General features: G+C 39.4%; 1 protein-coding gene across 1 annotated transcript; it reads left to right on the top strand.

Moving 5' to 3' along the window:
- Window positions 1–17368: 17368 nt before the first annotated feature.
- LOC128659957 (oocyte zinc finger protein XlCOF6-like) lies at window positions 17369–66805 on the top strand. Its single transcript, XM_053713546.1, has 3 exons — window positions 17369–17453; window positions 62661–62776; window positions 63317–66805. Exons 2-3 carry the CDS (start codon window positions 62758–62760, stop codon window positions 65623–65625), a joined length of 2328 nt encoding a protein of 775 aa, XP_053569521.1. The 5' UTR covers window positions 17369–17453; window positions 62661–62757; the 3' UTR covers window positions 65626–66805.
- Window positions 66806–72089: the final 5284 nt, after the last annotated feature.

Raw genomic sequence — 72089 nt, 5'->3', positions numbered from 1 at the left:
CGACCACCACTGAACATGACACACACGCTGAAACGTCAAGACTGGGCCAAGAAATATCTCAAGACTGATTTTTCTAAGGTTTTATGGACTGATGAAATGAGAGTGAGTCTTGATGGGCCAGATGGATGGGCCCGTGGCTGGATTGGTAAAGGGCAGAGAGCTCCAGTCCGACTCAGACGCCAGCAAGGTGGAGGTGGAGTACTGGTTTGGGCTGGTATCATCAAAGATGAGCTTGTGGGGCCTTTTCGGGTTGAGGATGGAGTCAAGCTCAACTCCCAGTCCTACTGCCAGTTTCTGGAAGACACCTTCTTCAAGCAGTGGTACAGGAAGAAGTCTGCATCCTTCAAGAAAAACATGATTTTCATGCAGGACAATGCTCCATCACACGCGTCCAAGTACTCCACAGCGTGGCTGGCAAGAAAGGATATAAAGGAAGAAAATCTAATGACATGGCCTCCTTGTTCACCTGATCTGAACCCCATTGAGAACCTGTGGTCCATCATCAAATGTGAGATTTACAAGGAGGGAAAACAGTACACCTCTCTGAACAGTGTCTGGGAGGCTGTGGTTGCTGCTGCACGCAATGTTGATGGTGAACAGATCAAAACACTGACAGAATCCATGGATGGCAGGCTTTTGAGTGTCCTTGCAAAGAAAGGTGGCTATATTGGTCACTGATTTGTTTTTGAATGTCAGAAATGTATATTTGTGAATGTTGAGATGTTATATTGGTTTCACTGGTAAAAATAAATAATTGAAATGGGTATATATTTGTTTTTTGTTAAGTTGCCTAATAATTATGCACAGTAATAGTCACCTGCACACACAGATATCCCCCTAAAATAGCTAAAACTAAAAACAAACTAAAAACTACTTCCAAAACTATTCAGCTTTGATATTAATGAGTTTTTTGGGTTAATTGAGAACATGGTTGTTGTTCAATAATAAAATTAATCCTCAAAAATACAACTTGCCTAATAATTCTGCACTCCCTGTATATTACATTCCAGTTTACTGCCGCTTTATGCAAGGACTTTCCAGATGCAAGGAGGCATTTTATCTAAGATTTTTACATCTGCATAAAATTTTATACTCTCAGACTAAGATTGCTCAGTGTTTGAAATGAGACAGGTTAACTTAAAACCGTTCAGTTTACACTACAGCTGACTTAGTTTTGAAATACATACCAACAAGCCTAAATCCTGCATTTAACCAGATCTAATGGTATGAGTACCACAGCTTATGGTCCCACCAAGACCATATAGAGTACAGCATTTTCAAAATCCATAAGTACAGCTGACAGATGGGAAAATTTGTACACTATATTTGAAGTGGTGCTCTTGGTTGGGGAAAATGGGAAAAAAAACAAACAAACATATGTCAACCTTTTAAAGGTACTTTTCTTCATCTAGCCATCTACCCAGCTCATTAATGTACAATTTTGAATTCACAGAATTATTTTTGTTTGTACATTTACAAATATGATTCTTTAAAAAGTGATCTCTTAATTTCTGCATTTTTTTTATCATGCATGTCACACACTGTTGATTTAGGGGATGCAAGGTGCATAAATGTTTCCTCCTGTGAGTGTTTCTGTGGGTGTATGTGTTTATGTCTTTGTGCTTTGGTGTGTGTCTCTATGTGTATGTATTTTTTATCTGTGGGTCTCTCTGTGAGGGTGGGTGTTACCGTGTGTATGTCTTTGCATTTTCTGTGGATGTCTGTGAGGGTGTGTGCATATGTCTTTGAGCTTTTTCTTTGGGTGTTTCTGTGAGGGTGTGTGTATGTCTTTGTGTGTTTTCTGTGGATGTCTCAGTGAGGGTGTGTGTATGTATGTCTTTCTGTGTTTTTTATGTGGTTGTCTCTCTGTGTGTGTGTGTGTATGTCTTTGTGTGTTTTCTGAGGCTGTCTCTGTCGGTGTTTCCTTGGGTGTATGTGCAAGTTTGAGTTTGTGTGTGTGTCCCCATTGTCTGTTCCTTTTTAGGACATTTTGACTTTACTACTAATTATTCACGTCTTTCTACAGACTTTGAGACTAACAAGACATTTCAGGAAGTAACCACTCCACCATTTAACCTTTAAATTATTGTTTAGGCAGTTCAGGGCCCTTCCTTTCAGCCACTGCATGCTGTTGTCATAATTTAGTTGTCATCTTCCTTTACAAAAAGATAATCAGAACTCCATATTTTGTTTTCTAAATCTCCTTTTTTTTTTACAAAACTGTAGTTTACCTCATTACTTGTCAGGTCAATGTAAACAAGTGCTAAGTGTCTGTTTGGGTTTCTGTGTCTGAGTGTGTCTATATGTGAATCCTTATGTGTGAGTGTGTTTGTGTGTTGTGTGTTTCAGTGTATGAGTGTGTCTGTGTGTGTGTGTATGTTACTACCTTTACAACATTTCCAAGTTTAAATAGACAATTAAGAATAAAGTGCATATACATTATAGTCACTTGGTCAAAAATGGCACATGTCAAAGGAGGGGGGGGGGCCCTATCAATGGTTGAGTCAGGGGCCCCAAAATTTCTAGTGGCGGCCCTGCCTTTTATTGTTTGTTCATTAACTGTTTTTTTTCTAATGTTTCCTTTTCTAATCTTTCTAGAATATATTATACATTATATTTCATATATAAACTGTATATATTTCTTATTGCACACATATACAATGCTGTACTCTGCAACCAACTGTGTGCTTTTGTAATTAGTCACTGTATTACTTTTTGTATTTAAAAGAAGCCCCCATCAGATATGTAACATTTAATTCTATACATATAAATATATACTTATATACATATACACAAAACATATTACTCTGTCATTTCTTTAATATAAATCCATACTTTGCAAAAGCCTAAAATTTAAGATTTTACCAGAATTTCTAAAATAACAGACCTGCCGTTTTGTGGGTTTGCTATAACTTGCATCATCTTGCATTTTATTAAAATAAGAAAATAGTAAAAAAAACACAATAAAGGGCTCAATGATATAATCTTCACCAGCTCAAACCTACTTTTTCTCGCTGACTCTTGCAGGGCTGCCCCAGTGCAATGATCGTAAAAAAGGGGCAGTCCCTGCGAGTGGCAAGATGGTTCCTATTAAAAGTAATGAAGCTCGCTGGATAGGGAAACTTTGTTCCTTAGTGTGAAGTTAGCAGGGAGCAGGGGGAGCACTTTAAAATTAAAATCCTGAAGCCAATATAACTCACATTATGCTGCTTTCTGCATACAGCATCTTACATTCGCCTATATTTGCGTATATATGTGTTTTTCTATTGGGACTATAAGGAAAACATAATTTATGCTTACCTGATAAATTTATTTCTCTTGTGGTGTATCCAGTCCACGGATCATCCATTACTTGTGGGATATTCTCCTTCCCAACAGGAAGTTGCAAGAGGATCACCCACCGCAGAGCTGCTATATAGCTCCTCCCCTAACTGCCATATCCAGTCATTCGACCGAAAACAAGCAGAGAAAGGAGAAACCATAGGGTGCAGTGGTGATTGTAGTTTAAAATTAAAAAAATACCTGCCTTAAAATGACAGGGCAGGCCATGGACTGGATACACCACAAGAGAAATAAATTTATCAGGTAAGCATAAATTATGTTTTCTCTTGTAAGGTGTATCCAGTCCACGGATCATCCATTACTTGTGGGATACCAATACCAAAGCTAAAGTACACGGATGAAGGGAGGGACAAGGCAGGTACCACTGCCTGTAAAACCTTTCTCCCAAAAATAGCCTCCGAAGAAGCAAAAGTATCAAATTTGTAGAATTTTGAAAAAGTATGAAGCGAAGACCAAGTCGCCGCCTTGCAAATCTGTTCAACAGAAGCCTCATTTTTAAAGGCCCATGTGGAAGCCACAGCTCTAGTAGAATGAGCTGTAATCCTTTCTGGAGGCTGCTGGCCAGCAGTCTCATAGGCTAAGCGGATTATGCTTCTTAGCCAAAAAGAAAGAGAGGTTGCCGAAGCCTTTTGACCTCTCTGTCCAGAGTAGACAACAAACAAAGCAGATGTTTGACGAAAATCTCTAGTAGCTTGTAAGTAAAACTTTAAAGCATGAACCACGTCCAGATTGTGTAATAGACGTTCCTTCTTTGAAGAAGGATTAGGACACAAAGACGGAACAACAATCTCTTGATTGATATTCTTATTAGATACCACCTTAGGTAAAAACCCAGGTTTGGTACGCAGAACTACCTTATCTGCATGGAAGATCAGATAAGGAGAATCACATTGTAAGGCAGATAACTCGTAAACTCTACGAGCCGAGGAAATAGCTACCAAAAAAAGAACTTTCCAAGATAAAAGTTTGATATCTATGGAATGAAGAGGTTCAAACGGAACCCCCTGAAGAACTTTAAGAACCAAATTTAAGCTCCAAGGTGGAGCAACAGGTTTAAACACAGGCTTGATTCTAACTAAAGCCTGACAAAATGCCTGAACGTCTGGGACATCCGCCAGACGCTTGTGCAAAAGAATAGATAGTGCAGAAATCTGTCCCTTTAAGGAACTAGCTGATAATCCTTTCTCCAATCCTTCTTGGAGAAAAGATAATATCCTGGGAATCCTGACCTTACTCCATGAGTAGCCCTTGGATTCACACCAATAAAGATATTTACGCCATATCTTATGATAGATTTTCCTGGTGACAGGCTTTCGTGCCTGAAATAAGGTATCAATGACTGACTCGGAGAAACCATGCTTTGATAAAATCAAGCGTTCAATCTCCAGGCAGTCAGCCTCAGAGAAATTAGATTTGGATGGTTGAAAGGACCTTGAAGTAGAAGGTCCTGTCTCAGCGGCAGAGTCCATGGTGGAAAGGATGACATGTCTACCAGATCTGCATACCAAGTCCTGCGAGGCCACGCAGGCGCTATCAAGATCACCGATGCTCTCTCCTGCTTGATTTTGGCAATCAGACGAGGGAGCAGAGGAAACGGTGGAAACACATAAGCCAGGTTGAAGGAACAAGGTGCTGCTAGAGCATCTATCAGCGTTGCCTTGGGGTCCCTGGACCTGGATCCGTAACAAGGAAGCTTGGCGTTCTGGCGAGACGCCATGAGATCCAGTTCTGGTTTGCCCCAACGATGAACCAATTGTGCAAACACCTCCGGATGGAGTTCCCACTCCCCCGGATGAAAAGTCTGTCGACTTAGAAAATCCGCCTCCCAGTTCTCTACACCTGGGATATGGATAGCCGATAGGTGGCAAGAGTGAATCTCTGCCCAGCGAATTATCTTTGAGACTTCTAACATCTCTAGGGAACTCCTTGTTCCCCCTTGATGGTTGATGTTAGCCACAGTTGTGATGTTGTCTGACTGAAATCTGATAAACCTCATTGTCGCTAGCTGAGGCCAAGCCTGAAGAGCATTGAATATCGCTCTTAGTTCCAGAATGTTTATTGGAAGGAGTGACTCTTCCTGAGTCCACGATCCCTGAGCCTTCAGGGAGTTCCAGACTGCACCCCAACATAGAAGGCTGGCATCTGTCCTTACAATTGTCCAATCTGGCCTGCGAAAGGTCATACCTTTGGACAGATGGACCCGAGATAGCCACCAGAGAAGAGAATCCCTGGTCTCTTGATCCAGATTTAGTAGAGGGGACAAATCTGTGTAATCCCCATTCCACTGACTGAGCATGCAGAGTTGCAGCAGTCTGAGATGTAGGCGTGCAAACGGCACTATGTCTATTGCCGCTACCATTAAGCCGATTACTTCCATGCACTAAGCCACCGAAGGGCGAGGAATGGAATAAAGAACACGGCAGGAATTTAGAAGTTTTGATAACCTGGACTCCGTCAGGTAAATTTTCATTTCTACAGAATCTATCAGAGTCCCTAGGAAGGAAACTCTTGTGAGGGGGGATAGAGAACTCTTTTCCTCGTTCACCTTCCACCCATGCGACCTCAGAAATGCCAACACTATGTCCGTATGAGACTTGGCAACTTGGAAGTTTAACGCCTGAATCAGGATGTCGTCTAAATAAGGGGCCACTGCTATGCCCCGCGGCCTTAGGACCGCCAGAAGCGACCCCAGAACCTTCGTAAAAATTATTGGAGCTGTAGCTAACCCAAAGGGTAATGCCTGTCTAGGAAGGCAAACCTGAGAAACCGATGATGATCTTTGTGTATCGGAATGTGAAGATAAGCATCCTTTAAATCCACTGTAGTCATGTATTGACCCTCCTGGATCATAGGTAGGATGGTACGAATAGTCTCCATCTTGAATGATGGAACTCTGAGGAATTTGTTTAAGATCTTTAGATCCAAAATTGGTCTGAAGGTTCCCTCTTTTTTGGGAACCACAAACAGATTTGAGTAAAATCCCTGTCCCTGTTCCTCCTTTGGAACTGGATGGATCACTCCCATAACTAGGAGGTCTTGTACACAGTGTAAGAATGTCTCTCACTTTATCTGGTTTGCAGATAATTGAGAAAGGTGAAATCTCCCTTTTGGGGGGGAAGCCTTGAAGTCCAAAAGATATCCCTGGGATATAATTTCCAACGCCCAGGGATCCTGGACATCTCTTGCCCACGCCTGGGCGAAGAGCGAAAGTCTGCCCCCTACTAGATCCGTTACCGGATAGGGGGCCGTTCCTTCATGCTGTCTTAGAGGTAGCAGCAGGCTTTTTGGCCTGCTTACCCTTGTTCCAGGTCTGGTTAGGTCTCCAGACCGTCTTGGACTGAGCAAAAGTTCCCTCTTGTTTTGCATTAGAGGAAGTTGATGCCGCACTTGCCTTGAAGTTTCGAAAGGCACGAAAATTAGATTGTTTGGCCCTTGATTTGGACCTATCCTGAGGAAGGGCATGACCTTTTCCTCCAGTGATATCAGCAATAATCTCCTTCAAACCAGGCCCGAATAGGGTCTGCCCCTTGAAGGGAATGTTAAGCAGCTTAGACTTGAAGTAACGTCAGCTGACCATGATTTAAGCCATAGTGCTCTGCGCGCCTGGATAGCAAAACCAGAATTCTTAGCCGTTAGTTTAGTCAAATGAACAATGGCATCAGAAACAAAAGAATTGGCTAGCTTAAGTGCTCTAAGCTTGTCAAGTATGTCATCCAATGGAGTTGCTACCTGTAAAGCCTCTTCCAGAGACTTAAACCAGAATGTCGCAGCAGCAGTGACAGGAGCAATGCATGCAAGGGGCTGTAGGATAAAACCTTGTTGAATAAACATTTTCTTAAGGTAACCCTCTAACTTTTTATCCATTTGATCTAAGAAAGCACAACTGTCCTCGACAGGGATAGTAGTACGCTTTGCTAGAGTAGAAACTGCTCCCTCCACCTTAGGAACTGTCTGCCATAAGTCCCGTGTGGTGGCGTCTATTGGAAACATTTTTCTAAAAATAGGAGGGGGAGAGAACGGCACACCTGGTCTATCCCATTCCTTAGTAATAATTTCTGTAAACCTTTTAGGTATTGGAAAAACATCAGTGCACACCGGCACTGCATAGTATTTATCCAGTCTACACAATTTCTCTGGCACTGCAATTGTATCAGTCATTCAGAGCAGCTAAAACCTCCCTGAGTAACACGCGGAGGTGTTCAAGCTTAAATTTAAATGTAGAGATATCAGAATCAGGTTGCATCATCTTCCCTGAGTCAGAAACATCACCCGCAGAAAGAAGCTCTCCTTCTTCAGCTTCTGCATATTGTGAGGCAGTATCAGACATAGCTCTTAAAGCGTCAGTATGCTCTGTATTTCGTCTAACTCCAGAGCGATCTCGCTTTCCTCTAAATTCAGGTAGTCTGGCTAATACCGCTGACAGTGTATTATCCATGACTGCCGCCATGTCTTGTAAAGTAAACGCTATGGGCGCCCTAGATGTAATTGGCGCCATTTGAGCGGGAGTCCCTTGAGCGGGAGTCAAAGGATCTGACACATGGGGAGAGTTAGTCGGCATAACTTCCCCCTCGTCAGATTCCTCTGGTGATAAATTTTTTAAAGACAGAATATGATCTTTATTGCTTAAAGTGAAATCAGTACATTTGGTACACATTCTAAGAGGGGGTTCCACAATGGCTTCTAAACATAATGAACAAGGAGTTTCCTCTATGTCAGACATGTTTGTACAGACTAGCAATGAGACTAGCAAGCTTGGAAAACACTTTAAATCAAGTTAACAAGCAAATATAAGAAACGGTACTGTGCCTTTAAGAGAAACAAATTTTGTCAGAATTTGAAAAACAGTGAAAAAAGGCAGTAAATCAAACAAAATTTTTACAGTGTGTATAATAAGCTAACAGAGCATTGCACCCACTTGCAAATGGATGATTAACCCCTTAGTTCAAAAAACGGATCAAAAAAACGATAGACGTTTTTTAACAGTCAAACCAAACTGCCACAGCCTTGCTGTGGGCCTACCTTCCCCAACAAACGATTTTGGAGAGCCTAAGAGCCCTTTAGAGATGTCCTATAGCATTCAGGGGACTCCTGGAGGAAGCTGGATGTCTCAGTCTGTAAAAGTTACTGCGCAAAAAAGCGCTAAATTAGGCCCCTCCCACTCATAGTAACACAGTGGAAAGCCTCAGGAAACTGTTTCTAGGCAAATTTAAGCCAGCCATGTGGAAAAAACTAGGCCCCAATAAAGTTTTATCACCAAAGTATATATAAAAACGTTTAAACATGCCAGCAAACGTTTTATATTGTAAATATAAAAGAGTATTACCTCAGAAAGTAAGCATGATACCAGTCGCTATTAAATCACTGAATTCAGGCTTACCTTACATAAATTTGGTATCAGCAGCATTTTCTAGCATTCACATCTTCTAGAAAAAATCTTAACTGCACATACCACATAGCAGGATAACCTGCACGCCATTCCCCCGCTGAAGCTACCTCTCTCTTCAGTCATGTGTGAGAACAGCAATGGATCTTAGTTACAACCTGCTAAGATCATAGAAATCACAGGCAGATTCTTCTATTTTTCTGCCTGGGACAAAATAGTACAACTCCGGTACCATTTAAAAATAACAAACTTTTGATTGAAGCAAGATAACAGCTACATTTCACCACTTTCCTCTTACTACCTCCATGCTTGTTGAGAGTTGCAAGAGAATGACTGGATATGGCAGTTAGGGGAGGAGCTATATAGCAGCTCTGCTGTGGGTGATCCTCTTGCAACTTCCTGTTGGGAAGGAGAATATTCCACAAGTAATGGATGATCCGTGGACTGGATACACCTTACAAGAGAAATTGAGAGTTTTTAGAAAAGCTCGCCACCTTTTAGTTGGAGAGAAAAAACTGAGATCTGCAGTGCGAAAATCTTTATAGAATTACGCTGGGATTAGAGATACATTTTCATATACGCCCATGGAACGCCCATGTTACGAAAAAACAACAATTACGCTTTGTATTTTGTATTTATAAGTTCAAATTTCTGTGTGATTTTTGCACATCCAGTGTACTACAATTACTATTTACACTGTGCATGTTTAATTTGATTTATTCCTGTGTAAATTACATACTAATGTTACTTTTTTGTTAACATACGATTTGTGGTGAATAATTTTGTATTTTTGATGCACCATAACAATATAATTTTCCCTGCTTATTTTTGTGAGAATGGTTCAAATATTTGTTTTGTATGATGTTTAAAATACTAATTTTGTTGTGCACATTTCATATGAAAATGCAGTATACGCCCCTTAGCGAGACACCCTGTTTTCAGGGTAAAAAGTGTCTTTAGATCATTCCACCAGGGAAATAGAAGGACTGGCGAGCGTTCTTTAATAATCTCGCCAGACCAGAGAGCTTTCAATCGTCCAGCCCAAAGTGTTAAATGCCGGTAAAGCTGCACATATTTCAATTAAAAGGGTCAGCTTAAAATTTTTGTTTATAAATATTAGATAGTCAAATTTTGCAAGTTTACTTATTAATATAGTCACAATGAGCCTTAGCCCTTATTAACAATTACACAAATATTTGTCATAATGTAGGTAAATCATTTATGGTAATTATATAACTACTGGAATAATCCTAAGCAATATGACAAGACAAAGGGACAGGGATAACGATTTAAATATAGGTGTTTTGTAAAGTATTTAAAGGGACATTATACACTGCAAATAATAAATGCCCAATCATTTGTATGTTAAATGTGAAAGTGCTTGCACTGTGTCCAATCTCTAACAACTGCTTCTATGTATATTTTTTTAAATAAAGTTTCCGATTAAGAAGGTACTTTCCAAAGCCTTGATTTCTGTAAGAATACGCTCATAGTATTTCTCTCGCTGTAACTAGCTCAAGTGCACATGCGCAGGATTGCCAGTGATGTTAGATCACTTTGTAGCCTCTAGTAATAACCCTTCATGTCTGTACAGCGCATTGCATAGGCTTACAAAAGTTCTGCGGCACATTTGCTCTCTAGTACCTTGCAGTAACGCTGTGGCAGATGGAGATTCACAAAATCCGATATTCCCAGAGATCGGCAATGTGTGCACTATGTATTAGTGGGGCATCACCTACGGCACAGTTTAGATAAGGAGTCGGACTATGATTTACATTCGGTGTGCTCCTTGCACAGACCTGCCCCTGTATTAGTGTACAGCATGGTTTAACCACATCACCCACTTGCACATCATTTCTCCAGTATGTGGGATCTCGCAAGTCACCATGCTGTACACTGATACAGGGGCAGGTCTGTGCGAGGAGCACACAGAATGTAAATCATAGTCAGACTGCAAAGTACTAGGGAGCAAATGTGCTGCAGAACTTTTGTAAGCAATGCACTGTACAGAAATGTGAGGGCTGCAGGCACCTGGGGCAGTAGGAGATGTGTGGACTGTGTTACACGCAGCTAGTGCAGAAATAGATGTGTGCACTGTGCTATGAGCTTTAGCATCTCAGGGTAATCTAAACATTGTGCAATGGCCTGCAGAACTTAGCCAGGAGCATATCTGTGCAAGATAACCCACAGAAACAGTAAGACTGGGAAGTTAGCCACATAATTGCTACGGTGTAGATTTGCATATGGCCTATGATTGGAGGGTGGGCGTGCTAGCCTCAAACACAGCTCAGCCTCCAGTCCTCAGGACCCTTAACAGGAAACATATTCATTATAAAGCTGGACAGATAGCTCATTGTGCTAATGCACTGTTACAGAGATCTGTGGCAACCCAAGGGTTGCAGGTTCAATCCCGGCAAAGTCCACTCAGCCTTTCATCTTTCTGAGGTCGGTAAAATGAGTACTATTAAGTTGGGTAATTATAATACCTGTTATCAGTGCCGCGAGTCGTTTGAGGTTGTGCGCTATACAAGTATTCAATTATTATTATATCTTTACTAGAGCACAGATGAACTAATCAGCTGATGGGTGAGCTAATTATTTCACCTGTGCTCTAGTTAAGATATAATGAATATGTGGCCTGTTAGGGGTCCTAACGACTGGGTTTGGGAAACACTGAGAAGGGGAAATAGAAAGGTAAAATTTACCAAATGTTTTTTTTTCCATATTTCTATATAGGACTAATATCATTAAAATATAACCTCTGTTTAATCAGTCACTATTAACAGGAGCTGTTCCAAATGATTGGAGAATAACAAATGTAGTACCTCTTCATAAAAGGGCAGTAGGGAAGAATCTGGTAACTACAGGCTAGTTAGTTTAGCTTCAGTAGTAGGGATATTAATGGAAAGTTTCTTAAAATAAAGAATTATGACTTACCTAAAGACAAACAATTTAGAGGACCAAAATCAACATGCTTTTACTTCAGGGAGATAATGTCAGGCTAATCTAATTGACTTATTTTGACTATGTAACAAAAGTATTAGACCAGGGTTGAGCAGTTGATGTAGCATATCTAGATTTCAGCAAATCACTTGACACCATCCCACACAACAAACTAATTCACAAACTGTATCTCCTTGGTCTAGACTCAAAAATTGTGAAGTTGGTAGAATGCTGGCTTAAAGGGACAGTCTAGTCAAAATTAAACTTTCATGATTCAGATAGGGCATGTCAATCACACAAGGCCTCTATGTGCAGCAACCAATAAGCAGCTACTGAGCATATCTAGATATGCTTTTCAGCAAGTGATATAAAGAGAATGAAGCAAATTAGATAATAGAAGTAAATTAGAAAGTTTTTTTAAAATGACATGCTCTTTCTAAATCATAAAAGAAAAAATGTGGGTTTCATGTCCCTTTAATGATAGAAAACAGAGTGCCTTAGTAAATTGAGTACATACAGCAGAGGGGCTGTTACTAGTGGTGTTCCCCAGGCGTCAGTTCTGGAGTGTGTTTTGGTTAATATATTATTATTATTTTTTATTATTGAGGTGAAATTTAGCATAACAATCATGCACATACACATGGGTGTCCGTAGAATTTTTTCCAGGGGGGGGAACAATAATTAAAAATATCAGTGTCAACGTGTGCAACAAGAGAAAGCTGCTTGTTGTACACATGAGAGACAAAATACACATTGGCTCATTGGTAACAAAATAGTGACTTGTGTGTGCATAGGCAGCATGTGTATTAATGTTTTAATTTACTTATTAGACAGTGCTTGCTCTGGCAGGTGCTGTCAATTATTTGCAATTTAGAAAGATGGAATTATCTCTATTGTGATTGGGGACTGATAGAGGAGTCATGTAAAATGGGTTGTGGGATCATATAAGCACTTAGGAACTGCATTCTGGGCACTGAGCTCTAGGTTTCTCACTCCAGCTGTACACAGATCTTCATGATGCTGCAGATACACACATGAAACAACACCCCCCATGCATACACACATGAAACAACACCCCCCCATGCATACACACATGAAACAACACCCCCCCCCATGCATACACACATGAAACAACACCCCCCCCATGCATACACACATGAAACAACACCCCCCCCATGCATACACACATGAAACAACACCCCCCCCCATGCATACACACATGAAACAACACCCCCCCCATGCATACACACATGAAACAACACCCCCCCATGCATACACACATGAAACAACACCCCCCCCCATGCATACACACATGAAACACCCCCCCATGCATACACACATGAAACAACACCCCCCCCATGCATACACACATGAAACAACACCCCCCCCATGCATACACACATGAAACAACACCCCCCCCATGCATACACACATGAAACAACACCCCCCCCATGCATGCACACATGAAACAACACCCCCCCCATGCATACACACATGAAACAACACCCCCCATGCATACACACATGAAACAACACCCCCCCATGCATACACACATGAAACAACACCCCCCCATGCATACACACATGAAACAACACCCCCCCATGCATACACACATGAAACACCCCCCCCCATGCATGCACACATGAAACAACACCCCCCCATGCATACACACATGAAACAACACCCCCCATGCATACACACATGAAACAACACCCCCCATGCATACACACATGAAACAACACCCCCCATGCATACATGCATACACACATGAAACAACACACCCCATGCATACACACATGAAACAACACCCCCCCCATGCATACACACATGAAACACCCCCCATGCATACACACATGAAACAACACCCCCCCCCCCATGCATACACACATGAAACAACAACCCCCCCCCATGCATACACACATGAAACAACACCCCCCCCCCATGCATACACACATGAAACAACAACCCCCCCATGCATACACACATGAAACAACAACCCCCCCATGCATACACACATGAAACAACACCCCCCATGCATACACACATGAAACAACACCCCCCCATGCATACACACATGAAACAACACCCCCCCCATGCATACACACATGAAACAACACCCCCCCCATGCATACACACATGAAACAACACCCCCCCCATGCATACACACATGAAACAACACCCCCCCATGCATACACACATGAAACAACCCCCCCCCCATGCATACACACATGAAACCACACCCCCCCCCATGCATACACACATGAAACAACACCCCCCCCCCATGCATACACACATGAAACAACACACCCCAATGCATACACACATGAAACAACACCCCCCCATGCATACACACATGAAACAACACCCCCCATGCATACACACATGAAACAACACCCCCCATGCATACACACATGAAACAACACCCCCCCATGCATACACACATGAAACAACAACCCCCCATGCATACACACATGAAACAAAAATACACCCCCATGCATACACACATGAAACAGCACACCCCATACCCACATACAACACACCCTATACACACATAAAACAACACACACCTGCATACACACTTCAAACAACACACAGACCTTTGCATACACACCTAAAACACACACCGCCCACTCACATGAAAACACACACACACCCCTGCATACACACATGAAACAACAAACACACACAACTGCATACACACATGAAACAACACACAGACCTTTGCATACACACATGAAACAACACACCCCTTACTCACATGAAACAACACACTGCATATTTACATGAAACAACACACCCCATACTCACATAAAACACACACACAACTGCATACACACATGAAACAACACACAGACCTTTGCATACACACATGAAACAACACACCCCTTACTCACATGAAACAACACACTGAATATTTACATGAAACAACACACCCCATACTCACATTAAACACACACACACAACTGCATACACACATGAAACACACAGACCTTTGCATACACACATGAAACACACACACACCCCTGCATACAAACATGAAACAACACAATCCATACACACATGAAACAACACACACACAGCCCTGTATACACACATGAAACAACACACACCAACATATACACATGAAACAACACACACAACTGCATACACACATGAAACAACACACCCCATACTCACATGAAACAACACACTGCATATCTGCATGAAACAACACACCCCATACTTACATAAAAGAACACACACATACACACATGAAACACACAGACTTTTGCATACACACATGAAACACACACAATCCATGCACACATAAAACAACACACACCTCTGCTTACACACATGAACCAGAACACCTGAAACAAAACACTAAACATACCTATAGACATGTGCAATATATATATATATATACACACACACGTGAACATACAGTATATACACACATACACATGCTCATGAACATATATACACACATACACATGCTCATGAACATATATACACACATACACATGAACATATATACACACATACACATGCTCATGAACATATATACACACATACACATGCTCATGAACATATATACACACATACACATGAACATATATACACACATACACATGCTCATGAACATATATACACACATACACATGCTCATGAACATATATACACACATACACATGAACATATATACACACATACACATGCTCATGAACATATATACACACATACACATGCTCATGAACATATATACACACATACACATGCTCATGAACATATATACACACATACACATGCTCATGAACATATATACACACATACACATGCTCATGAACATATATACACACATACACATGCTCATGAACATATATACACACATACACATGCTCATGAACATATATCTATGCAAACACACAACACAAAGTACTAAGGAAAGCATTCACTAATATTTATGTTGCTTCATTTTATTTAATACAAATATTTGGGAAATCTGCTTAAAGTGAAGGTAAAGTTACATGCTTCACTATCCTTAGTTAAATAGTTAATGTAAAATCAATAGTAGTTTCATTCATGATTTTTTTGAAAGTTCGTTCTAAATACATTTTATCAGCAATGAAATATAATTTTTTACAAGTTACAATTCAACGCATTTTTTTGTGTGGTTTTTTTAGGTCCTGATCACGTTGTGTGATCTCCCAATTGACTTTCTGGCCGTTAGGCGGCCGGGCAGCTACGTCATTAGACTATAGATCGATTTGCGCATGCGTGACATTTTTTATGCCTCAAGTTGCGCGTTCCCGATGCGCGCATGCGCCTACCCGGTTTCTGTAATAAACAGAAATTACCACGGATACGTCAATTTTTCAGCGCACTGATTGGACAAGCTTGCCAGTGCCTGAGCAGCACGGGTGTCTGAGGACTGCGCGGTATTCATGTTCAGAAACTGTTACTCGGTGCTAGGAGACTCCCTCAGCGTGTGCACGGAAGAGCAGAGCCTCGGCGTTGTAGTCTGCCTGAGTGAGTGCTGCCGAGTGCTGAAGTTATCGCAATGCCTTACACTTAGAATGCTATTCATTACAGTTTCATCATATTGAACATTCTCAATCAGACAAAGCTATTTTTGTTCATGGATAAAACGGATTGATAACACAATAATGTTATCAATCGTTTTATCCATGAACAAAAATAACTGTGTATGATTGAGAATGTTCAATATGATGAAACTGTAATGAATAGCTGAATTGCCATTGGAGGGGCAATGTGCTCGGTGCTTGTGAACGCGCATTGCAGCTACGTATAGAGTGGTTGGGACCGCTCTATACATAAACTCACTAAGAGAGATAGGAAGTGGAAGGTGGGCGGAGCGTGCTAGATAACGGTAGGAATTATAACACTAAGAATAAAACTGTTAATAATATTTTTTTTAAAAATAATATAACAATCTGGATATGTTAATGTCATACAATGCCTGGATGTGTGGTAAACCATATAACTTTACCTTCACTTTAATTTAGAGCCTGTTTGTATCTCTGCGTGATTCCTATCACATACCCAGTGTAAATGCTGAGCAGAATTATAAAAATGATCAGCCAGTTTTGCATATATTTAGAAAGCACAGAACTGCCATAACTTACCAACAGCTGCCCAGCTACAAGTAATAGAGGAGGGTGTCTGACACTACAGCATCTGCTTATCTTTTCTCACACATCAGGAACTTTAGCCAGCTCAGTGCAAAGTAGTCTAGCTGCAGACTGGATCTTCACTCTAGACAGGAAACATGTGACCTCCACTGACTCTAGACAGGAAACATGTGACCTCCACTGACTCTAGACAGGAAACATGTGACCTCCGCTGACTCTAGACAGGAAACATGTGACCTACACTCAAAGCTTTTTTTTTTTTTTTTTTTTAATCAACTTTAATGTAACAGACAACCTATAGACAATCATTCTGTAAACGAAACATTTTGCAGCTTTCTTGTTCTTCTTAATGTGCACTCACAGTGGTTTATGCTGATTGTCATTTATAAGGTAACCACTGTGAGTGCACATTAAGAAGAACAAGAGAGCTGCAAAATGTTTTGTTTTCAGAATGATTGTTTATAGGTTGTTTGTTACATTAAAGTTTTTTTTTCTTTCAAAAAAAGCTTTGAGTGGAGGTCACATGTTTCCTGTCTAGAATGGAGCTCCTCCAGTCTGCAGCTAGACCCTTCTCCAAAGTTCCTGATGAAAAGATAAGCAGATGCTGTAGTGTCAGACACCCTCCTCTATTACTTGTAGCTGGGCAGCTGTTGGTAAGTTATGGCAGTTCTGTGCTTTCTAAATATATGCAAAACTGGCTGATCATTTTTATAATTCTGCTCAGCATTTACACTGGGTATGTGATAGGAATCACGCAGAGATACAAACAGGCTCTAAATTAAGCAGATTTCCCAAATATTTGTATTAAATAAAATGAAGCAACATAAATATTAGTGAATAATAGTACTTTGTGTTGTGTGTTTGCATAGATATATGTTCATGAGCATGTGTATGTGTGTATATATGTTCATGAGCATGTGTATGTGTGTATATATGTTCATGAGCATGTGTATGTGTGTATATATGTTCATGAGCATGTGTATGTGTGTATATATGTTCATGAGCATGTGTATGTGTGTATATATGTTCATGAGCTTGTGTATGTGTGTATATATGTTCATGAGCATGTGTATGTGTGTATATATGTTCATGAGCTTGTGTATGTGTGTATATATGTTCATGAGCATGTGTATGTGTGTATATATGTTCATGAGCATGTGTATGTGTGTATATATGTTCATGAGCATGTGTATGTGTGTATTTATGTTCATGAGCATGTGTATGTGTGTATATATGTTCATGAGCATGTGTATGTGTGTATATATGTTCATGAGCATGTGTATGTGTGTATGTATGTTCATGAGCATGTGTATGTGTGTATGTATGTTCATGAGCATGTGTATGTGTGTATATATGTTCATGAGCACGTGTATGTGTGTATGTATGTTCATGAGCATGTGTATGTGTGTATATATGTTCATGAGCATGTGTATGTGTGTATATATGTTCATGAGCATGTGTATGTGTGTATATATGTTCATGAGCATGTGTATGTGTGTATATATGTTCATGAGCATGTGTATGTGTGTATATATGTTCATGAGCATGTGTATGTGTGTATATATGTTCATGAGCACGTGTATGTGTGTATATATGTTCATGAGCACGTGTATGTGTGTATATATGTTCATGAGCACGTGTATGTGTGTATATATGTTCATGAGCACGTGTATGTGTGTATATATGTTCATGAGCACGTGTATGTGTGTGTATATATGTTCATGAGCATGTGTATGTGTGTATATATGTTCATGAGCATGTGTATGTGTGTATATATGTTCACGTGTGTGTACTGATTCTTGTTGTTAGTAAAGACCTTAGTAAGTGTATTCTGCACCTTCAGCTTCTGCTGTTTATGTCACATGATCACAGACTTAAAGGGACAGGGTCCTGTACATTTGGTTTTCACTTAAAAGAACCAGAAACCCTAAATGTTTTTTACTATTTAAATTTACTTCTATTATGATATTTGCTTAATTCTTTAGATAAACTTTCTGTAAACAGCAGCAATGCAATACTCGGAGCTAGCTTAGCACATAAGGGGAGCCAATTAGACATGTGCACAGAGGAAAGATTCTGATTTTTTCAAATTTTGTTTCGTAGCGATTCAAATTAGAATGTATTCGTTTCAAATTCGATTCATAAATTCAGAAGTTCGGTATGTGTTATGTTGATTCAGATGCTTCCAAGTTACACAAACGGAATTATTTCACTGTTCTATCTCACTACATTTTATTTTTATACTGAATTGTGATTAGTCCATGGCCATTCGAATGTAATGAATAAATCCAAACTAATTTGGATTTATTCATTACAAATGTATTCGGATTAGTTTAGTTTCGTTGCTAGGGTAATTCTGAAATTCAAATCGATTCAAATCTCTGAATTTGGTGAATTTGTCCGCATTTTGATTCAGAACGAAATGAAACGCACGTGTCTAGAGCCAAGAGGCTTGTTTGTGCGACCACTAACCAGCAGCTATGCTTTGCTGCAAAAGTCTCCAAAAGAATCAAGCAAATGTGATAATAGAAGGAAATTTGAAAGTTGTTTAAATCTGATTGAGAAAAGTTTAACTTTGACTTTGCTGTCCCTTTAATGTGTTTCTAATGACTTGTTTTACCGGTGTATAAAATAGTATAAAGTGTATGGGGAATTTCACCTTTAGGTTTTTTGTTATGTAAAATAACTGTTTGTTCTTTCTAATTTATTTTCATTATCAAATAGTAAACAACCTTTTTTAATTACCTGATATAAGACACCAGCCCCTACTTAGCATATGTAGAATTTCACATTATATAAAAATATGAGTCTGTTATTGGCTGATAGTTGTCACATGGTACAGGTGCAGAACAAAATATCAGAAAACAATCTATTGCTCTTTTGAAATCATAGTAAGTTGTATTGCATTGTAATTTTATTATTATAACAAACACACAGATATGCAGGTCTGATATTTTAGAAATTAGCATAAAATCTTATATTTTAGGCTTTTGCAAAGTATGGATTTATATTAAAAAAATAACTGAGCAATATGGTTTGTGTACGTGTATATAAGTATATATTATATATATGGAAAAAGTTGTTACATATATTTTGGGGGCTTCTATTAAATATAAATAGTAATAAAATGAAAAATTACAAAATCTCACAGTTACAGCAATTTATATGTGTAGAATAAAATATAGTCAGAAGAAAGATAATATATTCTAGAAAGATTAGAATTTTTTTTTAGATAATACAGTTAGTGAACAAACAATAAAGGGTCAAATTATTAATATTGAAATCTTAAGTATTGTATCACATAAGTATCTAATATATAGAGAATGAAGGTAGCACACGATTTCAAAGGCAGAACCTTTTATTAGAGCAACGTTTCGGGGCTCCTGCCCCTTTCTCAAGCTAATTTACAACTGACACACACACCCTTTTTAAAGGGTCAAACATAAAACAGGAAACCAATTACAAAGCAGGGGTGTGTCTAGCAGGTACTTCACATCATCACATATCCTGTGAAAAAAGAAAAAAGCCAACACATCATTTTTAACCCTTTTCACCCCTTAACAAGAATTGGACAACCTATTAAAAACAATTGCAGCAAGTCACCAACCATATAAACTCTATTGCATCAAAAGCAAATACCAAAAAATACATTGAATCAACATCACACTAGTGATGATCATTAATTTATATGTTACATGTTGGTTATAGCAATGGAAAGAGATCAAACTCCCTGTTTAACCCCTTAGGGTGTAGAGTGTTAAGAAGCCAAATCCATTTAGCTTCCCGATTTAGTAAGTCCCTATGCCTGTCACCTCCCCTGGGTCTCTTGGGAGCACTGTCTATTACCAAATACCTAAGCTGATTAGCCTGGTGCCCCATTTCTGCAAAATGGGCCGGAACTGGCAAGTGCAACATTTTAGTATTACGTATGGTCGACTTGTGTTGGCATATGCGGTCCCTTATCTTTTGGGTGGTCTCACCGACATATAGTAGCCCACAGGGACACTTAAGCGCATAGACAACGTAAGCTGAATCACATGTGTAATACCCTTTAATCTGGTATTTCCTCCTTGTATATGGGTGTGATATAACTCCCCCCTTAATAACATTGTTGCACTGTGCACACCCCAAACAAGGAAATGTGCCTTCCTTGGGTTTTCCAAAAAATTGTTTATGAGTATCACTCTTAGGTGTCTCAGACATGGCATGTACCAACTTTCTGCCTATCGTATGCCCCTTTCTATACGAGGCCCTAGGGACTTCCCTAAATTCCTCAATCTCTGGACAGGTATCTTGTAAAAGATACCAATGTTTTTTCATGATATTATATACTCTCTTGCTCAGGGTACTATATGAGCTAACAAAATTCATTCTTTCTCCCTTTGCTGTGTTCTTTCTTTTACTATTGTTTATTCTGACTGGACAGTTTTTCAGAGATTCCTCTATAGTAGTTAACTCTTGAGCATCATAGCCTCTGCTGACAAATTTACTCTTCATGCTCTCAGACCTATCACGTCTAATAAGTGGATCAGATACAATTCTGTCTAGTCTTAGTAATTGTGACCTAGGCACACTTTGGAAGACTCTTGGGGGGTGAAAACTGTCTCTGTGCAGAAGTGTATTTCTATCAGTGCTTTTAACAAAAATGTCTGTTGCTAATCCTCCCTCTTTTTTGTACACCATTGTATCCGAGAATTCCACTTTCTGCATATCCATCTTGCTGCTAAATTTAAGAAAGGGAACTGCATTTTTTATGCAGTCCTTAAATTCCATTAATGTCTCTGAGGGGCCCCGCCACACAATGAACAAATCATCTATGTAGCGGTGCCACCCCAGACAGTATTTGGAAAAAAGTGGATTGGTGTAGACATGCCTTTCCTCTATGGCATCCATCACCAAACAGGCATAGGATGGGGCCACATTCGACCCCATCGCTGTGCCGTTTTTTGCATATAGAAATGATTTTCAAAAAGGAAGAAATTGTTGGTAAGTACCAAAGTTGTAAGTACCAAATTGATTTCCTATTTGGAAGTGTGTGCGAATCCTATTTGCTCTCTTTATATATACCATTACCCTTAAGGGATATCAGCACCACAAACTTCACAAATTTTCTACATATATATCAAGGCTGCTCCTAAATAAAACATCATGTCCTGTGAGACAGGAGTATTCGCTTACTCTGAGGATGAAGCAGCAAGGATTGCCACCCTGACGCTGGGGGACAGAGATTTCTAATAAAAAAAAAACTAATTTATGTTAGAATTTACCTGATAAATTAATTTCTTTCATATTGGCAAGAGTCCATGAGCTAGTGACGTATGGGATATACAATCCTACCAGGAGGGGCAAAGTTTCCCAAACCTCAAAATGCCTATAAATACACCCCTCACCACACCCACAATTCAGTTTAACAAATAGCCAAGTAGTGGGATGATAAAGAAAGGAGTAAAAAGCATTGACAAAGGAATTTGGAGTAATTGTGCTTTATACAAAAAATCATAACCACCATAAAAAGAGTGGGCCTCATGGACTCTTGCCAAGATGAAAGAAATGAATTTATCAGGTAAGTTCTTACATAAATTATGTTTTCTTTCATGTAATTGGCAACAGTCCATGAGCTTGTGATATATGGGATATCAATACCCAAGATGTGGATCTCCACTCAAGAGTCACTAGAGAGGGAGGGAATAAAAATAAAATACAGCCATTTTCCGCTGAAAAAAAATAATCCACAACCCAAATCATAAGTTTATTCTTTAATGACAAGAAAAACTTAAAACAGGGATGTGCAATTCCTATCGGCCGACGCCCAGGACATGCAGTTCCATGGGCCAGGCATGTGCTTTTTATTTACATTTAGCCCTGCTGCGGGCAAGCAGACCGCAGCAGTGCTAAAGCTTTTTTTATTTTATTATTATTTTTAAAGCGGCCAGCAGGGGGTGTGGCGGTGCATATGGAGCGCTAATCAGGTGCCACCTCACACAGGCTATACAGAGCGAAGCGCGGGGTTTATGTTACAGCTTGTAAGAGTAGCAGGCAGCGTAGCATAGGTGGAGAGCTCCAGTGTCGCCTCGAGTCACTGAGAAGCGCTGGCAAGATGTAGGTTAGTGATTTTTGCTTTCAAACAGGCACCTTCAACGTTAACGTGATCATAAATCTCAAAGCAACTGCAGATGTTTATTATAGCAGCATTCTCCCGCGCCGTTAATCTCTCAGGAATATCAGATGTGCGGGTGTTTATGATCCCTTTAAGTTTATTAAGTGCTCTCCCTATACCTTTCCACTGCTGGGAATGTTACACAACAGCCAGTACACGGCGCTGTCAGTACTTGCTTCAAAAGCATGTAGCTAATGAAATAATCTGGGAGCAGGCACCAAAACAGCATAACAAGTAATTTGTTTATTTAAATAATGTTCCAATGCTTGGATCACCCCTGATTGTAAACCTTGCTAAAATCATAAAATCCCCATACAAATTTAAGGGCTAAATCTCAAATGTAATGCCCACACTGTTGTGGACATTGTAAGTGTACGCAGGAAGAGGAGCACATGCGAGCGCGCTGCAGTAAAAAGAAAGTGTGCAATACATTTTGGGCTATGAGAGTTTTCAGTTAATAAGCACACTTGCTATTAACCATCCCACTGCAACATAGGTGGAGCGCTCCAGTGTCGTCTTGAGTCACTGAGAAGCGCGGGTAACATGTAGGCAAGTGTTTTCACCTAGTCTTTTGCAGATCCTTACTAGTGTAATCCTAGTGTAGTAGGTTCAGTGTGGTCTCCCCTCCTCTCTACCGGAACTCCTGTGAAGCTTGTGCCTCCGTTGTTCTTACTGAGGGATTCCCCTCTTTGCAGATAGCACTGTCGGCAAAGAGGGGAATCCCTCAGTAAGAACAAAGAAGGCACAGTCAGGAGCTCTGGTAGAGAGGAGGGGAGACCACACTGAACCTATTAGCATTATTTAATGCAAACTAGATCTTATGGCACCCTCACAATTAAGCCACACTGAGTGGATATGGTCAGAGTGAAGTAAAAGAACAGCTATTATTACAGCAACTGTCCTGGCTTCTCTACAGCCAATGTCACTTAAATTCATCTCTCTGGTGTCTATTGTAAAGCAGCACTTTTCAATGTAAAATATGCACACAGTATTAGACTTTCTCTGAACTTTTTTGGAACTGTCAGATCTCATGTTTACTTCACAAAACTATCTGTTTAAACAATAAAAGCACAGAAATAAAAAGAAATATAAAGGTGACCTTTTATGCAGCTTTGTAAAGAACACACTTGTCAGTTTATAGAATGGTTCATTAGTTTCTGGCATTTTGAATGTCTTGAAATGTAAAATATCAATATACACTATACTCTGCCATACAGAGTAAATACAAACACATTCCTGTTTATGTCTCTGCTACAAGTATAGCTGCTGATCATTATATTACAATCATTATTACAGGTTCTAAAGATTCATTTCTGAAATGATCTTTTTTTTTTATTCTCTCCATACTAACTAAATAAAAGATTCATGACATTAGCAGTCTCTAGATGCTCAGTTAGAGAATGGAAGTTTTTTTGAAGTTCACAATGTAATTAGACCTCCAACAACTATCCTGAAGTGGATACATGCATGACCTTTTATGTCGTCAAGCTCCGGCCCCTTAAACCCACAAAACACCCCCATACCATCCTTCCAACAACCACCCTCATAAATAACAGACAACAGACTTAGCTTTGGTACAAATTGGCCGCAGCCCTTTATTCATTAAAAACTTTGTAAAAACTTTAATAACTCGATAAATAAAAGTGCAAATAACTGTAAACATTTTACACATCAACCAACAGCGGTGCTAGTCCTTCCTGATTTCCATATCTTTTAACTATGGCCGTAACTCCTTTTACTGGACCCAACCGTGCAAGTGGTTGGGCCCGTCAGCGATCATCCATATAAGTTTCTAAGGAACCCTGTGCCCTTAGAAACCCCCATCTTGAATTCCCCCATGGGAATGCAAAATACCACCACACTTAACCATTGGCCATAATTTTCCTGTAATTTAAGGGCTAGCACCCCCGCCACCGACTGGCCTGACACCTCAGCCCAGTCCCGCCAACCCTCCAACCGCACACAGTGCCTCCTTAAAATTAAAGATAAACAGCTGCAGACCAAAGTCATTCAAATGCACCCCATCAGGCAGATAGAACTCACCCACTCCAACCTCAGCTAAGTCTGAGTAGCGCCCCACCACACCAAGTCTCCGCACAAATGCCCCCATGATCCTATCTACTAGACCCCATGAGTCGTCGATTAACGTCCCCATGAACTTTCATTATTCTAAAGCATTCAACACTTAAAGAATACACAGACACCTTATGTTTGGAAAAAATACTGGCCACAGCCTGTTTAGTAAATAAGTTTAAAAACACCAAATACATAACTCTTTAACCATGTAAGCTCAGCCAACTATGAAGATGCTAGTTCCCAAACTTAATTCACTAATCTCCATTTACTTGTTGACCAGGCCGTATATAAATTCACCTGGACTTAAATAAGTCCGTTATTTCTTTAAAAACCACAAGCTCCAAGGAACCCCATGTCCAAGAAGCTACTTAACCTGCTCTCCCACCCCATGGGGAGGCTAACCCACCACACATTGCACTCCACGCATAAGGCTGCAACCAGCTTGTTCAGCTCCTTCCTCCTGGTAAGTCCATAATGGAGCCATTCCACCCTCCAACCAATCTCGTAACCATGGTAGACCATACAACGGTTAAACCCTGGAAATGCTCCCGAAAACTTCTCCAAACCACCTTAATCTTACTCACCAGGCTTCCCTGAGTCAAGCAACCAAAATCATTACCCTGGCCTGGACCACTAGTACCCCCCTAGACTGGAACAATTCAGCGTAAACCACCACCAGCGGCAACATGCAAGCCAATATGGGGGCCCCGTACTCCAAACCCTCCAATAGCATTGCTGCTTATCAAAAACCCAGGCTGGAGGCCCTCCTTCTCAACCAGAGCCGCAGACCAGGGACAAATAATTTAAAATTGGCCCACTACCCACATGTTTACCAGACCTATGACAATCTGAACGGCACAACCATAAACAAATGAAACACCCAAATACTAGACACCCCCAACAAAGGAGCCTAGAATAACCTCCACTTACCCACACCTTTTGCCACCAAACTCAATACAGCAGCTTCAGTGGCTGCCCAAATTCTCAAGGCAAATGGACACTTGTGAAACCGTGGTAGCCACGTGCCACATAACCCAGCCATATATCCCAGGTGGCAAATCAGCAGGAGTCCCATCCTCCACAACCCTTGTAGCAAAAAACCCCAACACCTGAATTGACACCATCTCCAATGCCCCTAACTTAAATTAATTCATTCCATTCTGCTCAAACTTTCTCATAGGCAAACCCAGTTTTCGTGCTATTGAAGCCACACCGGGAATACTCTCCCCACTCCGTTCGCCCATGACGAGAACTCCAAGGAGCGATGCCACCAGAAATTTGAAAAGGCATTGGCCAGTAAGTTATAAAACCAGAGATGTGTATCGCTCCCATCAACCCATGGAAACACAGCCATTGCAACCCAACTGCCCTAAACAATTCAATGACCGTGTGATTAGGGGTGGGGGGGGGCAGATACTATGTCCCTGCTGACACCACCCCCCAGTTGTCAGTGTGGACAACACTGACCCGTACTCAAACATGGCCACCAGCACTGGAATAACTCAAGAAAACTAAATCATCACCAATTCTACCCTTTCCATTTTGCTGGACATTTAAGCGCGCACTAAAAGGACCTCATCTCTGTCAGTAATCCCACCTTTGACCCCCAGTGCTCTTCACTCCATTATAACAAACACAATAGTAATACTAAGAACATAATCACTGACGGCAGGCCCTCCAACTTATCAATGCTAGGTATCCCCACAATCTTCAGCCATTCTATAAAATCATCCCTGAATTCCATGTATTAAAGCCACAACCTAATAAAATGGTCGAGCTTGTAGGTATAATCAGATCTCATTACTGTATCACACTGTGTACATATACGTGTGTCTTTATCTTATGTCTGTAGTTATAATCAGATCTCATTACTGTATCACATTGTGTACATATACAGGTGTCTTTATCTTATATCTGTAGGTATAATGAGATCTCATTACTGTATCACATTGTGTACATATACATGTATCTTATATCTGTAGGTATAATCAGATCTCATTACTGTATCACATTGTGTACATATACAGGTGTCTTTATCTTATATCTGTAGGTATAATCAGATCTCATTACTATATCACATTGTGTACATATACAGGTGTCTTTATCTTATATCTGTAGGTATAATCAGATCTCATTACTATATCACATTGTGTACATATACAGGTGTCTTTATCTTATATCTGTAGGTATAATCAGATCTCATTACTGTATCACATAGTGTACATATACAGGTGTCTTTATCTTATATCTGTAGGTATAATCAGATCTCATTACTATATCACATTGTGTACATATACAGGTGTCTTTATCTTATATATGTAGGTATAATCAGATCTCATTACTGTATCACATTGTGTACATATACATGTATCTGTATCTTATATCTGCAGGTATAATCAGATCTCATTACTGTATCACATTGTGTACATATACATGTATCTGTATCTTATATCTGTAGGTATAATCAGATCTCATTACTGTATCACATTGTGTACATATACAGGTGTCTTTATCTTATATCTGTAGGTATAATCAGATCTCATTACTATATCACATTGTGTACATATACAGGTGTCTTTATCTTATATATGTAGGTATAATCAGATCTCATTACTGTATCACATTGTGTACATATACATGTATCTGTATCTTATATCTGCAGGTATAATCAGATCTCATTACTGTATCACATTGTGTACATATTGGCCATAAACTGATCCCAATACTTGTAGAGAACAATGTGAAATTAACACTTTATTACCCCATCTCCTCCTTACCCCATTGGGAGAGCAATGTCCACTACAAGCTATGTCAACACAGTTTGGCCTTGATGCCAACTTTAAGGATGGTTGGGTATACTATAGTGGAATTACCCCTTTACATCTACCTATATAAGGGTAATTGAAATACTTGTGACAATTCAATACATCCCACCAGGCAGAGTGGACCACTGGGAAAAACCACAGGTGGAAAATACCCTGAGTAAAATGTCCCTTCAAGATAAAAGTATGTTAAATACTACCAATAGGATCTGACGCAGACCCGGAAATCCCCTCACCAGAGGGAATACAACAAGCATATTAGAGATCTCAAAACAGTAAATTTATAGTTGCAATGCAAGATCCGAGTATCCTCCGAAAGAGGGCGATATCCAATCGCCATACCCATATATATAATATTATTCACATCATCAGGTATATGCAAAGCACCAACAGAGCTTGCAATGCTATAAAGTTAGTCTGAACCCAAGGTAACTTTTAGAGATCAAAACTTGTAGAGGGTCTGCACAAAGTTTTACTGCTGCCGTCTACCCTTAGGAAGGCGATCTACAACCCGCTTGGCTTATGATAAAACTGTACCCTATTAGTGTCACTTTATACTACCTAACATACGTAATGGTGCCACCGACAGTGCTGTGATCCCTTTTGTAATGAAAGAGATTGTAACATATGCACTCCCATACTCCGTACAATGAAAAAAATACCCACCATATCATGATACACATACTACAGAGGAATAAAGTGGAAAAACCTTAGAGAATAATTCTCAAATGAGAAATAATTGTATGGACCACTTGTCTAATGTATATATTAAACCCTATAAATTATAGAAATACATTTATATGACAACACATACACATGATTATATCCACCAAAGGAAAGAAAACATAAAAAATATTTTAAAGGCACAGACTACATCGTAATTTCCATTATTTAAAAAACAAACTAGATAATCCCTTACTTGTTCCCAAGTTGTGCAAAAAGCCAACCGGAATAAAATGTGTTACCTTTGTGATTATCTTGTATCTAAACCTCTGCAGGCAGCTCCCTTACCTCAGTGCTTTGACAGACATGCAGATTGGCCACTCATTGCAGACTCCTAAATACCTCCACGGGAGTAAGCGCAATGTTATCTAAATGAAACCCAGTATGTAGTTATGTCTAACTGTGTCAAACTTTCAAATTGCTCTGAGCTAAGAGGTGGTTCCAATAGTTTAGAAAATCAGTTTGAGCCTACCTAGGTTTAGCTTTTCAACATTACCAACAAGGGAAAAAGGCAAATCCAATGATAAACTTCCACTAGAAGTTGTTTAGGATTTCAAGCCACATCCAAATCAAGAAAATGTGATTAATTTGGCTAAACTGACCCTTAATGAGATTATAAGCAACTTACCGTTAACCACCACTAGATGGCAGACAAAACAAATGAAATCTTAGTAAATAAGCAAAACTGTTCTCAGCCCTGAATGCAGAGCAGAGAGTGAAACCAGCACACCATGAGAATAAGTAATAATGTTAAAATGGTACTGTATATAATATGTATATCCCCTTATTGGTCCAAACCAACATGGAGATAAAACAACAAAAACGAAAAACTTCCCATCTGAAAGAGAAAACCTCCTGGTAGCATAGGGTAGCATATCCCATAAGGAATATCATATACGTCCCCTTAATCCGCAAGGATATACTGATTTTTTTCACTAACTGAATGCAACAAATATATAGGCCCCACTGATCAAGCATAGAGCGATATCGCGCCAAAAAGGACCAGCGGCGGGAAGGTTAACCCCGCCCCCGGATCTCACATAGCTTCTCCCCATATAGTCAAGCACAATAAACTTGGAATTTAAGTAAGGCGCGGTTGAAATATGTTCCTTAATATGTAAGACAGTATGCAGCACCATGCCCTATATATAGAAAATCCCCTACGACACGCACCCACATGCACAAGTATAGTAGCCAAACTAATAAAAGCACTGTAATGGCAGCGAGTGTTTTTCATGGCACCCTGAGAATAAAAGGGGCATGTATCCAACGTGTCAGTAACCAAACTTTAAGCTAGGGAGTACCGGGCAATCTAAGGGAAAAAAAGAGGGGAGTTCAAGCATACTTTAACTGTAAAAAACAAGCAGAACTGCATGAAATAAATTAGGAGCCATTGTTGTCACTGGCCCCTCAGTTAAACAGCGCTGTATCTCCATAAAGGCATATGGCCTGCTCAGCCCTAATACCCCCAGAGCTACTGCAAATACTTGTGTACCTCTAGCACATATTCAAACACCCAAAATCCTCAGACTGCAAATACCCGTGTTCTATGTCCCAGCACTAACAACCCCATGCACGCAACTAACATCCTCTTACCGCTCTCAGTCTGCTGCTCCAAAACTAATCCTGTGAGAGACAAGACAGACTCTCCAGTGCTGCAAAGGCTGACACTGCAGATCCGAGGACGGACCCAGTGCAGGCAAAAAACCCTCCTTCTAAGAGATAATAAATACCTTGCATACCAACTCAGCGTTGAAGGGAAGAACACTTTCAAATGTCCCCTTATCAGTCAGGCAATAAAGGCAGAAAATACATTAACTGGCGTGCCTGTGAGGGGAATAACAGCCAGTCATACTAATCTAAAATCTTCCCACTCAGATAATGTCCCCGAGCTCAAGGACTGGGATTAACCCCTAATGTGCTTAGACCCTCTACCAATGAAGGATAAGCAATTAAGGGCTCCAGCTGCAGGGGCAGGATCATGACAGACAAGGCAAAAACTTCTTGCTGTCATGAAGAAGATGTTTTCTCTACTCCTACAATAACAATCTGCTGGTTTTCCCGCTCAGCCCACATCTTTAACACTTTGCCTCCAGCTCCTCCTATAGCACCTCCTACTCCATACAGGGCCTCTTCCTCCCCAGGTCAAAGCTCCCTCCGTCTATTCCCTGCAGCCTCCAGGGGCCACTTTATGTTTTTTCTCTCCCAATAACCCTTCAGAGCATTTTAAAGCCCTTATGAATGCATGTAAAATATGTCTGTACAGATATTTTGCAATTTGGCACTTGATTGATGATATACTGTGCATATTTAAAATGCTATTTTAAACTGCCTTGCTTGTTTTGTTTTAAATTGGGATTATAAAATTGAAAAGGGTGGAGTTGTTGTACCTGGGCTACTGGGTAATACTTTCCCCCTGGGCCAAAAAATTGCCAGCCCTCCCCTGCATGCACCTCATGCACCTAAAAAAAAAATCTGGAGTCCCAGACGCACAGCACATTGTACTACCTGATCTGAGTACCTGATTAAAACTCTGTGCGGCGCTAAAAGTTGCATATTAGTTGAGGGGTGGGCAGCAAAAATATGTTAGGATTAGGACTTGGTATAGTGATCTCTACACTATATTCTATTGAAAATACCGGTGTGGGTATAGGACATGGTGTGGACGGGTGATGGGTGGGATCTGAAGTGGCAAGTAATGTTTTGGCCTGGATAGTAGCTTAGGAGTTGAAATGTTGAGTCCTGTCTTATTTTCTAGGAACTTAAATATGGTGCTTGGTGTACTCCACTTTAATTACTGGCCCTTTTTAAGACTACTGCTCCTCACAGCGCCCGGCACCCTTGGCGTTTCATTCTGACATACTAAAGCAAGAATGTCCAGGGTATGCGTATGTTTAGGTAATTTATTGCTTTTATTTAATATTTTTTATGTAAAAATGAGAACAATGTCTTATTCAGTTAAATAAAAACCTTTTTTAAATACAGTTTTGGTTATTATATTGCAAATCAGGACAAGTAGATTGGGCTCCCGCTTTAGTCCCTTGGACAAGTAGTTTTTTTGGAAATTTCCACACCCCTGTAAAACATCAGCAGAATAATCAAAATGAAACAGCTGCCTGAAGAACTTTTCTACCAAAAACTGCTTCTGAAGAAGCAAATACATCAGAACGGTAGAATTTAGTAAATGTATGCAAAGAAGACCAAGTTGCTGCTTTGCAAATCTGATCAACTGAAGCTTCATTCTTAAAAGCCCACGAAGTGGAGACTGATCTAGTAGAATGAGCTGTAATTCTCTGAGGCGGAGTCATACCCGACTCCAAATAAGCTTGATGAATCAAAAGCTTTAACCTGATCTTTCCTAGGACCAGAACATATAACATACTAGAAGTCTTCCTGAAATCTTTAGTAGCTTCAACATAATATTTCAAAGCTCTTACCACATCCAAAGAATGTAAGGATCTTTCCAAAGAATTCTTAGGATTGGGAGACAAGGAAGGGACAACAATTTCTCTACTAATGTTGTTAGAATTCACAACCTTAGGTAAAAATTGAAATGAAGTCCGCAAAACTGCCTTATCCTGATGAAAAATCAGAAAAGGAGATTCACAAGAAAGAGCAGAAAGCTCAGAAACTCTTCTAGCAGAAGAGATAGCCAAAAGGAACAACACTTTCCAAGAAAGTAGTTTAATGTCCAAAGAATGCATAGGCTCTAATGGAGGAGCCTGTAATGCCTTCAAAACCAAATTAAGACTCCAAGGAGGAGAAATTGATTTAATGACAGGCTTAATACGAACTAAAGTCTGTACAAAACAGTGAATATCAGAAAGTTCAGCAATCTTTCTGTGAAATAAAACTGAAAGAGCAGAGATTTGTCCCTTCAAGGAACTTGCAGACAAACCTTTATCCAAACCATCCTGAAGAAACTGTAAAATTCTAGGAATTGTAAAAGAATGTCAAGAGAATTTATGAGAACACCATGAAATGTAAGTCTTCCAAATTCGATAGTAAATCTTCCTAGAAACAGATTTACGAGCTTGTAACATAGTATTAATCACTGAGTCAGAGAAACCTCTATGACTTAGCACTATGCGTTCAATTTCCATACCTTCAAATTTAATGATTTGAGGTCCTGATGGAAAAATGGACCTTGAGACAGAAGGTCCGGCCTTAACGGAAGTGGCCAAGGTTGGCAACTGGACATCCAAACAAGATCTGCATAAAAACAACCTGTGTGGCCATGCTGGAGCCACCAGCAACACAAACGATTGTTCCATGATGATTTTGGAGATCACTCTTGGAAGAAGAACTAGAGGCGGAAAAATGTAAAGATGATAACACCATGGAAGTGTCAGCGCATCCACTGCTTCCGCCTGAACATCCCTGGACCTGGACAGGTATCTGGGAAGTTTCTTGTTTAGATGAGAGGCCATGAGATCTATCACTGGAAGACCCCACATCTGAACAATCTGAGAAAACACATCTGGATGGAGAGACCACTCCCCTGGATGCAAAGTCTGATGGCTGAGATAATCCGCCTCCCAATTGTCTACATCTGGGATATGCACCGCAGAGATTAGACAGGAGCTAGATTCCACCCAAGCAAGTATCCAAGATACTTCTTTCATAGCTTGGGGACTGTGAGTCCCACCCTGATGATTGACATATGCCACAGTTGTGATATTGTCTGTCTGAAAACAAATGAACGGTTTTCTCTTCAACAGAGGCCAAAACTGAAGAACTCTGAAAAATGCACGGAGTTCTAAAATATTGATTGGTAATCTCGCTTCTTGAGATTTCCAAACCCCTTGTGCTGTTAGAGATCCCCGAACAGCTCCCCAACCTGAAAGACTTGCATCTGTAGTTATCACAGTCCAGGTTGGCCGAACAAAAGAAGCCCCTTGAACTAAACGCTGGGGATCTAACCACCACGTCAGAGAGTGTCGAACATTGGGATTTAAGGATATTAATTGTGATATTTTTTTATAATCCCTGCACCATTGATTAAGCATACAAAGCTGAAGAGGTCTCATGTGAAAACGTGCAAAACGAATTGCGTCCGATGCTGCAGTCATGAGGCCTAAAAATTCCATGCACATAGCCACTGAAGGGAATGACTGAGACTGAAGGTGCCGACAGGCTGCAACCAATTTCAAACGTCTCTTGTCTGTTAGAGACAGAGTCATGGTCGCTGAATCTATCTGGAAACCTATAAAGGTGACCCGTGTCTGAGGAATCAAGAAACTTTTTGGTAAAATGATCCTCCAACCATGTTTTTGAAGAAACAACACTAGTTGATTTGTGTGAGATTCTGCAGACTGTAAAGACACAGCTAGTACCAAGATATCGTCCAAATAAGGAAACACTGCAATACCCTGTTCTTTCATTACAGAGAGTAGGGCACCTAAAACCTTTGAAAATATTCTTGGAGCTGTTGCTAGGCGAAATGGAAGAGCAACAAATTGGTAATGCTTGTTCAGAAAAGAGAATCTCAGGAACTGATAATGTTCTGGATGAATCGGATTATGAAGGCATGCATCCTGCAAGTCTATTGTAGACATATAATGTTCTTGCTGAACAAAAGGCAGAATAGTCTTATAGTCACCATCTTGAAAGTTGGTACTCTTACATAACGATTCAAAATTTTTAGATCCAGAACTGGTCTGAATGAATTTTCCTTCTTTCAGACAATGAATAGATTTGAATAAAACCCCAGACCTTGTTCCTGAAAAGGAACCGGCATGAATACGCCTGAAAACTCCAGGTCTGAAACATACTTCAGGAAAGCCTGAGCTTTTACTGGATTTGCTGGGATGCGTGAGAGAAAAAATCTTCTCACAGGAGGTCTTACTCTGAATCCTATTCGATATCCTTGAGAGACAATGCTCTGAATCCATTGATTTTGGACAGAATTTATCCAAATATCCTTGAAAAACCTTAATCTGCCCCCTACCAGCTGAGCTGGAATGAGGGCCGCTCCTTCATGCGGACTTAGGGGCTGACTTTGGTTTCTTAAATGACTTGGATTTATTCCAATTTGAGGTAGGCTTCCAATTGGAAAAAGATTCCTTGGGGGAAGGATAAGATTTCTGTTCCTTATTCTGACGAAAGGAACGAAAACGGTTTGAAGCCTTAGATTTCCCCGTAGGTTTTTTATCCTGAGGCAAAAAAACTCCCTTTCCCCCAGTAACAGTACAAATAATAGAATCCAACTGAGAACCAAATAAATGTATTACTTTGGAAAGAAAGAGATAGTAATCTAGACTTAGATGTCATATCAGCATTCCAAGATTTAAGCCACAAAGCTCTTCTAGCTAAAATAGCTAAAGACATGGATCTAACATGAATTTTGATAATATCAAAAATGGCATCACAAATAAATTGATTAGCATATTGCAGTAAGCAAACAATGCTAGATGTGTCAGAATCCAATTCTTGTTGCGCTAAATTTTCCAACCAAAAAGTTGATGCAGCCGCAACATCAGCCAAAGAAAATGCAGGCCTGAGAAGATGACCTGAATATAAATAGGCTTTCCTTAGATAAGATTCAAGCTTCCTATATAAAGGATCCTTAAAGGAAGTACTATCTTCCATAGGAATAGTGGTACGTTTAGCAAGAGTAGAAATCCCATCCACTTTGGGGACCTTTTCCCAAAACTCTATAGAAATTGCTGGTAAAGGATACAATTTTTTAAACATTGAAGAAGGAATACAAGAAGTACCTGGCTTATTTCATTCCTAGAAATCATATCAGAAATAGCATCAGAAATAGGAAAAACCTCTGGAGTAACCACAGGAGGTTTAAAAACAGCATTTAAACGTTTACTAGTCTTAACGTCAAGAGGGCTGGCTTCCTCAACATCCAAAGTAATTAACACTCTATTTTAAATAAATAAGTAGATTTGTCAGTGTCAATATCTGAGGAAGGATCTTCTGTATCAGATAGATCCTCATCAGAGGACAATAAATCATTATGTTGTCGGTCATTTGAAATTTCATCAACTGAGTGAGAAGTTTTAAAAGACCTTTTACGTTTATTAGAAGGCGGAAATGCATTCAAAGCCTTCTGAATAGAATCCGTAACAAATTCTTTAAAATTCATAGGTATATCATGTACATTAGAAGTTGAAGGAACTGCATCTGGCAATGTACTATTACTGATGGACACGTTTTCTGCATGTAAAAGTTTATCATGACAACTATTACAAATGACATTCGAAGATATAATTTCCACAATCTTACAACAAATGCACTTAGCTTTGGTAGAACCGATGTTAGGCAGCAAAGTTCCAACAGATACTTCTGAGGCAGGATCAGATTGAGACATCTTGCAAAATGTAAAAGAAAAAACAACATATAAAGCAAAATTATCAATTTTCTTATATGACAGTTTCAGGAATGGGAAAAAATGCAAATAGCATAGCCCTCTGACATAGAGAAAGGCAAGAGGCAAATAGCAATGGGGTATTAAATTAATGAAAAATGTTGGCGCCAACAATATTTGGAAATGACACACTTGCGTCACTAGCAACGCAACCGTCTGTAAGGACCCGACGTCGACTACAACGGCGGAAATGACGAACTTGTTTCAACGGACGTACTTTTCGCGCCAAAAAATTATTGCGCCAAAAATGACGCAATAAAGTCTAGCATTTGGCGCACCCGCAGGCCTAGAACTGCCCGCAATTTGCAAGAAAAAATATAGTCAATTTGAAAAAAAGACTAAAACCCCAGGTAAGAAAAATATTTCTCAATATGTTAATTTTCCCAAAAAATGAAACTGACAGTCTGCACAAGGAAATACATAAACCTGACTCATGGCAAATATAAGTACAATACATATATTTAGAACTTTATATAATTTGCATAAAGTGCCAAACCATAGCTGGGGTGTCTAAGTAATAAAAAACATACTTACCAAAAAGACATCCATCCATATATAGCAGATCGCCAAACCAGTACTGAAACAGTTATCAGTAGAGGTAATGGTATATGAGAGTATATCATCGATCTGAAAAGGGAGGTAGGAGATGAATCTCTACGACCGATAACAGAGAACCTATGAAAAAGATCTCCCGTGAGGAAAACCATTGCATTCAATAGGTGATACTCCCTTCACATCCCTCTGACATTCGCTGTACTCTGAGAGGAATCGGGCTTCAAAATGCTGAGAAGCGCATGTTAACGTAGAGATCTTAGCACAAACTTGCTTCACCACCTCCATAGGAGGCAAAGTTTGTAAAACTGAATTGTGGGTGTGGTGGGAGGTGTATTTATAGGCATTTTGAGGTTTGGGAAACTTTGCCCCTCCTGGTAGGATTGTATATCCCATACGTCACTAGCTCATGGACTCTTGCCAATTACATGAAAGAAAAATATGTTCTTATGGACTGGAGTAGCTGTGAAAGGGGCTCACACTGAGATAAAATATTAATAAAAAAGTTTGTAGGGAGTGAAAGAGTTAAATGATAAAGTATAGCTGTGGTTAATTATAACAGAGATACACTGTGGAAACAAATAATTACTTAGATTAACTTAGTTAAAGCAACCTAGGAACATTAAAGAGACAGTTTACTAAAAAAAATAATACAATGTTAAACAAAAGAGAATTAAAATGTAATCCTGGTATGGCTGATTATTGTTTAGTAACTGTTTTTGGACGAAATAAATTATATTTTGAATTGTTAGTTTTTAAAATAGTAACCTAAGCCCATAATAATATTTTGTGGCTGTGTGGCCATTCCATTGATACTGCGTCCTTGAATTGCGCATGCGCCGCCCCTGTCTGATGGTGATGTCACCGCAAGTGTAAGAGGCTTGCGCTGCATAATAGCACGTCCGTGTTCATTTATAAACACTTTTCTTCTTGGAGCTGTTCTATAACACTTTTGTGGTGCATTTGTAAGTTCTTCTGTTCCTATACTATACATTGTTTTTGCCTATTTCCCCACTGCTGTTTCGAAATATTTTTGTGCATTTAATTAATTGCACGCATATGATTGGATAGGGGGCGGGCAGAAAATGCAATGCAGTCCATCCCTTTTAACCGGGCGTTCCGGGATTGTTGTGGACTGAGTAAGACAACATAAAAAAGGTTTACATTTTATTTTACATATTCATTTTCAGTAGGAATTAATATAAATCATCTGTGCACATGGTGTTCATGCTGCAAGATAATCTGCACAGTTTGAGTGAACTGGTCCTATAAACTAAGCTGTACAACGCTAGCGCAGGGTAAAATACGCGCTTCAGAAGCGTTTGTGTGAAACACGTGTTAGGGGTGTTTTGTACTTACAGGCCCATTTATCAAAGGGCTTGCGGACCTGATCCGACACTGCGGATCAGGTCCGCAAGACCTCGCTAAATGCGGAGAGCAATACGCTCTCCGCATTTAACATTGCACCAGCAGCTCACAAGAGCTGCTGGTGCAACGCCGCCCCCTGCTGACTCGCGGCCAATCGGCCGCCAGCAGGGAGCTGTCAATCAACCCGATCGTATTCGATCGGGTTGATGTCTGGCGATTCCTGTCCGCCTGTTCAGAGCAGGCGGACAGGGTTATGGAGCAGCGGTCTTTAGACCGCTGCTTCATAAGTTGTGTTTCTGGCGAGTCTGAAGACTCGCCAGAAACACGGCCCTTCAAGCTCCATACGGAGCTTGATAAGTGGGCCTGTTAGAGTTCCATCTCCTTTTTATGTTTGTGTGCGCCTGAACTATAATCACATGGGGAAGTTATGGATGGGGAAATCTAGCTAATGTTAAACATAATATAGCTCCCGGATTGTAGGAGTTTAGCCCATAGATGAGTTTGGTTTGTATGGGGATTATGAATGAATGTCTTCACTCTATGGTTTATTCCCATCCATTTAATACTCTATAATCATCTTCAGGCACCCTGCACATAGGAATATTAGTCACAGATCGGTACTGTAATATTATTTCTCCTGTTAAGTGTGGTCAGTCCACGGGTCATCATTACTTCTGGGATATTAACTCCTCCCCAACAGGAAGTGCAAGAGGATTCACCCAGCAGAGCTGCTACATAGCTCCTCCCCTCTACGTCACCCCCAGTCATTCTCTTGCACCCAACGAATAGATAGGATGTGTGAGAGGACTGTGGTGATTATACTTAGTTTTATACTTTCAATCAAAAGTTTGTTATTTTATAATAGCACCGGAGTGTGTTATTCCTTCTCTGGTAGAATTTGAAGAAGAATCTACCTGAGTTTTTTCTATGATTTTAGCCGGCGTAGTTAAGATCATATTGCTGTTTCTCGGCCATCTGAGGAGAGGTAAACTTCAGATCAGGGGACAGCGGGCAGATTAATCTGCAAAGAGGTATGTAGCAGCTTATTATTTTCTGACAATGGAATTGATGAGAAAATTCTGCCATACCGATATAATGTAAACTCAGCCTTAAATGCAGTAGCAGCAACTGGTATCAGGCTGTCATGTATGTATATTTTACACTTCAGTATTCTGGGGAATGGCACTTCACTGGAATTATACTGTATGCATAAGACTTTAGCCTAATTTGCAGGGACTAGCAACAGGCTTTTTAATAACACTTAATTTATTTTATGTTAAACGTTTTTTGCTGGCATGTAAAATCGTTTCATTTTCTGAGGTACTGGGTGAAAAAATGTTTTGGGCACTATTTTTTTCCACTTGACAGTCGTTTTATTTAATTTATGACAGTTTACTGATCTCTCTCACTGTTGTGTGTGAGGGGGAGGGGCCTTTTTTGGCGCTTTTGCTACGCATCAAAAAATTCAGTCAGAAGTTTATTGTATTCCCTGCATGATCCGGTTCATCTCTACAGAACTCAGGGGTCTTCAAAACTTGTTTTGAGGGAGGTAATCACTCACAGCAGAGCTGTGAGATTGTAGTTGACTGTGATAAAAAACGTTTATTTCTGTAATTTTTTTTCTGCTATCAGGGTTAGTTATCCTTTGCTAATGGGAGCAAACCTTTGCTAAAATTGTGTTTTTTACAAAGATTTGATGCTATAACTTTTCAGTTTATTAACTTTCAACTGTCATAACTCTTCTGTGCTTCTTATAGGCACAGTACGTTTTCATATTATAGTAAATTACTTGAAAAGTATTTCCAAGTTGCTAGTTTATTTGCTAGTGTGTTAAACATGTCTGATTTAGAGGAAGATATCTGTGTTATATGTGCTAAAGCCAAAGTGGAGCCCAATAGAAATTTATGTACTAACTGCATTGATGCTACTTTAAATAAAAGTCAATCTGTACAAATTGAACATATTTCACCAAACAACGAGGGGAGAGTTATGCCGACTAACTCGCCTCACGTGTCAGTACCTGCATCTCCCGCTCGGGAGGTGCGTGATATTGTAGCGCCGAGTACATCTGGGCGGCCATTACAAATCACATTACAGGATATGGCTACTGTTATGACTGAAGTTTTGGCTAAATTACCAGAACTAAGAGGTAAGCGTGATCACTCTGGGGTGAGAACAGAGTGCGCTGATAATATTAGAGCCATGTCAGATACTGCGTCACAACTTGCAGAACATGAGGACGGAGAGCTTCATTCTGCGGGTGACGGTTCTGATCCAAACAGATTGGATTCAGATATTTCAAATTTTAAATTTAAGCTGGAAAACCTCCGTGTATTACTAGGGGAGGTGTTAGCGGCTCTGAATGATTGTAACACAGTTGCAATACCAGAGAAAATGTGTAGGTTGGATAAATATTTTGCGGTACCGTCGAGTACTGACGTTTTTCCTATACCTAAGAGACTTACTGAAATTGTTACTAAGGAGTGGGATAGACCCGGTGTGCCGTTTTCACCCCCTCCGATATTTAGAAAGATGTTTCCAATAGACACCACCACACGGGACTTATGGCAAACGGTCCCTAAGGTGGAGGGAGCAGTTTCTACTTTAGCTAAGCGTACCACTATCCCGGTGGAGGATAGCTGTGCCTTTTCAGATCCAATGGATAAAAAGTTAGAGGGTTACCTTAAGAAAATGTTTGTTCAACAAGGTTTTATATTGCAACCCCTTGCATGCATTGCGCCTGTCACGGCTGCAGCAGCATTTTGGTTTGAGTCTCTGGAAGAGACACTTGAATCAGCTCCATTAGATGAGATTACACACAAGCTTAAAGCCCTTAAGTTAGCTAACTCATTTATTTCAGATGCCGTAGTACATTTAACTAAGCTTACGGCTAAGAATTCCGGATTCGCCATTCAGGCGCGCAGAGCACTGTGGCTAAAATCCTGGTCAGCTGACGTTACTTCTAAATCTAAATTACTTAATATACCTTTCAAAGGGCAGACCTTATTCGGGCCCGGATTGAAAGAAATTATCGCTGACATTACAGGAGGTAAAGGCCATGCCCTGCCTCAAGACAGAGCCAAACCTAAGGCTAGACAGTCTAATTTTCGTTCCTTTCGTAATTTCAAAGCAGGAGCAGCATCAACTTCCTCTGCACCAAAACAGGAAGGAGCTGTTGCTTGCTACAGACAAGGCTGGAGACCTAACCAGTCCTGGAACAAGGGCAAGCAGGCCAGGAAACCTGCTGCTGCCCCTAAGACAGCATGAATTGAGGGCCCCCGATCCGGGAACGGATCTAGTGGGGGGCAGACTTTCTCTCTTCGCCCAGGCTTGGGCAAGAGATGTCCAGGATCCCTGGGCGTTAGAGATCATATCTCAGGGATACCTTCTGGACTTCAAATTCTCTCCCCCAAGAGGGAGATTTCATCTGTCAAGGTTGTCAACAAACCAAATAAAGAAAGAGGCGTTTCTACGCTGCGTACAAGACCTTTTATTAATGGGAGTAATCCATCCGGTTCCACGGTCGGAACAAGGACAAGGGTTTTACTCAAATCTGTTTGTGGTTCCCAAAAAAGAGGGAACTTTCAGGCCAATCTTGGATTTAAAGATCCTAAACAAATTCCTAAGAGTTCCATCGTTCAAAATGGAAACTATTCGGACAATTTTACCCATGATCCAAAAGGGTCAGTACATGACCACAGTGGATTTAAAGGATGCTTACCTTCACATACCGATTCACAAAGATCATTACCGGTATCTAAGGTTTGCCTTTCTAGACAGGCATTACCAGTTTGTAGCTCTTCCATTCGGATTGGCTACGGCTCCAAGAATCTTCACAAAGGTTCTGGGTGCTCTTCTGGCGGTACTAAGACCGCGAGGAATTTCGGTAGCTCCGTACCTAGACGACATTCTGATACAAGCTTCAAGCTTTCAAACTGCCAAGTCTCATACAGAGTTAGTACTGGCATTTCTAAGGTCGCATGGATGGAAGGTGAACGAAAAGAAGAGTTCTCTCTTTCCACTCACAAGAGTTCCCTTCTTGGGGACTCTTATAGATTCTGTAGAAATGAAAATTTACCTGACAGAAGACAGGTTAACAAAGCTTCAAAATGCATGCCATGTCCTTCATTCCATTCAACACCCGTCAGTGGCTCAATGCATGGAGGTAATCGGCTTAATGGTAGCGGCAATGGACATAGTACCCTTTGCACGCCTACACCTCAGACCGATGCAATTGTGCATGCTAAGTCAGTGGAATGGGGATTACTCAGACTTGTCCCCTTCTCTGAATCTGGATCAAGAGACCAGAAATTCTCTTCTATGGTGGCTTTCTCGGCCACATCTGTCCAGGGGGATGCCATTCAGCAGGCCGGACTGGACAATTGTAACAACAGACGCCAGCCTACTAGGTTGGGGCGCTGTCTGGAATTCTCTGAAGGCTCAGGGACAATGGAATCAGGAGGAGAGTCTCCTATCAATAAACATTCTGGAATTGAGAGCAGTTCTCAATGCCCTTCTGGCTTGGCCCCAGTTGACAACTCGGGGGTTCATCAGGTTTCAGTCGGACAACATCACGACTGTAGCCTACATCAACCATCAGGGAGGGACAAGAAGCTCCCTAGCAATAATGGAAGTATCAAGGATAATTCGCTGGGCAGAGTCTCACTCTTACCACCTGTCAGCAATCCACATCCCGGGAGTGGAGAACTGGGAGGCGGATTTTTTAAGTCGTCAGACTTTTCATCCGGGGGAGTGGGAACTTCATTCGGAGGTCTTTGCCCAAATACTTCGACATTGGGGCAAACCAGAGATGGATCTCATGGCGTCTCGACAGAACGCCAAGCTTCCTTGTTACGAGTCCAGATCCAGGGATCCGGGAGCGGTTCTGATAGATGCTTTGACAGCACCTTGGACCTTCGGGATGGCTTATGTGTTTCCACCCTTCCCGATGCTTCCTCGATTGATTGCCAGAATCAAACAGGAGAGAGCATCAGTGATTCTAATAGCGCCTGCATGGCCACGCAGGACTTGGTATGCAGATCTGGTGGACATGTCATCCTGTCCACCTTGGTCTCTACCTCTGAAACAGGACCTTCTGATACAGGGTCCCTTCAAACATCAAAATCTAATTTCTCTGAAGCTGACTGCTTGGAAATTGAACGCTTGATTTTATCAAAACGTGGTTTTTCTGAGTCAGTTATTGATACCTTAATACAGGCTAGGAAGCCTGTTACCAGAAAGATTTACCATAAGATATGGCGCAAATACTTATATTGGTGCGAATCCAACAGTTACTCATGGAGTAAGGTTAGGATTCCGAGGATATTGTCTTTTCTACAAGAAGGTTTGGAAAAGGGTTTATCCGCTAGTTCCTTAAAGGGACAGATTTCAGCTCTGTCCATTCTTTTACACAAACGTCTGTCAGAAGTTCCGGACATTCAAGCCTTTTGTCAGGCTTTAACTAGGATCAAGCCTGTGTTTAAAACTGTTGCTCCGCCATGGAGTTTGAACTTAGTTCTTAATGTTTTACAGGGTGTTCCGTTTGAACCCCTTCATTCCATAGATATTAAGCTGTTATCTTGGAAAGTTCTATTTTTAATGGCGATTTCCTCGGCTCGAAGAGTCTCTGAGTTATCTGCCTTACATTGTGATTCTCCTTATCTGATTTTTCATTCAGACAAGGTAGTTCTGCGTACTAAACCTGGGTTCCTACCTAAGGTGGTCACTAACAGGAATATCAATCAAGAGATTGTGGTTCCATCTTTGTGTCCTAATCCTTCTTCGAAGAAGGAACGTCTGCTACACAATCTAGATGTAGTCCGTGCCCTGAAATTTTATCTACAGGCAACTAAGGATTTTCGACAAACGTCTTCCCTGTTTGTCGTTTATTCTGGTCAGAGGAGAGGTCAAAAAGCTTCGGCTACCTCTCTCTCTTTTTGGCTTCGTAGCATAATACGGTTAGCCTATGAGACTGCTGGACAGCAGCCTCCTGAAAGAATTACAGCACATTCTACTAGAGCTGTGGCTTCCACTTGGGCCTTTAAGAATGAGGCTTCTGTTGAACAGATTTGCAAGGCTGCAACTTGGTCTTCTCTTCATACTTTTTCCAAATTTTACAAATTTGACACTTTTGCTTCTTCGGAGGCTGTTTTTGGGAGAAAGGTTCTTCAGGCAGTGGTTCCTTCCGTATAAAGAGCCTGCCTGTCCCTCCCGTCATCCGTGTATTTTAGCTTTGGTATTGGTATCCCAGAAGTAATGATGACCCGTGGACTGACCACACTTAACAGGAGAAAACAAAATTTATGCTTACCTGATAAATTCCTTTCTCCTGTAGTGTGGTCAGTCCACGGCCCGCCCTGTTTTTTACGGCAGGTCTAAATTTTTAAATTATACTCCAGTCACCACTACACCCTTTGGCTTCTCCTTTCTCGTTGGTCCTTGGTCGAATGACTGGGGGTGACGTAGAGGGGAGGAGCTATGTAGCAGCTCTGCTGGGTGAATCCTCTTGCACTTCCTGTTGGGGAGGAGTTAATATCCCAGAAGTAATGATGGCCCGTGGACTGACCACACTACAGGAGAAAGGAATTTATCAGGTAAGCATAAATTTTGTTTTTTTACAAACTAGTTAGAATTTGTTGCAATTTTTGTTTTAGCAATTGAATATTGCTACATCTGATGGAGATTACTAACATAGTAGGTAAATCAAACATTTGATCAACAGTGATAGATGTGTATATATTACTTGTTACTTAAGGGAGTAATAGAATCATTAATAACTCTGGGAACAGATAAGTTTGTCTTGTACTTTGGTGTATGTGTAGGGGGATATGATTGCACACCCTTACTTAAAGGGCCAGTATACACTGATATTACAAAGCTATATACCAATAGCAAATACACTAAATAATATATATTAGTCCTATATAGAAATATGAAAAAAAAAAACATTTGGTAAATTTTACCTTTCTATTTCCCCTTCTCAGTGTTTCTCAAACCCAGTAGTCAGGACCCCTAACAGGCCACATATTCATTATATCTTAACTAGAGCACAGGTGAAATAATTAGCTCACCCATCAGCTGATTAGTTCACCTGTGCTCTAGTAAAGATATAATAATAATAGAATACTTGTATAGCGCACAACCTCGAACTTAATCGACTTGCGGCACTGATAACAGGTATTATTATTACCCAACTTAATAGTACTCATTTTACCGACCTCAGAAAGATGAAAGGCTGAGTGGACTTTGCCGGGATCGAACCTGCAACCCTTGGGTTGCCATAGATCTCTGTAACAGTGCATTAGCACGATGAGCTATCTGTCCGGCTTTGTAATGACTATGTTTCCTGTTAAGGGTCCTGAGGACTGGAGGCTGAGCTGTGTTTGAGGCTAGCACGCCCACCCTCCAATCATAGGCCATATGCAAATCTACACAGATATGCACAGATATGCTCCTGGCTAAGTTCTGCAGGCCATTGCACAATGTTTAGATTACCCTGAGATGCTAAAGCTCATAGCACAGTGCACACATCTATTTCTGCACTAGCTGCGTGTAACACAGTCCACACATCTCCTACTGCCCCAGGTGCCTGCAGCCCTCACATTTCTGTACAGTGCATTGCATAGGCTTACAAAAGTTCTGCAGCTCATTTGCTCCCTAGTACTTTGCAGTCTGACTATGATTTACATTCTGTGTGCTCCTCGCACAGACCTGCCCCTGTATCAGTGTACAGCATGGTGACTTGCAAGATCGCACATACCCCAGAAATGATGTGCAAGTGGGTGATGTGGTTACACCATGCTGTACACTAATACAGGGTCAGGTCTGTGCAAGGAGCACACAGAATGTAAATCATAGTCCTACTCCTCATCTAAACTGTGCCGTAGGTGATGCCCCACTAATACATAGTGCACACATTGCCGGTCTCTGGGAATATCGGATTTTGTGAATCTCCATCTGCCACAGCGTTACTGCAAGGTACTAGAGAGCAAATGTGCCGCAGAACTTTTGTAAGCCTATGCAATGCGCTGTACAGACATGAAGGGTTATTACTAGAGGCTACAAAGTGATCTAGCATCACTGGCAATCCTGCGCATGTGCACTTGAGCTAGTAACATCGAGAGAAATACTATGAGCGTATTCTTACAGAAATCAAGGGTTTGGAAAGTGCATTCTTAATCGGAAACTTTACTTTAAAAAATATACATACAAGCAGATGCTAGAGATTGGACACAGTGCAAGCACTTTCACATTTAACATACAAATGATTGGGCATTTATTATTTTCAGTGTATAATGTCCCTTTAAATACGTTACAAAACACCTATATTTAAATCTTTATCCCTGTCCCTTTGTCTTGTCATATTGCTTAGGATTATTCCAGTAGTTATATAATTACCATAAATGATTTACCTACACTATGACAAATATTTGTGTAATTGTTAATAAGGGCTAAGGCTCATTGTGACTATATTAATAAGTAAACTTGCGAAATTTGACTATCTAATATTTATAAACAAAAAATTTTAAGCTGACCCTTTTAATTTAAATATGTGCAGCTTTACCGGCATTTAACACTTTGGGCTGGACGACTGAAAGCTCTCTGGGCTGGCGAGATTATTAAAGAATTATCGCCAGGATATGCACTACATTGCTCTCAAACTATTCAGGCTCACATTAAAGGTTCTCAGCTATTATTTACATGATCAAGCCTGAAACGTAGTGTTTGTATTTCTTAGGAATAGAGCTTCTCTCCCTAATGTACACATCCAGCCACATAATCCACATACCTCCCTCACGTATATTCCCCCAGGTAAAGTTAGAGGCACCTCAAAGATAAAGGTTTCTGAGCTTTACATGCCTATAGAGATATGTCCGTTATGGCTCTCTTTTTATTATCCTTACTCTAAATCTATTTGTCTACTTAAGTCTACAGTTTTTAGGGATGCCTCAGGGTTAAAATATTTGCAGTCTATCTTACGATTAGCATATAATGACCTTATAAGTGAATTAAGATAATATCATCTTATGAGTATAGTGGAAGACTTCTATGACTGAAACCACCACCTAAGCAGATTCAGTAGCTAAATGGACTTTATCTTAACCATTTATAGTCTATACACCATCCAGTTTCATTAAGATCCCCCCTCTTCCCCAAGACAAACACTACATGTCCAGTAGCCGTCTCATTCATCCCACGTCCCTCCCTAGAATATATAAATCCACCTCACTGTCAACATAGATACTGCCGGGCCGTGTTCACTGGGAAGGCACGGCTAGGCATAACTCTGATTTTGATCTAGGATTTACCAGCAGGGGCTAACAGTACACATAAGTAGAGATACCTGTCTATATTTAACTAGGATTTTCATAAACCTCATAAACCCCCCCTGTTTCGATCCTTGCTGGGAAGCTACTTCTACTCTTGCCTCTATCCTGGCTTAGCTTAACACATGATGTAAGTAGTGGGCAATCCTATTTCATAGTATATTTAATGGCTTTGGGTCCTTGAGTTACCTACCTATCCAATATGCTAACTGGTTCCGCCCCCCCCACCCTTCCTTTTTTATTATCAAGCGGCTCCTGCCCGCTGTAACCCCCCCTCCCATTAAAATATAGAGCTATCCCCTCCCTAGCCTCAACCGTTCCCGTATGGATATTTGAATCTTCTTCTCATAGTGCCAGGGGAGGACCTTTCAAGTATATATTATTCTCAGGTTGCTCTATGATAAAACTGAAGTCTCTCTATGAAACAGCCCACACCTCATATTTACGCTCTTGATATCTGAATATGCTACACTGCTAATTATACAATGTCTTTACTCTTCTGTATCTTTTTTTGTGAGGGCATATCTTATGTAATATATCTGTTCATGACTTCAATAAAAATTTATTTAAAAAAAAAAAAAGAATTATCGCCAGTCCTTCTATTTCCCTGGTGGAATGATCTAAAGACACTTTTTACCCTGAAAACAGGGTGTCTCGCTAAGGGGCGTATACTGCATTTTCATATGAAATGTGCACAACAAAATTAGTATTTTAAACATCATACAAAAACAAATATTTGAACCATTCTCAAAAAAATAAGCAGGGAAAAATTATATTGTTAAGGTGCATCAAAAATCGTAACAAAATTATTCACCAAAAATCGTATCTTAACAAAAAAGTAAAATTAGTATGTAATTTACACAGGAATACATCAATTTAAACATGCACAGTGTAAATAGTAATTGTAGTACACTGGATGTGCAAAAATCACACAGAAATTTGAACTTATAAATACAAAATACAAAGCGTTATTGTTGTTTTTTCGTAACATGGGCGTTCCATGGGCGTATATGAAAATGTCTAATCCCAGCGTAATTCTATAAAGATTTTCACACTGCAGATCTCAGTTTTTTCTCTCCAACTAAAAGGTGGCGAGCTTTTCTAAAAACTCTCAATTTCCTTATAATCCTAATAGAAAAACACATATATACGCAAATATAGGCGAATGTAAGATGCTGTATGCAGAAAGCAGCGTAATGTGAGTTATATTGGCTGCAGGATTTTAATTTTAAAGTTCTCCCCCTGCTCCCTGCTAACTTCACACTAAGGAACTAGCGGCTAGATTTGGAGTTTGGCGGCCAAGGGGGTGCGTTAGCTACGCGGGCTTTTTTCGGGCCGCACCATAAAAATAAATCTGGTATTGAGAGTCCAAAAAAATGCTGCGTTAGGCTCCAAAAAAGGAGCGTAGAGCATTTTTACCGCAAATGCAACTCTCGATACCAGAGTTGCTTACGGACGCGGCCAGCCTCAAAAACGTGCTCGTGCACGATTCCCCCATAGGAAACAATTGGGCAGTTTGAGCTGAAAAAAAAACCTAACACCTGCAAAAAAGCCGCGTTCAGCTCCTAACGCAGCCCCATTGTTTCCTATGGGGAAACACTTCCTACGTCTGCACCTAACACTCTAACATGTACCCCGAGTCTAAACACCCCTAACCTTACACTTATTAACCCCTATTCTGCCGCCCCCGCTATCGCTGACCCCTGCATATTATTATTAACCCCTAATCTGCCGCTCCGTAAACCGCCGCTACTTACATTATCCCTATGTACCCCTAATCTGCTGCCCCTAACACCGCCGACCCCTATATTATATTTATTAACCCCTAATCTGCCCCCCTCAACGTCGCCACCACCTACCTACACTTATTAACCCCTAATCTGCCGAGCGGACCTGAGCGCTACTATAATAAAGTTATTAACCCCTAATCCGCCTCACTAACCCTATCATAAATAGTATTAACCCCTAATCTGCCCTCCCTAACATCGCCGACACCTAACTTCAATTATTAACCCCTAATCTGCCGACCGGAGCTCACCGCTACTATAATAAATGGATTAACCCCTAAAGCTAAGTCTAACCCTAACACTAACACCCCCCTAAATTAAATATAATTTAAATCTAACGAAATTAATTAACTCTTATTAAATAAATTATTCCTATTTAAAGCTAAATACTTACCTGTAAAATAAATCCTAATATAGCTACAATATAAATTATAATTACATTGTAGCTATTTTAGGATTAATATTTATTTTACAGGCAACTTTGTAATTATTTTAACCAGGTACAATAGCTATTAAATAGTTAAGAACTATTTAATAGTTACCTAGTTAAAATAATAACAAAATTACCTGTAAAATAAATCCTAACCTAAGTTACAATTAAACCTAACACTATACTATCATTAAATTAATTAAATACAATTCCTACAAATAACTACAATGAAATAAATTAACTAAAGTACAAAAAATAAAAAAGAACTAAGTTACAAAAAATAAAAAAATATTTACAAACATCAGAAAAATATTACAACAATTTTAAACTAATTACACCTACTCTAAGCCCCCTAATAAAACAACAAAGCCCCCCAAAATAAAAAAATGCCCTACCCTATTCTAAATTAATAAAGTTAAAAGCTCTTTTACCTTACCAGCCCTGAACAGGGCCCTTTGCAGGGCATGCCCCAAGAAATTCAGCTCTTTTGCCTGTAAAAAAAAACATACAATACCCCCCCCAACATTACAACCCACCACCCACATACCCCTAATCTAACCCAAACCCCCCTTAAATAAACCTAACACTAAGCCCCTGAAGATCTTCCTACCTTGTCTTCACCTCACCAGGTATCACCGATCCGTCCTGGCTCCAAAATCTTCATCCAACCCAAGCGGGGGCTGGCGATCCATCATCCGGTGCTGAAGAGGTCCAGAAGAGGCTCCAAAGTCTTCATCCTATCCGGGAAGAAGAGTAGATCCGGACCGGCAACCATCTTCTTCCAAGCGGCATCTTCTATCTTCATCCGATGACGACCGGCTCCATCCTGAAGACCTCCAGCGCGGATCCGTCCTCTTCTTCCGACGACTTCCCGACGAATGACGGTTCCTTTAAGGGACGTCATCCAAGATGGCGTCCCTCGAATTCCGATTGGCTGATAGGATTCTATCAGCCAATCGGAATTAAGGTAGGAAAATTCTGATTGGCTGATGGAATCAGCCAATCAGAATCAAGTTCAATCCGATTGGCTGATCCAATCAGCCAATCAGATTGAGCTCGCATTCTATTGGCTGTTTCCGATCAGCCAATAGAATGCGAGCTCAATCTGATTGGATCAGCCAATCGGATTGATCTTGATTCTGATTGGCTGATTCCATCAGCCAATCAGAATTTTCCTACCTTAATTCCGATTGGCTGATAGAATCCTATCAGCCAATCGGAATTCGAGGGACGCCATCTTGGATGACGTCATTTAAAGGAACCGTCATTCGTCGTTCAGTCGTCGGGCCGGATGGATGTTCCGCGTAGGAGGTCTTCAGGATGCTGCCGCTTCGCTCCGTATGGAAGACCATAGAAGATGCCGCCTGGATGAAGACTTCAATCGGATGGAAGACCTCTTCTGCCCCGCTTGGATGAAGACTTCGACCGGATCATGGACCTCTTCAGCCCCCCGCTTGGGCTTGGATCAGGACATCGGAAGAGCTCTTCTGGACCGATCAGAGAACCTGGCAGGGTGAAGACAAGGTAGGAAGATCTTCAGGGGCTTAGTGTTAGGTTTATTTAAGGGGGGTTTGGGTTAGATTAGGGGTATGTGGGTGGTGGGTTGTAATGTTGGGGGTGGGGGTATTGTATGTTTTTTTTTTACAGGCAAAAGAGCTGAACTTCTTGGGGCATGCCCCGCAAAGGGCCCTGTTCAGGGCTGGTAAGGTAAAAGAGCTTTTAATTTAGTAATTTAGAATAGGGTAGGGCATTTTTTTATTTTGGGGGGCTTTGTTATTTTATTAGGGGGCTTAGAGTAGGTGTAATTAGTTTAAAATTGTTGTAATATTTTTCTTATGTTTGTAAATATTTTTTTATTTTTTGTAACTTAGTTCTTTTTTATTTTTTGTACTTTAGTTAGTTTATTTCATTGTAGTTATTTGTAGATATTGTATTTAATTAATTTATTGATAGTGTAGTGTTAGGTTTAATTGTAGGTAATTGTAGGAATTGTATTTAATTAATTTATTGATAGTGTAGTGTTTGGTTTAATTAGAACTTAGGTTAGGATTTATTTTACAGGTGATTTTGTAATTATTTGAACTAGGTAACTATTAAATAGTTCTTAACTATTTAATAGCTATTGTACCTGGTTAAAATAAATACAAAGTTGCCTGTAAAATAAATATTAATCCTAAAATAGCTACAATGTAATTATAATTTATATTGTAGCTATATTAGGATTTATTTTACAGGTAAGTATTTAGCTTTAAATAGGAATAATTTATTTAATAAGAGTTAATTAATTTCGTTAGATTTAAATTATATTTAATTTAGGGGGGTGTTAGTGTTAGGGTTAGACTTAGCTTTAGGGGTTAATCCATTTATTACAGTAGCGGTGAGCTCCGGTCGGCAGATTAGGGGTTAATAATTGAAGTTAGGTGTCGGCGATGTTAGGGAGGGCAGATTAGGGGTTAATACTATTTATTATAGGGTTAGTGAGGCGGATTGAGGGGTTAATACATTTATTATAGTAGCGGTGCGGTCCGCTCGGCAGATTAGGGGTTAATAAGTGTAGGCAGGTGGCGGCGACGTTGTGGGGGGCAGGTTAGGGGTTAATAAATATAATACAGGGGTCGGCGGTGTTAGGGGCAGCAGATTAGGGGTACATAGGGATAACTTAGCTGGCGGCGCTTTGCGGTCGGCAGATTAGGGGTTAATTATTGTAGGTAGCTGGCTGTACATAAGGATAACGTAGTTGGCGGTCGGCAGATTAGGGGTTAAAAAAAAATTTGAGTGGCGGCGATGTGGGGGGACCTCAGTTTAGGGGTACATAGGTAGTTTATGGGTGTTAGTGTACTTTAGGGTACAGTAGTTAAGAGCTTTATGAACCGGCGTTAGCCCAGAAAGCTCTTAACTCCTGCTTTTTTTCTGCGGCTGGAGTTTTGTCGTTAGATGTCTAACGCTCACTTCAGAAACGACTCTAAATACCGGAGTTAGAAAGATCCCATTGAAAATATAGGATATGCAATTGACGTAAGGGGATCTGCGGTATGGAAAAGTCGCGGCTGAAAAGTGAGCGTTAGACCCTATTTTCAGTGACTCCAAATACCGGCGGTAGCCTAAAACCAGCGTTAGGAGCCTCTAACGCTGGTTTTCACGGCTAACGCCAAACTCTAAATCTAGCCGAAAGTTTCCCTATCCAGCGAGCTTCATTACTTTTAATAGGAACCATCTCGCCACTTGCAGGGACTGCCCCTTTTTTACGATCAATGCACTGGGGCAGCCCTACAAGAGTCAGCGAGAAAAAGTAGGTTTGAGCTGGTGAAGATTATATAATTGAGCCCTTTATATGTTGTGTTTTTTTTTACTATTTTCTTATTTTAAAAAAATGCAAGAGGATGCAAGTTATAGCAAACCCACAAAACGGCAGGTCTGTTATTTTAGAAATTCTGGTAAAATCTTATATTTTAGGCTTTTGCAAAGTATGGATTTATATTAAAGAAATGACAGAGTAATATGTTTTGTGTATATGTATATAAGTATATATTTATATGTATAGAAATAAATGTTACATGTCTGATGGGGGCTTCTTTTAAATACAAAAAGTAATACAGTGACTAATTACAAAAGCACACAGTTGGTTGCAGAGTACAGCATTGTATATGTGTACAATAAGAAATATATACGGTAGCCCTCAGTTTACACCGGGGTTAGGTTCCAGAAGGAATGGTTGTGAATTGAAACTGTTGTAAATTGAAACCCAGTTTATAATGTAAGTCAATGGGAAGTTAGGGAGATAGGTTCCAGGCCCCTCTCAAAATTATCATAAGTAACACCTAATACATTATTTTAAAAGCTTTGGAATTAAGACTTTAAATGCTAGACAGCATTATAAACCTAATAAAATAATCACACAACACAGACTTCACTTGCATTTTTCTGCAAACAGTTCTTTCTATGCATTCCAATCTGGACTGAGTTATAGACAGGAAGATCTTGTTCCTTTGAAATCTGCTTGACAGCTCAGGTCTGGTTAAACTGATTAATTTCAGCTTGCTTGGCTTTGCTGCAACACAAGCGGACAGCTCCAAATACTGGCTATTTTAATAAATGCACTGCTTCTCAATGCTTTTCAATAGCAGTCACATGACTGGAAAAAAAGGTTGTTATTCTGAAACGGTGTAAATTGAACAGTTGTAAAACGAGGGCCACCTGTATATATATGAAATATAATGTATAATGTATTCTAGAAAGATTAGAAAAAGAAACATTAGAAAAAAAACAGTTAATGAACAAACAATAAAAGGATCACATTATTAGTATTGAAATACTCAGCATTGTATCTCATATGTATCTAATAAAATTTTAATATTATACATCTGTTTGCAACTAAGTTATGTTATAATAACAATTTCCATAAATAAAAACATAATATAATGCTGTATCCTGAGATATTTTAGGACACAAAAGATAATACTCCCACACTTAAATAAACAGTTGGTTTCCTCCTTACTTATCCATATGATAATCACACCCTGAGGGGGAGGCAGGGACTCTGTATTCATGTGACACCAGATGAGACAATAGACATCTATATGAGAACAAAAGTCCAGGTGTGACCCTCTCATTGTCTCCCAACTGACAAGTTGTACTCATGTGAGTCACACAGAGAAAGGTGACACTCCCACATTAGTATAAATATCTGTGTAACACTCAGTGATATCACAGGAGGAACCAGAGAGACTTCATACTTACAGAGCTTCTGCTAAATGGTAATATGTAAACCCTGACATAAATCTTTATTAGCAGCCTCACACTGTTGTGTTTTATATAATGATGAGAAAATATTGTTTTGTATTTTGTTATGATAAAGATAAAATATTTCACTTCATATAAGAAACTGAGTTTATATAAAAAAAAGTCCACTGTATTTGTTTAATTTATTATTTTCATGCTGTGTTGATGAATTTATTGTTTAGTTCTTCAATTTAAAAGGCTAATTTAATACATAATGATCTACAGAAGTTTTGTAAAATGAATGTTTGTAGCAAAACCAAACCATATTTTCAAGCTTGAGGAGGTCTGTCCAATAATACATGTGTGGGGGTAGTTCCTGTTATCCAATGAACAATAGATTCTTAAGTATCAGCCAACCAGAATCCTGTATTTCCCTACAGGTTTATAATTAACTTTAGAGCCTAGGTAAACCATCATTTAAAATTATTTTGAAGCTGCTATTTAATTCAGTAACAAATATCAACTGGCCCTGTTGTATCAGTCTAATCACAAATACTTAAGGACCGGGCATTTCAGACAAAAACTTCCCCAAAAGACCAGTGCATTTTTAGCATTTTTTGCCATCACTACATTTCAACAGAAATAGAGCCTTTTTTTATTTACCTATCAAAACTATTTTTTTTTTTTTAGTAGACAACATAAAGGGGCCTATGTATCAAAGGTCTTGCGTACCTGATCCGACAGTGCGGTTCAGGTCCGCAAGACCTTGCTGAATGCAGAGAGCAATACGCTCTCCATATTCAGCATTGCACCAGCAGCTCACAAGAGCTGCTGGTGCAACGCCGCCTCCTGCAGACTCGGGGCCAATGGGCTGACAGCAGGGAGGTGTCAATCAACCTGATTTGACTCAATCAGGTTTAATTGTGGTGATTACTGTCCGCCTGCTCAGAGCAGGTGGACAGGGTTATGGAGCAGCGGTCTTTAGACCGCTGCTTCATAACTGCTGTTTCTGGCGAGTCTGAAGACTCGCCAGAAACACGGGCCCACAAGCGCCATACAGAGCTTGATAAATGGGCCTCAAAGTATTGATCTAGGCACATTTTCGTATATTTCATGACACAATTTCACCGCCAAATGCAATCAAATAAAAAATTGTTATCTTTTTCACAAACTTTAGGTTTTTCATTGAAATTATTTACAAATCGCTTGTGCAATCATTATTATTTATTATTTATAAAATATTTTACCAGGAAGAATACATTGAGATTTCTCTTGTTTTCAAGTATGTCCTGGGTCCACAAAACATTACATTGATACAATAGGGTACAATAAAATACAAAACCAATATTAATACACAATATATACAAAATTTAACATAGAACAGGTAGGAAATATATAATCAACCATGACAGGTGCATTCTGTTTCGAGATATGTGTCAATAATGGCAACAATGATTGTAAAAGCTTCTCTGGGATCCCCTTTTTTTCAGAAATAGCAGACACATATGGCTTTGCCATTGCTTTTTGGTCATTAGAAGGCCGCCAATTGCAGCTGTGCACCACACTTTTATTATTCCTAGCAGTGAAAGGGTTATTTAGGTAGATTGTAAGGTTAATTTTAGCTTTGGTGTAGATATTACCCTCCCACCTGATACTTCCCACCCACTAATCCATACACGATCCCTCTCAAACAGCTATCTTCCCTACAACCCCAATTGGTACCCCCATCTTAAGTACTGGCAGAAAGTCTGCCAGTACAAGGAGTGCAGAATTATTAGGCAAGTTGTATTTTTGAGGATTAATTTTATCATTGAACAACAACCATGTTCTCAATGAACCCAAAAAACTCATTAATATCAAAGCTGAATAGTTTTGGAAGTAGTTTTTAGTTTGTTTTTAGTTATAGCTATTTTAGGGGGATATCTGTGTGTGCAGGTGACTATTACTGTGCATAATTATTAGGCAACTTAACAAAAAACAAATATATACCCATTTCAATTATTTATTTTTACCAGTGAAACCAATATAACATCTCAACATTCACAAATATACATTTCTGACATTCAAAAACAAAACAAAAACAAATCAGTGACCAATATAGCCACCTTTCTTTGCAAGGACACTCAAAAGCCTGCCATCCATGGATTCTGTCAGTGTTTTGATCTGTTCACCATCAACATTGCGTGCAGCAGCAACCACAGCCTCCCAGACACTGTTCAGAGAGGTGTACTGTTTTCCCTCCTTGTAAATCTCACATTTGATGATGGACCACAGGTTCTCAATGGGGTTCAGATCAGGTGAACAAGGAGGCCATGTCATTAGATTTTCTTCTTTTATACCCTTTCTTGCCAGCCACGCTGTGGAGTACTTGGACGCGTGTGATGGAGCATTGTCCTGCATGAAAATCATGTTTTTCTTGAAGGATGCAGACTTCTTCCTGTACCACTGCTTGAAGAAGGTGTCTTCCAGAAACTGGCAGTAGGACTGGGAGTTGAGCTTGACTCCATCCTCAACCCGAAAAGGCCCCACAAGCTCATCTTTGATGATACCAGCCCAAACCAGTACTCCACCTCCACCTTGCTGGCGTCTGAGTCGGACTGGAGCTCTCTGCCCTTTACCAATCCAGCCACGGGCCCATCCATCTGGCCCATCAAGACTCACTCTCATTTCATCAGTCCATAAAACCTTAGAAAAATCAGTCTTGAGATATTTCTTGGCCCAGTCTTGACGTTTCAGCTTGTGTGTCTTGTTCAGTGGTGGTCGTCTTTCAGCCTTTCTTACCTTGGCCATGTCTCTGAGTATTGCACACCTTGTGCTTTTGGGCACCCCAGTGATGTTGCAGCTCTGAAATATGGCCAAACTGGTGGCAAGTGGCATCTTGGCAGCTGCACGCTTGACTTTTCTTAGTTCATGGGCAGTTATTTTGCACCTTGGTTTTTCCACACGCTTCTTGCGACCCTGTTGACTATTTTGAATGAAACGCTTGATTGTTCGATGATCACGCTTCAGAAGCTTTGCAATTTTAAGAGTGCTGCATCCCTCTGCAAGATATCTCACTATTTTTTACTTTTCTGAGCCTGTCAAGTCCTTCTTTTGACCCATTTTGCCAAAGGAAAGGAAGTTGCCTAATAATTATGCACACCTGATATAGGGTGTTGATGTCATTAGACCACACCCCTTCTCATTACAGAGATGCACATCACCTAATATGCTTAATTGGTAGTAGGCTTTCGAGCCTATACAGCTTGGAGTAAGACAACATGCATAAAGAGGATGATGTGGTCAAAATACTCATTTGCCTAATAATTCTGCACTCCCTGTATGAAAATATAAGGCATTTTTAAAAATATATTTTATATATTTTCTGCAGTGTAGGATCCCCCCCAATAGCTCTCTAAACCTCCCCCTCTGCCTATTAGCCACCATCTTAGGTACTGGTAGCTGTCTGCCAGTACCCAGTTTGCTATAATTTTTATATTAATTTTAAAAAAAAATTCTATACTGTAGCTGCCCCCCCCATTATTACCCTACCCCCCTACCACTCCCAGATCGATTTCCCACTCTCTCTGCATTGGTAACTCTGCCCATCTATTTCTGCATTGCCCCACTCATGCTGAAATAGCGAGAGCTCACTATTTTTAGTGAGATCTCAGAAGAGAGAGGCCCAGGACAGCAGCGTTGTACTATGATCAGTATCATACAGGGTATAGCGATGGTCATTAAGGGGTTAAATATCTTGTGATCTGCATATTATTTTATTTCTAATGGGGTTATGTTGTTACATAGTCAAAATAAGTCAATTAGATTAGTCTGACATTATCTCCCTGAAGTAAAAGCATGTTGATTTTGGTCTTCTTTATGTAAGTCATAATTCTTTATTTTAAGTGACTTTCCATTAATATCCCTACTACTGAAGTTAAACTAACTGTCCTATAGTTACCTGATTCTTCCCTACTGCCCTTTTTATGACAAGGTACATTTGCTATTCTCCAATCATCTTGAACAGCTCCTGTTAATAGTGACTGATTAAGCAGAGATTATTTTTTAATACATTTCTTATTTCTTTTAACTGCACCTGTTTATCATCAGAACGTTTATCCCACTGATCTGTGACTGATTCTTCTTGTTAGTAAAGACCTTAGTAAGTGTATTCTGCACCTTCAGCTGCTGCTGTTTATGTCACATGATCACAGGCTTAAATGGACAGTGTCATGTAAGCTTGATTTTCACTTAAAAGAACAAGAAACACCAAATTTAAATAGAACATATAATTTTAAACAACTACCCAATTTACTTCTTTTTTATATTTAGTTCACATTATATAAAAATATGAGTCTGTTATTGGCTGATAGCTATTTATCAGAAAACAATCTACTTCTCTTTTTAAATTAATAGTAAGTTTTATTGCATTGTATTTTTATTATGCACCTGTATATTATGCATTATTCTATGTGTTATGGTCCTTTTAAATGGACTCAATTTGCTAAAATAACATATCTCATTATATTATCACTCTATGTAAACACAAAGTCTTCCTTTTCTTAACTCTAGCCAAGATAACAATTGAAATGAACATTTTAGTGCCTATCTCTCCCACACCCCTTGCAGTGTGATTTAAGACAGCTTAGTATTGACCAAGAGAAGTTAAAGGACTGGGGGCGGAGCACATGACAAAATGTTTGACAGTGAGAATTAGTAGGAAGTACAATACCCATACTGCAGTATCCAAATTAACTTATATTTAAACAAATGATATTTAACTTATCCATACCGCAAATCCCCTTACATCAATTGCATATCCTATCTTTTTAATGGGATTTGCCTAACGCTGGTATTACAAGTCTTGGAAGAAGTGAGCGGTACAGCCTCTACCTCCAAGACTTCTACCGCATATAAAAGTCAGTAGTTAAGAGTTTTATGGGCTAACGCCGGAACATAAAGCTCTTAACTAAAGTGCTAAAAAGTACACTAACACCCATGAAATACCTATGAACCCCTAAACTGAGGCCCCCCACATCGCAAACACAAAAATATTTTTTTTTAACCCCTAATCTGCCGACCGGACATCGCCGCCACCTACATTATACCTATGAACCCCTAATCTGCTGCCCCTAACATCGCTGACACCTACATTATATTTATTAACCCCTAATCTGCCCCCCCCCCCAAAGTCGCCACCACCTACCTACACTTATTAACTCCTAATCTGCCGACCGGACATTGCTGCCACTATAATAAATGTATTAACCCCTAAATCGCTGCACTCCCGCCTTTCAAACACTATAATAAATTTTATTAACCCCTAATCTGCCGTCCCTAACATCACCGCCACCTACCTACAATTATTAACCCCTAATCTCCCGCCCCCAATGTCGCTCTACTATAATAAAGTTATTAACCCCTAAACCTAAGTCTAACCCTAACACACCCTAAGTTAAATAAAATTTAAATAAATCTAAATAAAATTACTATAATTAAATAAATGAATCCTATTTAAAACTAAATACTTACCTATAAAATAAACCCTAATATAGCTACAATATAACTAATAGTTACATGGTAGCTATTTTAAGATTTATATTTATTTTACAGGCAACTTTGTATTTATTTTAACTTGGTACAATAGCTATTAAATAGTTAATAACTATTTAATAGCTACCTAGTTAAAATAATTACAAAATTACCTGTAAAATAAATCCTAACCTAAGTTACAAATACACCTAACACTACACTATCAATAAATTAATTAAATAAACTACAATTATCTAACATAAAATACAATTAAATAAACTAAACTATAGTACAACCCCCCCCCCCACTAAATTACAAAAAATAAAAAAATATTACAAGAATTTTAATCTAATTACACCTAATCTAATCCCCCTAATATAATAAAAAAGCCCCCCAAAATAATAAAATTCCCTATCCTAAACTAAATTACAAATAGCCCTTAAAAGGGCCTTTTGCGGGGCATTACCCCAAAGTAACCAGCTCTTTTACCAGCCCTTAAAGGGCTTTTTGCGGGACATTGCCCCAAAGTAATCAGCCAATCCTATCAGCCAATCGGAATTCGAGGGACGCCATCTTGGATGACGTCATTTAAAGGAACCTTCATTCACTGTTAGGACATCGGAAGAAGAGGATGGCTCCACGTTTGCTGGATTGAAGATAGACCCTCTCCGATTGATTGAAGATAGAAGATGCCGCTTGGATGAAGACTTCTGCTGGATGGAGGACCTCTTCTGCCCCGATCGGATGAAGAGTTCGGCCCGGCTGGGTGAAGACGGCTCAAGGTAGGGTGATCTTCAATGGGGTAGTGTTAGGTTTATTTAAGGGGGGATCGGGTGGGTTTTAGAGTAGGGATGTGTGGGTTGTAATGTTGGAGGGGTATTGTATTTTTTTTTTTTACAGGTTAAAGAGCTGATTACTTTGGGGTAATGCCCCGGAAAAAGCCCTTTTAAGGGCTGGTAAAAGAGCTGGTTACTTTGGGGCAATGCCCTGCAAAAGGCCCTTTTAAGGGCTATTTGTAATTTAGTTTAGGATAGGTAATTTTATTATTTTGGGGGACTTTTTTATTTTATTAGGTGGATTAGATTAGTTGTAATTAGATTAAAATTCTTGTAATATTTTTTTATTTTTTGTAATTTAGTGGGTTTTTTTTGTACTATAGTTTAGTTTATTTAATTGTATTTTATGTTAGATAATTGTAGTTAATTTATTTAATTAATTTATTGATAGTGTAGTGTTAGGTGTATTTGTAACTTAGGTTAGGATTTATTTTACAGGTAATTTTGTAATTATTTTAACTACGTAGCTATTAAATAGTTATTAACGATTTAATTGCTATTGTACCTAGTTAAAATAAATACAAAGTTGCCTGTAAAATAAATATAAATCCTAAAATAGCTACCATGTAACTATTAGTTATATTGTAGATATATTAGGGTTTATTTTATAGGTAAGTATTTAGTTTTAAATAGGATTAATTTAATTATAGTAATTTTATTTAGATTTATTTAAATTATATTTAACTTAGGGGGGTGTTAGGGTTAGACTTAGGTTTAGGGGTTAATAATTTTATTATAGTAGCGGCGATGTTGGGGGCGGGAGATGTTAGGGACGGCAGATTAGAGGTTAATAAGTGTAAGGTTAGGGGTGTTTAGACTCGGGGTTCATGTTAGGGTGTTAGGTGTAGACATATTTTTTACTTTCCCATAAGAAACAATGGGGCTGCGTTAGGAGCTGAACGCTGCTTTTTTGCAGGTGTTAGGTTTTTTTTCAGCCAGCTCAGCCCCATTGTTTTAGGGGTTAATAATTGTAGGTAGGTTGTGGCGATGTTAGGGATGGCAGATTAGGGGTTAATAAAGTTTATTATAGTGTTTGCGAGGCGGGAGTGCAGCGGTTTAGGGGTTAAAACATTTATTATAGTGGCGGCGATGTCCGGTCGGCAGATTAGGGGTTAAAAAGTGTAGGTAGGTGGCGGCGACGCTGGGGGGGGGGCAGATTAGGGGTTTATAAATATAATGTAGGTGTCGGCGATGTTAGGAGCAGCAGATTAGGGGTTTATAGTATAATGCAGGTGGCGACGATGTTGGGGGCGGCAGATTAGAGGTTAATAAGTGTAAGGTTAGGGGTGTTTAGACTCGGGGTTCATGTTAGGGTGTTAGGTGTAGACATATTTTTTACTTTCCCATAGGAAACAATGGGACTGCGTTAGGAGCTGAACGCTGCTTTTTTGCAGGTGTTAGGTTTTTTTTCAGCCAGCTCAGCCCCATTGTTTCCTATGGGGAGATCGTGCACGAGCACGTTTTTCCAGCTTACTGCTACCGTAAGCAACGCTGGCGTTTAGTGGCGCTAAATGTGCTCAACGCTCACTTTTCTGAGGCTAACGCAGCCATTCAGAAAACTTGTAATACCAGCGTTGTTTAAAGTGAGCGCTGAAAAAAAAAGGAGCGTTAGCTCCGCAAGTTTTTACCGACAAAACTTGTAATCTAGCCGTTGGTTTCTTTATTTGAAAAGCAAGAATTTAAGTTTAGATGCCGGCCCATTTTTGGTGAACAACCTGGGTTGTTCTTGCTGATTGGTGGATTGATTTAACCAACCAATAAACAAGTACTGAACCAAAAAAATAACTTAGATGCAAATAAAGATAGCAAGAGAACGAAGAAAAATTGATAATAGGAGTAAATTAGAAAGTTGCTTAAAATTGAATGCTCTATCTGGGTTCAGTGTCCCTTTAAATATATTTTCTACCAATGTTGTAAAGGTCTGGGAAGATTTATATTTAAGGGGCAACTGTAAAAACCACAGAGCTAACTGTATGTGTGTAAGTAGTCTAAGTAAGTAGTCTAAAATTATAGCTGTGAATCAACATCACATATGTAATAACCTAAACAGCTGACTCAGCAAATCTGTATCGCATGAATTGTTATGTGTGCCTTTAATTATACCATACGTACAGTTAATCAGAACCATTATTTATTATTATCTATTTAAACCATTTAATATACTTTTTACAGACACGGCCAGAGCACTGAGAGATATCAGGTATTGATGTAACTGGAGTGAATAAGGGAACCTTCTTCCTGAGCACAGACATTCGAGCCTGTTATCAGCATGAGCTTATATGTGTTAGGTGAGTAAAATAGATATTATGCTGACTTTAATTACTGGAAAAAATAGAATAGATCACTCATTAAACAAATAAACTATTATATTTATATCAAGAACATTTGTGTCAGTGACAGTTATAAAGAAGGAGCAACCTCTATTGGGCTGAGGGGGAGGGTAATAAATACTACTCCCCCCTCTGTCCTTTTAGACAGATCATGTCCAACAACTGCCTAACCTCACCCCCTGACCTGGTTTATTACTCAGAACACCTGAAACTCCACCTTCCTCTGCACCTGACATCGCTCATGGAACATCCATAACTGCACTTATGCCTACCTTATTGCCATGTTTGAAACACCCACAACTCAGTCATTTAGTTTACTATGATGTAGTAATGTTTAAATTCTATGTCATCCTTTTTTAATTTGTGATTTACAGGTAAATAAATTAATACAAAACGGAAGACATTTTTTAGTATATAAAATATTGTTTTATTAAGATGGAATATAACATAAATGAATAAACATTCTTTAATTTATTTATTCCATCTCTTTTTATGTAGAAAAACACTTGAATAGTTCATATCCATCATTCACTACAGGAAGCATCAGAATGATACCGCAAACTCCAAAAACCTTAGATACTTATGACTATTCACAAACATTGGGGATATCACAAAAGATATTAAAAGAAGATGGTGAATCGGCAGTAACTGGGCAGCAATCACTATGTACAGAGAATAATTTAGTCATTAAACGAGAGGATACGATTTACGACTTATCTAGTGAAATGATTATCCCTGAGGATAAACCACACACATTTACTGAGTTTTCAAAACATAGTAAAAAAGGGAAAAGTCTACAGTCTAGCCAAATGATTCATACAAAGGAGAAACCTTTCAAATCTATAGAATGTGAGAAAAGCTTTAGATGGAAGTCTCGTCTATTAGAGCACCACAAAATTCACACAGGTGAGAAACCACACACATGTACTGAGTGCGGCAAATGTTTTACACGAATGGATCATCTGAAAAGTCATGAAAATATTCACACAGGTGAAAAGCCATTCACATGTACAGAGTGTGGAAAAAGTTTTGCACAAAAGAATAATCTGAAAACTCATGAAAGGAGTCACACAGGGGAAAAGCCTTTCACATGTACAGAGTGTGGAAAATGTTTTACACAAAAAAGTAGTCTGAAAACTCATGAAATGATTCACACAGGAGAAAAACCTTCCACATGTACAGAGTGTGGAAAAAGTTTTACACGAATAAGTAGTCTAAAAATTCATGAAAGGAGTCACACAGGAGAAAAGCCTTTCACATGTACAGAGTGTGGGAAATGTTTTACACACAAAAGTAGTCTAAAAATTCATGAAAGGAGTCACAAAGGAGAAAAGCCTTTCAAATGTACAGAGTGTGGAAAAAGTTTTACACAAAAGAGTGATCTGAAATATCATGAAAGCAGTCACACAGGAGCAAAGCCTTTCACATGTACAGAGTGTGGAAAAAGTTTTACACAAAAGAGTGATCTGAAATATCATGAAAGCAGTCACACAGGAGAAAAGCCTTTCACATGTACAGAGTGTGGAAAAAGTTTTACACAAAAGAGTGATCTGAAAACTCATGAAAGGAGTCACACAGGAGAAAAGCCTTTCACATGTACAGAGTGTGGGAAATGTTTTACACAAAAGAGTGATCTGAAAAAGCATGAAAGGAGTCACACAGGGGAAAAGCCTTTCACATGTACAGAGTGTGGAAAAAGTTTTACACAAAAGAGTGATCTGAAATATCATGAAAGCAGTCACACAGGAGAAAAGCCTTTCACGTGTACAGAGTGTGGAAAAAGTTTTGCACAAAAGAGTAATCTGAAAACTCATGAAAGGAGTCACACAGGAGAAAAGCCTTTCACATGTACAGAGTGTGGGAAATGTTTTACACAAAAGAGTGATCTGAAAAAGCATGAAAGGAGTCACACAGGGGGAAAGCCTTTTACATGTACAGAGTGTGGAGAAAGGTTTACACAAATTAGTAATCTGAAAACTCATGAAAGGAATCACAAGGGAAGAAACCTTTCACAAACATTGGGGATATCACAAAATATATTAAAAGAAGATGGTGAATCGGCAGTAACTGGGCAGCAATCACTATGTACAGAGAATAATTTAGTCATTAAACAAGATGATAAGATTTATGACGTATCTAGTGAAATGATTATCCCTGAGGATAAACAACACACATTTACTGAGTTTTCAAAACATAGTAAAGAAGGGAAAAGTCTACAGTCTAGCCAAATGATGGATACAAAGGAGAAACCTTTCAAATCTATAGAATGTGAGAAAAGCTTTAGATGGAAGTCTTGTCTACTAGAGCACCACACAATTCACACAGGTGAGAAACCACACACATGTACTGAGTGCGGCAAATGTTTTACACGAATGGATCATCTGAAAAGTCATGAAAATATTCACACAGGAGAAAAGCCTTTCACATGTACAGAGTGTGGAAAAAGTTTTGCACAAAAGAGTAATCTGAAAACTCATGAAATGATTCACACAGGAGAAAAACCTTCCACATGTACAGAGTGTGGAAAATGTTTTACACGAATAAGTAGTCTAAAAATTCATGAAAGGAGTCACACAGGAGAAAAGCCTTTCACATGTACAGAGTGTGGGAAATGTTTTACACGAATAAGTAGTCTAAAAATTCATGAAAGGAGTCACACAGGAGAAAAGCCTTTCACATGTACAGAGTGTTGGAAATGTTTTACACACAAAAGTAGTCTAAAAATTCATGAAAGGAGTCACAAAAAAGAGAAAAGCCTTTCACATGTACAGAGTGTGGAAAAAGTTTTACATAAAAGAGTGATCTGAAATATCATGAAAGCAGTCACACAGGAGAAAAGTCTTTCACATGTACAGAGTGTGGATTTTTTTTTACACAAGAGTGACCTGAAAATGCATGAAAGGATTCACACAGGGGAAAAACCTTTCACATGTACAGAGTGTGGAGAAGGGTTTACACAAATTAGTAATCTGAAAACTCATGAAAGGATTCACAAGGGAAGAAACCTTTCACATGTTTAGAAAGTGGAAAAAAGGTTTTTATTGAAATCGGGTATCACAAAACACCAAATATTTAAACACAAATAAACTTTATATACAGAGTGTACAAACCTCTTTACAATTATCCTAAAGAGGACAAACTCTCTAAATAGAAGCATCAAAAGAGATGTTATTGTAACTAATACTTTCTAAATCCCAGTTATAAAAGACCCAGATTGGAAGTGCTCTCCTGCTGTCCTTTGTTCCTCTATATATGTGCACCTCAGTTTCTCTCATATAAATGTGATAGAATCCAAACACCACACAGGAATATACAAATCTGTCCTCATACTGACCAGTTTACACAACCATTCACCACCAAAGCACCCCCAGTGTTGTTTATTAATATGCCAGTGTAAGGAGTTGTACATTTGATTTACATAGGGGAGAAAATAATTATATTTACAGAATAAAGGAGTCTTTATATGAATAGAGTGTTAGAGAATTATATAAAGAAGAACATCAGTCTTAAATGATTGACATCTGGGAGATATATTTAATGTGCACATTATGTGGATAAACCTTTTCTTATAGCAATAGATGCTTAGCATTGTACATGTTATTTACCAGAAGAATTACTGAGGGGAAACTGATTTTATTTAACGAGACACAATATCAGTAACCGGTACATATGTGATCATAATCAGTTTAATTTAAATGGCTACTATAACCTACATGTATACTGGGTATGTAATATGTGTGTCATGTTCTGTAACTTGATATTATGTCTTTTAGATGTTTTCATGTTAGTTAGAAGCCACAAGAACTGATAATAGCACACACTGTATATATAAAGGGAACATTATATATCTGATGAATCCCTTTGTAGCAAGAGCACAAGTGTTAGGTATATTTATACCATTGTGTGCATATATCATGTAATGCTGCTTTTTACTATATAATGATATACAATGTTTTTTCCATGCAAATAAAAAGTGATTGTAATCCAGACCAGTATTTTGTGTTTTTTTGTATAATTAAAAACACAATATCACAGAATAATTAGGAAAAACCTCATTAACCCCTTAATGACCACATCACTTTTCCATTTTCTGTCTGTTTGGGACCAAGGCTATTTTTATATTTTTGCGGTGTTTGTGTTTAGTTGTAATTTTCCTCTTACTCATTTACTGTAGCCACACTTATTATATACCGTTTTTCTCGCCATTAAATGGAATTTCTAAAGATACCATTGTTTTCATCATATCTTATAATTTACTATAAAAAACATTATTAAAAATGAGGAAAACATTGAAAAAAACACACTTTTTCTAACTTTGACCCCCAAAATCTGTTACACATCTACAACCACCAAAAAACACCAATGCTAAATAGTTTCTAAATTTTGTCCTGAGTTTAGAAATACCCAATGTTTACATGTTCTTTGCTTTTTTTGCATGTTGTATGGCAATAAATACAAGTAGCACTTTGCTATTTCCAAACCACTTTTTTTCAAAAGTAGCGCTAGTTACATTGGGACACTGATATCTTTCAGGAATCCCTGAATATCCCTTGACATGTATATTTTTTTTAGAAGACATCCCAAAGTATTTATCTAGGCCCATTTTGTTCTATTTCATGCCACCATTTGACCGCCAAATGCGATCAAATAAAAAAAGATTGTTCATTTTTTCACAATTTTTTTCACAAACTTTAGGTTTCTCACTGAAATTATTTACAAACAACTTGTGCAATTATTGCATAAATGGTTGTAAATGCTTCTCTGGGATCCCCTTTGTTCAGAAATAGCAGACATATATGGCTTTGGCATTGCTTTTGGTAATTAGAAGGCCGATAATTGCCGCTGCTCACCACACGTGTATTATGCCAAGCAGTGAAGGGGTTAATTAGGGAGCTTGTAGGGTTAATTTTATATTTAGTTTAGTGTAGTAGACAACCCAAAGTATTAATCTAGACCCATTTTGGTATATTTCATGCCACAATTTCACTGCCAAATGCGATCAAATAAAAAAAATCGTTCACTTTTTCACAAACTTTTTCACAAACTTTAGGTTTCTCACTGAAATTAATTACAAACAACTTGTGCAATTATGGCACAAATAGTTGTAAATGCTCTCTGGGATCCTCTTTGTTCAGAAATAGCAGACATATATGGCTTTGGCTCATCACACGTGTATTATGTCTAGCAGTGAAGCGGTTAATTAGGGAGCTTGTAGGGAGCTTGCAGGGTTAATTTTAGCTTTAGTGTAGATATCAGCCTCCCACCTGACACATCACACCCCCTGAACCCTTCTAAACAGCTCCTTTCCCTCCCCCACCCCACAATTGTCCCCGCCATCTTAAGTACCGGCAGAAAGTCTGCCAGTACTAAAATAAAAGGTATTTTTAAATTTATTTTTTATGTTTTTAGCATATTTACATATGCTGCTGTGTAGGATCCCCCCTTAGCCCCCAACCTCCCTGATCCCCCCAAACAGCTCTCTAACCCTCCCCCTCTACCTTATTGGGAGCCATCTTGGGTACTGGCAGCTGTCTGCCAATACCCAGTTTACAAAAAAAAAATAATTTTTTTTTTTTTTTTTAATTCTGTAGTGTAGCTTCCCCCCCATGCCTCCCAGACCCCTTAGATCTTTTATTTACCCATTCCCTCTCCCCTTTCTCCCACTTATTACAATTACATTTTTTTCTAGTGTAGCGGTTCCCACCCACTCCCGCCCCGTGCACGTGCCTGCCCACCGCCCCCCGTGCATGCACGCACGTCTGTGTGCGCCCCCAGTGACCACGCCCCCTTCTTACCGCAAGCACTCATCGGTGGCCACCCACCTGCATTCCACATCGGCTTCCACCCACCAACGACAGCGGCCATCGATGTCCGGTGCAGAGAGGGCCACTGCAATAACCGAAAAGCAGCTGGAAGTGATCAGGATCGCTTCCACCGCTTTCAAAGAGCAACGACGTACGGGGTGCGACCTCGGTCATTAACTGTATTTTTTTAGAGGACGTACCCCATACGTCATTAATCGTTAAGGGGTCAAAAGACAGAAACCAAAACTGACAGTCAAAGTTAAACGCTGATTATTGAGATAGAGCAGCAATTTTACCCAACTTTACAATTTACTTCTATTATTTAATTTGCTTTGTTCTTTTGGTGTCCTTTGTTAAAGAGTAAACCTAGTAGTCTGATATGAGCTTAGGGGCGTGTGCACTGTGCAGCAGTGTTTGTTACTATATATAAAACATTGCTATAAATGTTGTTGGAAACTCTGCTGGCTGAAGACACGTACACACTCCTGAGTTCACCTAGGATTACTCTTTAACAAAGGATACCAAGAGAACTAAGGACACTTGATAATGTAAGTAAATTGGAAAATTGAGATGTCATGTTCTATCCAATCCATTTAAGTTTAATTTTGACTTTACTGTCCCTTTAACAGTACATAAAACAATATCAAATTAACCCCCAACCTATACCAACCCAGATTAATTATCACCAGACATTTTCTGTTACTTAAATCATACTTAAAGGGATAGGAAATGACACTTTCATGATTCAGATAAAATGTGTAATTTTATGATACTTTTAATTTCACTTCTGTTCACTTCAAATATATGTACTACTGGGGGCTGACTGGTGGCTACACACATGTGCCTCACCAGATATGTCTAGCTAGCTCCCAGTAGTACATTCCTGCTCTATAGATGACCTTGCAGAAGTTAAAGGGACAGTCTAACAAAGTGGAATCACAGCCGCAACAGCCGACGGACCATCCAACGATGCAGCGTCCCGGGTGAGTGACGTCATCCGCCAAGAGAACGTGGAATACTCCAGCCGACAGACCTCAATCTTGGTAAGATGCAAAGCTCTAGGATGCAGGAACCATCCGCCCAAAATAGTACAAACAATAGAAGGGCTGCACACGGTTTCAAATATAAACTTCACAAATTTATTTGTAGAAGTAGAAATAGCCATCACAAACATAGATAATAGGTAGTCAAAGGGACAGTCTACACCTTGGTGATCTTAAAGCCTTACCTTAGATTAAGCTGCAAATAGCCTCCTGCACCTTTTCTATATCATGCAGCAGGAACAGTAAAAAAGTTATTTTAAAATGAATGGCTGCCAAGCTCCGCCCACTGATGACCTCATGATCTGGGCTGCTTCTAGGCACTCTGCTGAATAGCAAAGACAATCTGTTGAATCCAACTAGTGAGCCTTTTGTGATTGGATGCCATATGCAGCCCAGATCATGATGTCATCAGTGGGCTGAGCTTGGCAGCCATTTCAAAGTGGCCAGAAACAATATTCATTTTAAAATAACTTTTTTACTGTTCCTGCTGCATGATATAGAAAAGGTACAGGAGGCTATTTGCAGCTTAATCTAAGGTAAGACTTTAAGATCACCAAGGTGTAGACTGTCCCTTTAAATACCTAGTTATATACAATCAGTGGTGCAATAGCGTCGGTATTACGAGTTTGTACTTGTTTTGTTTCTCCAATTCCAACAACCTATCATTAAGGCGAGTATTGTAATCTTCTATGTCTGATATCATTTGCTCAGCTTCTCCCTATCTATCCGGGAAGCACCTGATTTCCTGGGATAAAATCTGAATATCTTTATGAACTTCTTATCAACTGTGAACCTTCTGTATCTGCTATTGAGGTTTTTCAGTAAGTTAATCTAGTGAGGTTCTTACTTGTTTATCCGCAGGATTGGTTTTGGGCGGCATGGTATTATTTACAAGAAACTTTTCCATATGCTGTAGTCTTGAACCTTATGCTAAATTATTTACAGGAGCTTAAAGGGACAGTCATCACCAGAATTTTGTTGTTTAAAAAGATAGATAATCCCTTTATTACCCATTCCCCAGTTTTGCATAACCAACACTGTTATATCAATATACTTTTTACCTCTGTAATAACCTTGTATCTATGCCTCTGCAAACTGCCGCCTTATTTTATTTCTTTTAAAAGACTTGCATTTTAGCCAATCAGTGCCCACTCCTAGGTAACTTCACGTGCGTGAGCTCAATGTAATCTATATGAAACACATGAACTAACACCCTCTAGTGGTAAAAAACTGTCAAAATGCATTCATATTAGAGGCGGCCTTCAAGGTCTAAAAAAATAGCATATCAACTTCTTAGGTTTAGCTTTCAACAAAGAATACCAAAGGAACAAAGCAAAATTGGTGCTAAAAGTAAAGTGGAAAGTTGTTTAAAATTACATGCCCTATCAGAATAATAAAAGTTAATTTTGGACTTGACTGTCCCTTTGAAAGTAGTAGTTATCAAAACCTTATTATGCTTAAATTATAAGATAAATTGTATACCAGTCAAATAACCACTACTGCAACTTTGTTAACCAACTTTCCAGCTAAAGCAGTCAAATAGAAGCACGGCCAGCCTACCCCAGAACACTTTAAACAAAATTAATAGCATTACAGATTATATAAATTACAGGATTCATATAATATAATACAATAGTTCTTATCGTCCAATCCAAAAAAAGAGTGAAAAAGGACCCCAAGGATGCAAGTGGTGCTTGATATCAGATGACCTCTATAGATGTGACAGTCAGTCGAATGAGGAAACCATTGGCTTTTTACAGTCCTCTTGTAGGCACAGCAGGAAAAATATTTTATTTTATCAGGTCAAAATGAAGAGTGCCAAACAGCTAAATCACTTGCGGTAGATCTTTAAGGTAGATGCTGGCCCACCTCCTTTACACAAATGACAACTTGTAGATGTAGAACAGTCTTAAGCCAACCACAGCAGAGATAGATATCACTCCTCTTCTAATAGGCGATATTTCAGGTTTTATGCCCTTTGTAGTAAGGAAATCAGGTCCTCTGATTAACAAAACCCCATATTAAGGGTTTATATTGTCAAATATATGTGTAATCTTTAATGTTGAGAATAGAAACCCTAGAAAACCACTCTAGGCAGAAAAAAAATTAAGAATACTGGGTATTTCAGAAACAATAAAGAAAACTGATTCAAAATAATTTGTAGAAACACAATTACCAGCACTAGTGGGTCTATCAAAAGAGAAAGAGCCTCTCTGTACAGCAAAAGTATATAGGACTAACCCTATGAGACATAATACTTGTACTCTCCCTAGACCAGTTTTTATGGTATAACCCAGATATCAAGGGTTAATACCAGATGAAAGATGCCCTGAATACGGGATCAGCAACACACGAACCCAGTTAATTCCCCCCAAACATGAGACCAAGCTCCATCTTGAGGGTAAAACAGAATGTGTTTTATTG

This window comes from Bombina bombina, chromosome 5, assembly GCF_027579735.1.
Source record: "Bombina bombina isolate aBomBom1 chromosome 5, aBomBom1.pri, whole genome shotgun sequence".
NCBI classification, from domain to species: Eukaryota; Metazoa; Chordata; class Amphibia; order Anura; family Bombinatoridae; genus Bombina; species Bombina bombina.
The sequence above is the reverse complement of the archived record's forward strand: the minus strand, read 5'-3'. Positions and strand labels throughout refer to the sequence as shown.